Here is a 72,089-nt window from a genome sequence, read left to right as displayed (position 1 = left end):
AATGAAGCAGTTTTCGTTCCGTGCATGGGGCGGAACACCGTCTGAGAGGTGTCCAGGGAGTTGTTAGTTTCCAAGAATTCTGTCAGGCATTGGTTTACGTGTTTTTCCGCGATTTTAGTCATCCAAGGTAACAAGGAGATAGGGCGGTAGTTCCCCGGATTCATCGGATCCAGATTGGGTTTCTTCAGAAGAGCCTTCACTATAGCTTCTTTCCACTTAGGGGGGACAAACCCTACTGAGAGAGAGTTGTTGATCAGGTTCAGAATGCTGGGGAGGATGGTGGGGGTGATAGTTTTTAAGAAACGAGCTGGGGCTGGGTCAGTGGGGGATCCAGACTTGATTTGTCGTATTATGGTTTCTAGATTGGTAGGCTTCAGAGGAGGGAAGATATCCAGGGGGGTAGAGGGGGTTCGGTCTGTTACACTGTTGTGCTGGCAGGGGGTGAGAGGGTGGGGGGAAGGAGGAGTAGATCGTGGCTATTTTGTTGTAAAAATAGTCGGCCTGTTCATTGCAATGAGTTTGTGCGGTCAAAGGATCTGGTAGCTTGTCTGGGAGTTTTAGCAAGCTTTTTGCGATCTGGTAAATTTCCTTAGGTTTGGATGCTGCTTCGTTAATCTTGTTTTCGTAGAAACTGGTTTGGGCTTTTTTTATATTGATTTTATAGATTTTTAAAGACGCGCGGTATTCCGTTTTGTTGATGTGTGAGTAATCAAGGCGCCATTTCCGTTCCAGCCTTTTACATTCTCTCTTAAGAATGCACAGGTCCTGAGAGTACCAAGGGGAATTTTTAGGTCTCTTTTTGGGTTTGATGTCCTTAAGTGGAATAGTGGAGTCTAGAGAGGTGGTAATCCATTTATTAAAATTGTCGTTGCTGATGGTCGGATCGGGGTTATTTTCCGGGGCGGAAGCTTCCAGTGCGGAAATCCACAGGTTGGTCTTGAGTTGTGACCATTTGCGATTTCTGCTTGGGGCAGGGGGTAGTGTGGGGCGAGATTCAGCTGGTGCCCAGAAGAATGGGATCATGAAATGGTCCGTCCATGGGAGGGTGATGGGTGAATTAACTGTAAAATGAGTACAGTTACTAAAGATTGGGTCCAGGAGGTGCCCTTTTTCGTGGGTGGGTTGCAGTACTAGCTGGGGGAGATCTAGTGCTAGTAGATTATTTCGTAATTCGGTGGCTGCCGGATCCAAGGGGTCGTCCAGGTGCACATTTAGATCGCCTAATAGAGTGTAATTAGGAGATGAGCAGATACCATTGGCTATCTTTGGGGCAAGCTGGTTTATGAAGTTAGTCGTAGAGCCGGGTGGTCGGTAGATGAGGGTCCCTGAAAAGGTACAGGTAGGGGAGAAGTCCAGTGAGAAAGTGAGGTGTTCGCAGTTGGATAGGTTAGTTGGAGAGGAGCGGCAGGTGTAGCAGTTTTTATAAATGATAGCTATGCCACCGCCTTTTCCTGTAGAGAGATCTGCTCTAAGGATTTGGTATTCTGCAGGGAGTGATTGAATGACATCAGGGTCGGAGTCAGTTTGGAGCCATGTTTCCGTGAGGAAAATGGCATCGGGGTCTTTGTCCGAGATCAACAGGGATATTTCTGTGGCGTGTTTAGGAAGGGATCTGCAGTTGAGTAGGGTCATGAGGAACGAGGGAGGGGGTGTGGTGGGGTGTCTTTGAAACTTACAGCGTGAACAGTTAAAATGTTTTATAGTGGGGTCCCATGATGTAAGGCAAAGGTTATTAGAGTGTCCACGTAGGAGATGTAGTTTTTTTGAGGAGTACTGTATGGGGCAAGTTTTGCCAGCAATCGTGGCCCCTGGTCCCGGTCGGTCGCGGACGGGTGCAGACGGGCTTGCCTTTGGCACGCCTTCGGCGCCCCGCCGGCGCCGCCTCCTGGGTGGGGGAGTCATTTTGTAGGGCTAGGGCCTCGGGTGGGAGGGGCCTAGCAAGGTGATTGGGTTCCTCACCTAAGATGGTGGGCCCGGAAGTTGGAAATGCGGGAGGGAAGCCGAAGGCTCTGTCGGTTTCACGAGGGGGGCGCTATCACTCAGCATCGTTCTAATAGGTGAGTGCCAGAAACAAGATGTGATTTAAAAATATGCAATAATGCCACGTTCGGTTTTCAAAGTGCGCGTTTTAAAAAATACAGTTTCAGGCTTTTTCAGTCAAGCTGTCCCGGCTTCCACCTCAGGACCACGCAATACAATACACACCACACTCACTTGTAGTCAGTGGGCGAGTGGTGTAACAGTAGCTCTTTTGTAGGGCTAGGGCCTCGGGGTGGGAGAGGCCTAGCAAGGTGATCGGGATCCTCACCTAAGATGGTGGGTCCGGAAGTTGGAAATGCGGGAGGGAAGCCGAAGGCTCTGTCGGTTTCACGAGGGGGGCGCTATCACTCAGCGTCGTTCTAATAGGTGAGTGCCAGAAACAAGATGTGATTTAAAAATATGCAATAATGCTACGTTCGGTTTTCAAAGTGCGCGTTTTAAAAAAATACAATTTCAGGTTCGCCGGGCTCTCTAAGCCCTTTTTAAGCGCAACTAGCGTGCATCCCCACACAGCCCACACCCAATATGGCCGCCAAAACCAGGAACCATCCCTCAGCAACAATGCTCGGCCGAGAGCGGTCCGGTGGCAAAAGGAGGGGTGGGGAGAGGTCACAGAGCACAAGGAAGTCTCAGGACAAAAATACAAAGCTTATTAAATCAAGCCACAGTAAATGCAAAGTTTAAACTGCACGAATTATTAAAATGCACAAAGTGAAAAGGAGAGACCTCCCGGCTTCCGCCTCAGGAGGGGAAAAGAATCCTTCTGTCAAATCAACAAAATGAACAAAATGGTCAGAGACAACTGAAGCCACACTGTCTGGCAAGGCATGGGCGAGTATTCTAGAACACCCCAAGCATGAATCCTGTAATGCCAAATTAAAATTCATACAATGCATGGTACTACACAGTTCCTATCTGACCTCCCAAAAAATCCATCGCATGTTCCCTGATGCCCAACATCACTGGCCACATTGCAGGTCCGCTGAGGCGTACTTTACCCACATGCTATGGGCATGTTCTCACCTGCGTGATTACTGCAGAGGGTTCCAAACTGCATTTGGGGAGATCACACATTCACCACTCACGGACAACATACTGGAGTGTCTGCTGGGCCTCCGCAATCCCACTAGAGCTTTGACAGTTCAACTGCGTTTCCTTAACCTTGCCCTCTTTTTGGCCATACGAGCGATCACCATGAGATGGAAATCCCCTAGATGCCCTACTCTATCTGCGGACCTCCCAGGATTCAATGCGGGAGCCGACGTCACACGCCGAAATTCAGGGAAGTGGACGGTCTTAGTTTGCAAATATGGAAGACAGAGTACAAGATTGAGCTACAATTAGAACACGGGGATTGGAGAGAGTACAGGGTCCCTGGCACTCAAGCCTCACTCAGGCTTCCCCGAGCACAACTTCTTTCTCTTGGGGGAGGCATACACGAGACACCTCATTACATTCAGTATCTTTTCAGCTTTGTCACAGCAGATTTGGTCTGCAGACTGAGTAGGAACGACATTGTCCGGATGAGAACCCTGTAACCTGTGGGGTTCGAAACGCGCTACCTTTTCTGTGTTTGTGTTTTGTCAAACAAACCATTGTTGTGTACATTGTCCACTAGGTGCACTGGAAATAATTGCTTTATTTAGTAGACTGTGGTAGTCCAGATTTAGTTGTGTACTTCAGTGAGATTTTTTAGTAGTGATTTGGTTAGATGACCCTGGTTGTGAAAGTTGGCCCCCCCGGATCTGTGGGCACAAAATATATATATTTTTTTTGTGAAATTGGGCCCGACCTGTTGTGGCGGATGCATGGTGTGAAACTCTGGTCTAAGTGTTTGTGGCGTTTATTTTTAGGTATGATTGAAGAGTTGCATTGAGTGCGTGCTTGTGTCTCTGTGACTTGTTGACTAGTATGAAGTCTGTTCTTTTGTATATATTTTGTTGTATATATCTATGATGTATATATATAGAACGTTGTTTGCAAGGAATAAAAAAACTCTCTGCGAAATAAAAAGATTGATGGCACTTTAAATAGTGTAAACCTATATGTTTAGTCTTGTGGGTCTAGATATCAAATAAGTTCAGGAGTTGTGCTCAGTATTGGCACTTGTTTTGTTTCTACTCTATCTGCGCGGCAGGAGGAGGGCTGGGCGATGTTGTGGTGCCAAAAGTCCGCCAATTATACGCGTAGAGGCTCACGGACTACGAAAACAACCCATTTCTATGGAGTGGGTTCTCATGCTGGAAGGTTTTAAAGTATTAGATCTTAACCCTCCGCATCTCACGCCTACCCCATAATGTATCCAGTTGTAAGTGGCTCTCATTTTTTTTAAGGGGCTGGTTAGGGTGCCACTCACAGTTCAGCTGCACACCAGGAGTGCCTTGCAGTAAGTATTATGTACACACACACACATGGTTAGGTGGCACATAGGAACCGACAGGCCAGGAGGTAGTATGGGTGGGTAGTGTGGGATTTGTTAATGGTGTTGTTTAGATATATATTGCATATTGTATCGAATGGCCTTTGTATCTTATTTACGCACTCATTTTCTTTTTTTATAGTCACAAGAATATCCTATTTTATTCTAACATATGCAAACAGATTTTTACTCACCACAAAGGAGATTGTGTTACGATCAGAAAAAAAGAAAATGTTGGCCAAAGGGAGAGAGCGACTCTAGGACTTAAACGGTGGTGTGAAGGGTTGGAAGAATTCAACTTTCACGTTCAATATCTTCCAGGTTTGGTTAATAAGACTGCAGACTGCTTATCATGTTTGCCATTAGAAAATGTAGAAGAGAAGTATAAGGATGTGTCTGATTTTGTGAGTTGGGTGAGGGAATCCACCATTTCAAAAGAAGAATGGACAAAGAGTGCTGTGGAGGATGAATGGCTTCCTACTATAAAAAACTATGGGGCACATTCACAAGCCCCTTGCGCCTCTCTTACGCTGCTGTTGCGTCACTTTTGTGATGCAGCGGCAGTGCAAAAGATGTGCCATGCTGCAGGGTATTTACAACGTGACGCATCTGGGAGATGTGTCACATTGTAAAGCCCTGCGCCAGAAGTAGGCGTTCCTGCTCAGGGGGGGGTGTTCCGGCGCAGGAACGCCTTCTAAAAGTGGCTGAGTTAAATCAAAAAGATTTCACTCAGTGACTTTTGAGCCCATGCTGCGTCAAAACCCTGTGCCTTGAAGCAGGCATAAGGATTAACGAAGCATTGTAAAGATAGGACCCCCCAGAGCATTTCTGGAGCTGCGTCGCACTTCCTATGCAACTCCAGCAATGCCCCACCTTTACGGCACAGTTGCATCACACATCTGTGTCGTTTTTGCCCCATGGTGCGCCACATTGTAAATGAGGTGCATCCATGGTGGCGGAGCCGTGGCGCACAATAACTGGTGCATCCCTGCTGATATGCAAGGATTCACCAGTTATTGTAAATCTGCCCCTGAGTTGTGAAGGGCTGGCCTGATTACGGTGTGCTTTATTCTGAATTGAAATCCTTCTGGTCAGTCAGAGATGAACTTACTATATGCCAGCATAATCTTATGAGAGGGGAAAGGGTGGTTCCTCCAACAAGCATGAGACCCTTTGTGATTAATCTTGATCTTCAGGGACTTTGGGAAGGAGCCTAACTAAAGCCTGTGTTCAGGAAAGATACTGGTGGCCGGCCATGGGTCATCAAGTGGAACAAGTTGTGAAAGAGTGTTGTTTGTGTGCTTCCAACGATAAATAAAACAAAGTGAGCAAGGATGCTTTGACCACTGTTTTGTGCCTGACAAACCATGGACAAAATTAGGTCTAGATATTATGGGTCCTTTTGAGATACTGGCTTGGCAGTACGGGCTGGACTGTTCCCATGAGGCAGAGTCAGGACTAATTTGCATATAGCTGGGTCTGAACTGAATTGACGACCTGAGCTAAAGAATGATGATGTATTCAACCCAGATCTGTGACTGGGGTTGAGTGTCTGAAATGTTTCAGTGCTCAGTCTTTCATCTACTTATGTTTCCTTTTGAGATACTACCATCAACTGAATGGTTTGTGATGCTGTTAGTAGATTACGCATCCAAGTGGGTGTCAACCAGGTGTGTGAGAGCAGTTTGTACTAGGACTGTGATGAAAAAGTGACTTAAAGAATCATTTTTCAAATCATTCTTTAAGTCACTTTTTCATCACAGAGATTTACACTTTTGAATGACAGCATGAATTTATGGCACTAAACAATATGGTGAAGGTCTGAACCTGAAAAGTCGGCATATATTTTTTTATGTTGATCCATTTACGTTTACACAGTATGCTAAAAATCAAGTATCATTTGTCGCCACAGAGTACCCCTGAAGAAGAGATTTCCCGAAATGCATTGGGAACACAGCAAAGCAAGACCTCATGTGGAATTTATATTGTTTTGGATCATATATTTTGAATGCATGGTAAAGAATTGTAAAATATAGAAGACACATGGAACGTGTCAAACGAATTTGTTTACTACTGCTTTCTTCTTTTTCTTTGAATTATGATTGATTACATTGAAGCAATTGGTTTTAAAGCCATTTGTTGGGAAAATGATTTAATCATGGTATTAATGTAAGAATTTGGAAAATTTGCATTGCACCTTACGGGTAAGAGTAGTGCACCTTGACACATGTGACGGAATCTGTACACATTAAATAGTTAAGTAAACCTTTTTCATAGGACAGAGTGCATTGCATTTAAAAAGTAGGACATGAGTACTTAAGTTTTACATGTCCTGGCGGTGACAAACTCCTAAAGTATTTCTTCACTGCTGTAAAGCCTATCTGTCCAATTGTCTGGCACTATATTACCATTTTACATTTATTAAGTGCTAACCTTGAATTGGGAGCACAGAAATATATATTCTTTGTTTGTACTCAAATTAATTGTAGTTTTAATTAAATCTGCTTTAATGGTGCAGTCATATGTTAACCCCTTCGCTGCGGCGGCAATTCCGCGGCAGCGCTAGGGAGGAGGGGGGGGCCGCGTGGCGCTCCCATGCTCGTGACAGAACAGCTCCTTCACAAGCCTCGGGCGCGCTGTGCTTGTGACGGAGCGGTTCCGTCATGGCCCCGCCCGCTCAATGGAACGTCAAGTGCAGGCGCGAAATCAGCGCCTTGCAGGCACGCCGAGCGGGCCGTGATGGAACCGCTCCGTCACCAGCACAGCGCGACCGAGGCTGGTGACGGAGCGGTTCCGACACCAGCATGGGAGGAGTTAAGTTACAATTGTAAAAATACCCATTTTAGAAAGTCGGCATTTTCTTCTCCCAACCACCTGTGTTTGTTGACATTGTTCTGGGTCACATGACTGTGAATGGCTCTGCTTTTGGGGGTTTTGTATTCCTTCCAGACAGTGACACAAAGGAGGCTTAGGTGTGGACAGGATGGGCCATCCTGTCTGGATGACTCGGGAGGGGATGTTCACAGCCCCACTAACACTTCAGAGGGCTTTGCCTCCTGCACACAAACAGGAACCTGCTGTCAGGCTTGCTCTACCTTTTGTCACCCCAGACAGTTTGAAACCTTGATTGGGGAAGGGGAAGAACTTTCCAGAACCAAATGTGGGGGCAGGACAGGAAGTTCCCGATACAAAAGCTGGTGCCAGGTATAAATATTAGACCTCCGGAGGAACTCGTCAGAACACTCCTCAATCTGCAGAAGTTACAGAAGAAAGTCTGCCAGAGGATAGTTGTTGGGTTTCTTCCGGGCAGCATAAACAGAGTGGAATGCAAATGAAGTGAATTCAAACAGCACAACGACAATTCCACCAACAGCTTCAAGCATCAGTTAGCAACTGACTGTCCTGGAACTCTTGTGTAAGCATTCCCTCTCCCCACTACATTTTATCCCATGAAAAACAACAACTGCCCTGCTAGTTGAAGGACTGCCTTCCTCGCTGTGTAATAAGTAAAAGTGAAACTGTTTGCCTTCATCCCAGGCTAACCAGACTGACTCCAAGAGTCAGTTGGCGGACTTCCTTTGTAAGCTAGAGAGACACAACAAGCTTCAGATGACTCCCTGAAACTGCTCAAATAACCTGTTGTAACTGGACCTGTAACGTGACCTGCCTTAGCCCTGCTAGCCTCTGCCAGGGTGAGTCCCTGATCCCCAAGAGGTGCATCCCCAGGTGATAAAACCTTGGCTGGCATCAGAGTGTACTCCTCCTGAAGAAAAGACTCTCAGACAGCGACATCTAAGCACTTATCCTTTCCTACACCCCCAATGAAGACACCACCAAGGTAAGTCTGGTTCAAATCTAAACCACCCAAAGTAACCCCTATAGAGTATCTAGTCACTACCTCAGATGGATTAACAAAGCCAATCTCAAGCCTTTCAACCCCAATCGGTCTGTCACAACACACTTCAATTACCTCCTGAAATGTATGCTCATTAATTGCAGGCCATCTGTTTGTCAGGCATCTGACATTTATGACCTCACCTGCACTCATGAGCTCGACATCGTTATCCTGACAGAAACTTGGTTAAACAACTGTTCTGCCCAATTTTGGACCTACTAGTCCCCCTAGTCACAACATCATTAGACTGGACAAAACTCACAAAACTGGTGGCTGGAGTTGCATGCATTATTGTAATACCCTAGCAGTAACTCAAGCAGCTTCAGGTGCCCTTCCTGCAGACCAACATCTTTGCGTCAATATCGTCAGCAATGACAGACCTATTTGAAGACTTAATATAATTTGCCACCCTTCCGGAAACAACTTAGCTATCATCAACCTAATCATGGAACTAATATCGACCAACGCTGATCAACAAACTACTCAGATGCTCCTTGGAGACTTTGACCTTCACTGGAACGACCTGAATGACCAGATAGTCAACACCTTCAAAGCCTTCTCATCAGACCTCGAGCTGACCCAAATTTGTGATCTTTGCAAAATGGGGCATCACCACACTGGAATCTATTCTGCCTTACGATTGGACAGACCCCTACAGTATTACCATCCTCATGAATGCCAATGAGACCCCAAAAAAGCTCACGTATAAAATCAAAAACATTGGAAATAAAATCCACAGAACGTAAACCTCATTGGCTTATTGGCCCTCAGTCACAATTACATGATCCCCTAGGTGGACAAGGAGGACGTCAACGACCTTACAGAGCATTACAATAGCTCAATCTTGAACATCCTTGACTCAATCGCTCCCCTACAACTAAAAAAAGTATCCACCAAAGATTCTAAACCCTGGTTTAACGAAAACCTCAATACTGAAAGATGCAAATTGAGACTAGCAAAGAGAGCCTAGAGATCCTCACCTTCCATGGAAAACTTGGAACGGCTATGGTCAGTGAGAAACAATTACAACAAAAGAATCATAAACTTATTTCTTTAGAACCCAACTGGACCGAGCCATAAATCGTCCCCAAAAACTTTTTGAAATTGTCAAGCAGCAATCCAATAACCAACCCTACCCTACCAGTATTTTTTCCAAAAAAACTCTTATTGCGAAGAAAGTGCATCCTTCTTCGTGAAAAAAATGGTCACTATTGAAAAGGAGTTACAGACAATGAGGGAGCTGATGCCATTTAACTTACCCACCATTAGTCATCCATCACAGTCTGCTATCCCTATCGGACACCTTGAGCTCGGCTCCAAAAACAATGCCTCTTGGCACACATTGAACCCCCTCAAGGAAAGTGACATTCACTACTTGCTCACAATACTGAAACTATCTAATCACTCAATTGACTCTTTACCTCTGAATATATTTAGGGAGATCAAATTGTCTATCCTCCCTCTAGGGACCAAGATCAGAAATGCCTCCCTGCATCAAGGCACCATCCCTGATTGTCTAAAAGTAGGACAGGTAACCCCCATCCTACAAAAAACAACGACAGATTGCGCAGACTTAAACAATTTCCGTCCAATCTCCAACCTTCCCACTCTGGCAAAGTTTATTGAGCAATGTGTAAAGATCCAACTCTGCTATCACATAGATCACTACCAACTACTACACCAATACCAATATGGTTTCCACCTAGATCACTACACAGAAACAGCACTCACACACATAGTGGATGAATTTCTATCAATGTTGGATAAGAATGAAGCATTTCTTCTCAGTTCTCCTTGACTTATCCTCAGCATTTGACACTGTGAAACACGTCAACCTTCTAAATCTACCTGAACGAATAATGGGGTTATCAGGGACCATCCTTCAATGGTTTACTTAATTCCTCCATAACAGAACCCAAAGAATCAAGTTCAACCATTCTCTGTCGAAGCCCTTTACGGTTACCCCGGTAGTCCCACTGGGATTTGCCCTCTCTCCCATTTTCTTCAACTTATTCATGGAACGTTTAGCAGACTCCTTAGCATCCTCCAACATGTATTATCACATATATGCAGATGACACACAACTGTACCTAAGAATCACCTCCCCTGATGGCGGCAACACCCTCAATGTTATTCTACAGAATACTGGGATCTGGCTTGCACTCAACTATCTCAAACTTAACGCCATCAGAATGGAATTGCTCGTCTTTACCCCACCTAAACACAATCTTAAGATTGCCCTTTGGATGAAACATCTAATTGCCCTTAGTTGTACTCCTCATTTTGTAGACTCTGTGAGATCGCTAAGAATTATACTAGACAAACATCTGCATGTACAGAACCACATCAGTAATGCCACCAAAGGAGCGAATTACCAGATGAGCGTTCTAAGGAAATGAAAACCCTTCCTCACCCAGGATGATCTTAAATCTGAGGTCCAAGCCCTAGTCATCCCCAGGCTCGATTATAGAAGTGCCAAGCTCAGTGGCTTTCCCAGATACAAACTGGCCCCTTTACATGCCTCTCTTAAAGCTGGGGCAGACTCGTCACTGGTACAAAAAGAAAAGAATCACATCTCCCTTGACCTGAAATCCCTAAACTGGCTCCCCTATGAAACACAAATCCATCTATAAATCGCCTGCATGACCCATAAAGCCATACATTTCAACACTTGTGGATACCTAGCACAAAAGTTGAAACCCCAGATTTTCTGCAAAAAGAAAATTTGTAACAGAGCTTTTTCAGGTATAGCACCGAAAATTTTGAATTCTCTTCTTAAGGAAATCTGTCTGATTCCCTCTACCACCTCCTTCAAATTAGAAGTGAAAACATTCCTGATGAATAGATGGTTGGCCTAAAAGTCGTCTCCTTACCATATATCGATCGATCTTACCTGTTGTACTCCTATTCTGTTGACCACAACTACCTCATTTTGATCTCCTAGTGAGGTCGCGCTCCATGTTTTGATATTCTTTTATGATTGTATTTATATCGAAACTATACTTTATTACTGTCTTTATGTCGTAAGTGCACTTTATTACTGTCCTTTACTGCGTTATCCACTCTAACCCCTGTAAAGCGCTCTGATACCTCACGGGTCATGTTCGTGCTATATCAAACTTTATAATAAAAAAATATGAAAACTCTGAAGTTTGGGATCCTCGTGACCCTGAGCATGCCCAATCGTACTGAAACTCTGTTGTCTGCAAAACCTTTCAGCGCAAAGCTCTGCTAAAACCTACTGTTCGCGCCAACAACAACAGTCCATGGCTAGCGTAAGTGCAAGACCTGCACTCTACACTACAGCAATGACAGCCCATGGCGACACCCAATGTAAAGCAACAGCAGCGACCATCCACGATGCCTAATTGGCTCTTCACAGTAAAGTGATGTTAATCCATGACGCCTACTCTGCTTTTCGCACTCCAGCGACGACTATCTGTGATGCTCATCCTGGTCCTTGGGGACTCATCCAACATGAACAGAACCCTTTGTGCCAGATTTAAAAAGTAACTTTTCAGTAGGACTAACCTGGTACCTGTATATGGCCAGAGCTCTATCATGGTGGGCCTGAACTTCTGCCTTTCCCTCGTTGAAGCAAGACCAGATTGACACAAGTAGCACTTTGTGCTTTTAGGTGCTAGTCTAACAAAAACTAAAAAATTGCATATCTCAGACTCTACGGATTGGATTTTTGTTGTACTTGTATCAGTTTAATTATTAAAATGTACGCTGTTTTTCAAAATTAGTTTTGGATTTTTCTTGTGTTTTGCTTTTACTTTAACACTGTTTGTGTGCTGCATACATTGCATACATTGCCTCTAAGTTATGCCTGACTGCTTTATGTGTCAAGCTTCCAGAGGGTTAAGCACAGGTTAATTTTGTGACTTTTGTGGTTCATCTTGACAAGGATTGTGGTTGTTACCTAAGTAGGACTTCCATTCCTCTTAACCAATAACCCAATTTCTTACCCCTGAGCCCCCTTGCCTCCCAAAATCCTCTCCCAGCAGGGTTGATAAGGGCCTTTTTTCCAGGGGTACTTTTGGTTCCCAGTCTAGCCCTGTTCAAAACAAGACATGGGCATGTGTTATTAGAATTGTCACAAAATGATTTTGCGATTAGGCATTGTTTTTTAACAAGTGCCATGCCACCACACGTAGCCTGTTTTGGTAGAGCAAGGGGAGGCAGTGCTTTATTTGCAACCCATATTATTAATAGCTGCATGGGCCCAAAGTGTTTCATAGGAGTTTACTGCTGGTGCTGCTGAATGCTAGGCTTGCCGAATACCAAGGCCTTCCAATTCTTGGTTCCACCTCATGCTTATTTCTTCCACCGCCATAAACTCTCTGCCCCTTTATCTCTCTCTTGCAGATTCTTTTCCATTTTTTAGGTTTCAGGGCTGGGATTGGGTTTTGGGGTGCAGGGGTATTTTTAGGTTTCAGGGTTGGGTTTGGGTTTTGGGGTACAGGGGTATTTTTAACATATATATTTACAAATAATTAAATTAAAATTAATATTATTAATTAAATTATTTTATAATAAACTAATAAATAATTAAATAAAATATTTTACAAATTATTATTTACATTATATATTAATATTATATACTTACATATACTTACGTTGTAATGGTATGCTTTGTAATAGTATCTGCGTTGTAGTGTATTGCGTTGTAAAGGTATTCGTTGTAAAATGACCTGCGTTGTAAAAAATGCGTGGTAATGGTATGCGTGCTAAAAGTATGCGTGCTAACATCATATATCCCCCCACACACAGAACTTTACATTGCTAGTCTTCTCTTTATTTTAATATAGAAACCCCACCCATCCCCACACCATTCCTGTTAGTAACAAGACCAGACACAACAGGTGGGGGGGTGGGAGAGAACAGCACTGGGAAGAGGAGGACCTTAATCTGGGTAATGAAGATTCCACGTAAGGTAAGTAACAACACATTACCTGCAAACATTACCCATCATGCGAAGGTAAAGATTCTGCTGCGAGAACAAGTGCATCTTTAAGCACCAGGCACCAGTAGCCAGCTCATCACTAATAACTCTGCTTCAATCACTAGCACAACTGATGAACACCACGTATAACTAACTACTGCTCATTGTGCTTAGTTGTACATTGTACAGTCATTTAATTTTCCAGCTAGTCTTATGAACTCCATGGTGTTTGTAGCATCACAATTACAATAGACAGTGGTTCTGCGGCCAGCCCACTTCAGAACTATGCACTTCTTTGCATCGATTTTGATTGATTATCTGGTCTAACACCAACGCTCAATAAGATCTAGTATGCCAGCCTATTCTTCTGTGGGTTGACTTCACCAACAAACGAAGATACCACCCATTTTGCTTGAGTATGGTAACAGGCTCAGCGAACACATTTCCAAATATGATCTAGGCTTTTGCAATGAGCTTGGCGAGTTTCCTACGAGGTACATTGTATCCCTGACGGCACTATGGGTAAAAGTGTTATTGACTTCTTGCTATTCTCAACCCGTTATTCAACTCACATTGGAAATTTTGCCATACACGATTGTGCTCTAAGTGATCACTACCCTCGAGGCCTTTCGTTAAACATGGGATTAGTAAAGGAGCAGAGCGACCCTTCCCGTACCTTTGCAGTGGAGAAATTAGAGCTCACTCGAAACAACGGATTTGCACAATGCTGGTCTATGGTTAACCCAAATGTCTTTTTAGAGAATCTAGGGGCATATTACCAAGCAATAGCGATAATTATCGCTATTGCTTGGTTAGAGACAAAAATTTACCGCTGAGCTGCGGCGATTTTTACCGCAAATAAACCTTGGTATTACCAAGGTTTAACGAAAATGCGATAAAAATCGCCGCAAAGCATGATTATCGCTGAAAAGTCAGAGATATTCATGCATTACCGAGCTAATGCTCTTAGCCATGTTATCCACCTCCCATTGGATAACATGGCTAAGAACTGCTCAGGGCAGATGTTAGCTTTTGGAGATATTCGCGCTTAGCGCGAATATCTCCAAATGTTGGTAATAGGAGATAGCGATGTTAGCGACTGTTTTCAGTCGCTAACATCTTGGCAAGCCCACTTTGCATGTCATTAGTGATAAATATCACTGACATGCAAAGCGGGGCTCAAGAAGGTTGCTATCTCCTACTAGCTGTCGCTAACTGGTGTTAGCGACAGCTAGGTATTAGGGAGATAATTTTATCTCCGCTTTCTTGGCTTTTAAAGCCCAAAAAGCGGAGATAAACCCCCTTGATAATATGCCCCCTAATTCAGAAACATAAAAGTGCCTTTAACGTTTGTCTGGATAACACAAAGGAGGCTACCGTTATTGCAGAATGCTTTGAACAAATAACTAGCGCCATTAAGGTGGGGTTACTATCACAGCAGAAGGCAGGTTCAGAACACAGGAAGGGATGGTTCGATCACGTATGCAACAGAACCCATAAAAAGTTAAGAGGAGCACTGATGAAACAACCTAGAAATATGGATGAGATCCAGTACTGGAGGCGTGAATACAGGTTCACTCTAAAAAAACGTAAGAAAACGCTAAAAGAGGAAATGTGGGAGAAATAGCATGAGGCTAGCACAAGTAATAATACCACTGCATTCTGGCGCGTGGTTAACTCCCATTTCCTCAGTAATAAAGATACACCCAAAATCGAGATTTCCGTGCCTGAGAAAGAGTGGATAACACACTTCTCTGCCCTCTATTTGTCAAATGCAACCAGTGCAACTGATCATCCGATACTAAATGCCGAGGTTGCCACACAGGTGCTTGCCCCCGCACCCGACTGGGTTGCTCTAAATTTTTCTGTGGAAGAAGTTGCCCTTGCTATTAGATCCAGTAGGGGAAACAAAGCTCCTGGTCCAGGTGGCATCCCAATTGATTTATTCAAAGCTAATATTGATCTCTAGGCACCCCTCCTTACTAATGTCTTTAGATATTACCAATGTACGGGGCTACCTTTGACCGGGGCCGAGTCTCAAATTGTACCTATATTTAAAAAAGGTGACCAGAACTGTCCATCACACTACAGACCGATCTCCCTACTTGGCTCATTAGTAGAGGTGGTGTGTCAGATAATGCTAGTTAGGTTACAAAGCTGGGCAGATAGCAACAACAGGGTCTCTGACTTACAATATGGATTTTGACAGGGCATTGGCACTATTGAGCAAGCTATTAATTTGAACTTGCTATTGGGCAAATACAAGCGCATTAACAATAGTAATTTGTACATACTACTCGTTGATTTATCGTCAGCTTTTGACTGCATTATCCATGATAAACTGTGGTCAGTGATCAGTTCAATGGGCATCCACTGTACAATTATTGCTCTCTTAAGACATCTGTACTCGATCAGCCACGCAAGGGTACGGTTCGGCATTAAAGGAGATGTACCCGCGCATTTTGAATAGAAAAAGGGGTCTGTCAGGGGTGGTGCTTGCCCCCTTTCTATTCATCCTCTGTATAAACAATTTGGGTAACGCTCTGGCTAGTTCGTGTGAGGATCTGCCACAGGTAAAACAACGACCAATCCCGGTTTTACTTTACGTGGATGACGCCGTTCCTATGGCGCGCACCCCTCTAGCTCTGCAACGCCACCTTGATAAATTTACCCTGTTCATGGAAAATTTAGGGCTCTGAATTACCACAAGCAAGACAATTGTTATGAAAACGGGTGGGGGGGACGAAATATCGCAATATTTACTTAGGAAACAAAACTTTACCACAAACTTGAACGTTTTCCTATCTGGGTATTCTATTTTAATAGTGAAGGTACATGGAAAAGAGCTATTGAATCAAGAAGATTGCAATTTTTAAGATCCATTTCAGCAATTCGCAATTTTGCTAGAAAACTGGGGAATATTAAACTTAAAGAATTATTATCCATTTATTATGCAAAGTGTAGAACATTTTTTTAAAAACCTTTTAGCACTTCCCTCCAGTTGCTCAAATGATGTATGTCACTCTGAACTGGGGACTAATTACATAACTGACTTGGTAAGGACTCAACCAATCTTGCTATGGCACAAAATATGAACTTCAGAACATATGGTCCTGAATCGTGCCATAGTTAAGGACTCTTGTGACTCTGAAATGGCCCTAAAGAATCCCTGGCTAAAGTTTATCAAGAATTCCCTGACAGATATGGGCCATTTGGAATTCTACGGTACAAAAGGGCTTGGTGATAGACGGAGCCTCTGAATCAATCAGACACTCACAACCAGTCAAGAGATCTGGGTTTAATCCATAACCGTTCTTTAGCCCACTCTGCCACCCCAGTTCAGACATGGCTATATGCAAATCAGTCTGACCCTGTGCCTCATGGGAACAGTGCAGCCTGAACTGCCAAGCCATGTCTTCCCTGGACCGGAAACAAGCTTTCGAGGACCGGTTTCTGGCATTCCAGCCTTCTTCAGCCCGGCTTGCTTGAATCCAGTGGCAAAGTGAGCAAGGGACTCACGTCTGAGTATACCCTGCCACACTTATGGCGACCAAAAGCGGTACAAAAGGGGTTGGTGATGGACGGAGCCTCTGAATCAATCAGAGACTCACACCCAGTCAAGAGATCTGGGTTTAATCCATCACCGTTCTTTAGCCCACTCTGCCACCCCAGTTCAGACATGGCTATATGCAAAAAAGTCTGACCCTGTGCCTCATGGGAACAGTGCAGCCCGAACTGCCAAGCCATGTCTTCCCTGGACCGGAAACAAGCTTCCGAGGACCAGTTTCTGGCATTCCAGCCTTCTTCAGCCCGGCTTGCTTGAATTCAGTGGCAAAGTGAGCAAGGGACTCACGTCTGAGTATACCCTGCCACACTTATGGCGGCCAAAAGCGGTACAAAAGGGGTTGGTGATGGACGGAGCCTCTGAATTAATCAGACACTCACACCCAGTCAAGAGATCTGGGTTTAATCCATCAGCGTTCTTTAGCCCACTCTGCCACCCCAGTTCAGACATGGCTATATGCAAATCAGTCTGACCCTGTGCCTCATGGGAACAGTGCAGCCCGAACTGCCAAGCCATGTCTTCCCTGGACCGGAAACAAACTTCCGAGGACCGGTTTCTGGCATTCCAGCCTTCTTCAGCCCGGCTTGCTTGAATCCAGTGGCAAAGTGAGCAAGGGACTCACGTCTGAGTATACCCTGCCACACTTATGGCGGCCAAAAGCGGTACAAAAGGGGTTGGTGATGGACGGAGCCTCTGAATCAATCAGACACTCACACCCAGTCAAGAGATCTGGGTTTAATCCATCACCGTTCTTTAGCCCACTCTGCCACCCCAGTTCAGACATGGCTATATGCAAATCAGTCTGACCCTGTGCCTCATGGGAACAGTGCAGCCCGAACTGCCAAGCCATGTCTTCCCTGGACCGGAAACAAGCTTCCGAGGACTGGTTTCTGGCATTCCAGCCTTCTTCAGCCCGGCCTGCTTGAATCCACCCCCTTTTGTACCGCTTTTGGCCGCCATAAGTGTGACAGGGTGTGCTCAGACGTGAGTCCCTTGCTCACTTTGCCACTAGATTCAAGCAAGCCGGGCTGAAGACGGCTGGAATGCCAGAAACCGGTCCTCGGAGGCTTGTTTCCGGTCCAGGGAAGACATGGGTTGGCAGTTCGGGCTGGACTGTTCCCATGAGGCACAGGGTCCGACTGATTTGCATATAGCCATGTCTGAACTGGGGTGGCAGAGTGGGCTAAAGAACGGTGATGGACTAAACCCAGATCTTTTGACTGGGTGTGAGTGTTTGATTGATTCAGATGCTCCGTCCATCACCACTCCCTTTTGTACCGCTTTTGGCCGCCATAAGTGTGGCAGGGTGTGCTCAGACGTGAGTCCCTTGCTCACTTTGCCACTGGATTCAAGCAAGCCGGGCTGAAGACGGCTGGAATGCCAGAAACCGGTCCTCGGAGGCTTGTTTCCGGTCCAGGGAAGATATGGCTTGGCAGTTCGGGCTGGACTGTTTCCATGGGGCACAGGGTCAGACTGATTTGCATATAGCCATGTCTGAACTGGGGTGGCAGAGTGGGCTAAAGAATGGTGATGGATTAAACCCAGATCTTTTGACTGGGTGTGAGTGTTTGATTGATTCAGATGCTCCGTCCATCACCACCCCGTTTTGTACCGCTTTTGGCCGCCATAAGTGTGGCAGGGTTTGCTCAAACGTGAGTCCCTTGCTCACTTTGCCATTGGATTCAAGCAAGTCGGGCGGAAGACGGCTGGAATGCCGGAAACCGGTCCTCAGAGGCTTGTTTCCGATCCAGGGAAGACATGGCTTGGCAGTTCGGGCTGGACTGTTCCCATGAGACACTGGGTCAGACTGATTTGTGTGTGTTTCGATTTATATAGCGCACTTTAACCCAGGGGCCTCAAGGCGCTTGCTTAGGGAACCCGTCCTGGTATTCCCCTGTGAGATACCCCGGCCGGGTATCCACAAGGTGAAAGCCAGGCATCCCGCCGCGAGTGGAGATTAAGCAGGCTATTGCCCAGAGTTGCAGAGTGTGACCCCGTGAGTCGAGTAGGCACCAGAGCGAGAATTGTCGACTCCGTGGAATTTTTGAGCCTGAGACCCGCCGAGGCGGGGAATCGAACCCTGGTCCACGGCCGATCTCAGCTTCTGGGTCTGCCGCCTCTAACCACTGAGCCACGCTTCTCTTTTGCATATAGCCATGTCTGAACTGGGGTGGCAGAGTGGGCTAAAGAACGGTGATGGATTAAACCCAGATCTTTTGACTGGGTGTGAGTGTTTGATTGATTCAGATGCTCCGTCCATCACCACCCCCTTTTGTACCGCATTTGGAATTCTACGAGCATCAAGAAACCTTGTTAAACATCTCGAGGAAAGGACTAAAAACAGATTCTCTAAACCATCTGGCGGGTTTGCGATTAAGCGTGGAATTGGGAAAACCAACTGTGAAATACAATCAAATGGTCCTGACTAAGTTTTTCCATGCAACCATACCTTTTTAATGTTTTAAATACCCAACATCGATTTGTTTTAACTCGTTTTAAATTAAATATCTTCCACCGCCTGATAAGCTCTCCAAACCCCAGTGACTGGGCAAAAGATTTACAACGTTGTCCATGTGATAATGTATCAAACCAATCAACAAAGCACACTGCACCTTTTTGTACATTTTACAAAGACCTGAGAAGTTCCCTTACTGTACCTCTGTTAAAATCACAATGCAGGTCGGCCTTTTTATGTCTCGCCTATGCAGCCCGCATGCGTTTGCATAGGAAAAAGACCTTTAGCAATCGATTCCCGTTTTCAGCTAAAAACGTGCACAGGTTGCATTGCTTTCAATGGCAACGCGTGCTTGTTTGGCAATTCACTTGCGGGAGCGAGCAGGAACCATCTGTTAATAATTACAAACAGATGTTTCCTGCTCGCTACCACAAGGGAAACCGGCCCAGGCTCCCTCCTTTATCCCCTCCCCCTGCTACTTTTTTACTTTAAGCGTGAGGCGCGCTAGGGGACCAGCTTTAATGGTGTTTATGGTTGCGTATGTACGTGTTACAAGTTCAGGTGCCACTGTGTGCTGTGTGCTAATATATGACACCCAATACACTCCTTAAGGATATAGGTAACATTTTCTTAGCCCGTCCTTAATCAGCCCTTCCATCCCAGGCGGATTGCCTCTCAGCAAAACAAATGCAATTTGGCAATTTGGTGGTGGCCACTTTACTTACTGAAGATGAAATTAAATTATCCTATTTCTGAAATAACGGAGGTGGCAAGGGAAAAGGAGGGCTCTGAAGGGGTAATTGTCACCTGATGTTTCCATTATTCCCAATCCTTGGCCTGAACGCCTTTCAGGACGCCAAAGAGTGAAATCGATATTCCGCCGTCGTGTTAGCAAGATAAATTGAATCATTCATTGTGTTTTCCCTCCACCGCAGCTTCCGCACACTGAGGCTGGATATTAAGGGGCCATTCATTGCAGGCAGAGCATTAAGCCAACTCACTCAGAAATAGTTGGTGTATATTTCTGTACTTCCCATCCTCAAGCAAATAGCTGCAATGTACCAGTGGGGGTTGCCGGCTTTCCAGGCCGACTGTGTTCATGACTGTCTGATGAGACGATATGTGTGAATCTGCCTTGATTCGTTTCGTGATTGATATTATGAGACACGTGGAAGGAACCTACTTTAAATACAACACGGACTCACCCTCAAGTAGAACAAAAACGCCATAGTTTAATTTATTTTAATCTCATTATTATTATTTTGCAGTTTTATATAGTGCAAACTCGACCGGAAGGTATTAGAGTGCTTTACATGTTATGTTAGCAAGTGGTTTGTATAGCGCGCGGTTACTCAGGCAGAGTGTCCCGACGCTGTGTAGATCTGCGGAGAGACGTTGAGCGGAGAACAGGCGCACTAGATGCTGAAAAGCCAGGTCTTTAGGCCTTTCCTGAAAGACAGGAGGTTGTCAGCTTTCCTCAGCGAGAGGGGGAGCTTGTTCCAAAGCTGCGGGGCACAAGCTCTGTAAGAGCGTCCTCCAATGCGTGAATGCTTTACAGGTGGAATGACAGCAAGGGCTTGAGTGGCTGACCGGAGCGATCTTGTGGGATGGTAGAACTGAACATGTTTCCTGAGGTAAACTGCACCAGTACCATGTAAGGACTTGAAAGTCAAGGTCAGAGTCTTGAAGATGATACGTTTCCTTACCGGAAGCCAGTGGAGTGCCTCAAGGAGGGACGAGGTATGAGATCTGCGGCTTAAACCGAAGATGGCCCTTGCAGCGGAGTTTTGGACGGACTGTAAGCGAGATAAGAGGTATTCTGGAAGCCCTAAGTAGAGCACATTGGCATAGTCAAGCCTGGATCCAATCATTGCTTGAACCGTGATTCTCCCATGAGCCAGAGACAATAGAGGAAGAAATTTCCTAAGTATTCGTAGCTGGCCAAAGCATTGGCCGACCAAAGCAAGGATCTGGGGTTTGAAGGTAAGACCATTGTCAAATTTGACACCCAGGTTCTTAGCGACCGCAGTAGGAGAGGAAGGAGGATGCATATCTGCCGGCCACCAAGATTTCCATTGAGTGTCAGGAGAGCAGCCAAAAAATATAATTTCAGACTTGTCTGAATTACATTTAAGCTGGTTCAACTGAAACCAGGAAAAAACTGCCTCTAAGCAACTTTTAATAGAGTCACCCGCGAAATCAGTGTTCTTGTCACAGGTAAATAGCAGCTGCGTGTCGTCCGCATAGGACACGATACGCGCGCCAAAGGTCTCTGCTAGTTCGGCCAAAGGGGAGAGATAAATGTTAAATAAAGTGGGGCTAAGGACAGATCCCTGTGGCACTCCCACATCAAGAGATGGAACTGTTGCTGAGAAAGGGGGTGACCAGATCAATTGTTGACGTTCGGCGAGAAAGGACTTAAGCCAATTGAACACTGTCCCTCTAATCCCGATCTCCTGAAGTCTAGAAAGGAGCCGGTTGTGAGGGACGGTGTCAAAGGCCGCTGAGAGGTCTAATAGTACCAGCATAGCCTTCCCACCGCGGTCAGTCACTCCCTTTATGGTCTCCGTTACCTCAAGTAGAGCTGTTTCTGTACTGAGGTTAGAGCGGAAACCTGACTGCGTCTGATGGAGAATGTCATGGGCCTCTATGAATTGTGACAAGGTTGAATGGACATGCTTTTCGGCGAGTTTGGCCAGGGCAGGGAGCAGAGATATAGGCCTGTAATTAGAGTGCTCCAACGGATTCAAATTAGATTTTTTTATGAGAGGGATGACATGAGCCTTTTTCCAGGCCTTTGGGACCTCGCCCGAAGTAAAGGAGGCATTAAGGAGAGGATTTATCAAAGAATTAAGAACGGGGGCCATTTTTGAGAGGATTTTGGCGGGGCAAGGGTCTGAGGGGGAGCCCGATGTCAGTTTTAGTAACAGGTCAAGCGAGGCCTTCAACGATAGAGGAGGAAAATCAGACAAAATATGGGTACCCTGTAATGTGTTCCCAGTAAAGGAGGAGGGAGCAGAATCGATGGTGGGGACAACAGGCGGAAAAGATGCCTGGATGTTCAGAATTTTATTGTAAAAAAAGCTAGCCAATTGATTGACCCAGAGTTCAGAGGGAGAGAATTTGGGGTTTAGAGCAGGGGGGGAGGTGAAGTCCCTGACTATATTGAATATTTCCTTGCTGATGTTACAAGCTGAGTCAATTCTTTTTGCAAAAAAAGCCTTTTTTGCTAGTGTAATTTCTTTGTGATAGGCCTTAATGAGATTTTTATACCTTATTTTTAACAGGACATCATAATTTTTGCGCCATAACCGTTCGGCTTTCTTGCAGTTTTTCCTAGTTTCATACAGTTCGGTAGTAAACCAGGGGGCTGAGATGCGTTGGGATCTTGGGGGTCTGGTAGGCATGGGTGCCAGTTCATCAAAACGTTGAACGAGCCAGGACTGAAAGCTAGCGAGGTCCTGTTCCAGGTTACCAGTCCGTGGGCAAGGATTGAGTGCTAAGGACCTCTCCAGCATGTCAGTGGTGACACGGTGGAATGGACGAAATACCTTTAATTGAGTGGTATTTTCCGTGCAGGAGCCTTTAGAGGAGCCTACAATGTCAAAATTTAATAGGAGGTGGTCTGACCATATCACCGGAAGTGGTGGATAGGGTTGAATAGGCAAGGAAGAGAAAACTTGGTCTAACAAATGACCTTTATTATGAGTAGCTGCAAAAAAATACGGTAGAAGATTAAACATGCTAGTGGTGTCATTTAATTTAACAGAGTCACTGGACTCAGGTTCGTCCATGTGAATATTAAAATCTCCTAGGAGGAGAAGATGCTTATATTTTGTTGCAAGAGGGACTAAGGTTTGGTGAAGTTTGTCACAGAATGGGCCCAGGTGGCCTGGTGGGCGATAGACTAAAAGGCCCGCACAGGAATGCTGCGGGGAGAAAGATAGGCAGAAGCCTAATGAATCTGCCCCTGGGATGTTATCAATTTCAAGTACAGAGCAGGTGTAACGTTTGTCTACTACCATTGCGACTCCTCCTCCTCTACCCAGTTCTCGATCTTTCCTGACTATATAATAGTTAGGGGGAAGGGCAGTAGCGATATCCGGACTGGAGGAGTCGCCAAGCCATGTCTCCGTTAGAAAAAGACATGCCGGCTTCTGTTCTGAGAGTAGGTTAAAAAGGTCTAGAGCATGCTTACAGAGAGAACGAGTGTTTAAAAGCATGCATGTATACATGGGAGCCTTCTCAGGAGTCTTTTCAATAGTGTCATTTGAGCCCACAGTAATCGGTGAGAGAAGCGAAGTGGCAGGAGACCAAGCACAGGTCTCACAAACATGATTATCCTTAATAGGGTCACATAGATGTTTAATGCAGCCCAAGTCAGAGGTGTTCCCCAGTCTAAGTAGCGTGTCACGATCAAAGGAAATTACCCTCTCAACAGTGCAGTTTAGAGGAGCATGGTCAAGTGCCGTGCCGGGCGCCTCCGGGACGCGGACGGGCGCAGACGGGCTTACCTCAGGCGCACCTCCGTCGCGCATAAGGCGCGTCCGCTGCACTCGTCCGCTGCACGTCCTTGTAGGCATGCTGGATTTATAGGGCGAGGCAGGTCGCCCGACGCAAAACACTAGCGTGCCAACCAACTTCCCCCAATATGGCATTACAGACGGACACGTTCATGTTTTAAGGTACGGACAGTAAAATGATCTGCCCAGAATCATCGGATGTTTGAGCTTCCCGCCAGGCTCAAACCTGGTTCGCCAGCTTCAAAGGCAGCAACTCTGGCCGTTAAGCCACATTGTCTCCCTGTTAGCCATAAGCGCTGGGATTCACCCGGTACTTGCCACAGGCTGCCTTGAAACACACTGCAATTGTATGTTAGACTTATAATACAGATGTAGGCTGCAATTTTATTTTTAGGTCTCGCCTGTCGATGCGCATGCGCATCGAGCAAGCGAGACTATTGCGAGTTATCCACTCTTTATCTGCACTGCAAGGAATCGTGGCGATTCCTTGCAGTGCCCGTGACTTTTAAGGTCAATGCGCATGCGCATTAAGCTTATGCGCATGCGCATTGACCTTAAAAGTCACGGGCGCGTGCACGTCCGTCTCCTAACAACACACACACACCCTCTCCCCCGCTCCGCCCCCTCCCGCCGTGTCGCATTTCTCTTTCTCCTCCCCCTCCCCTCTCTTTCTTCCGTCTAACGCCGTGTCGCACCTCTCCGCCCCCTCCCCGCTCCGCCCCCTCCCTCCGTGTCGCATTTCTCCTCCCCCCTCCCCTCTCTTCCGTCCGTCCGTCTTGTTATTCAACGCTCCATGTCTCCAGGCACCAGTCGGGACCTCCTGCTTCCCTGGGCCTCTCACCGCGGCTACAAGCGCGCCCCGGGTCTCAACGCACCACCACAGAGGTGCTCAGGCCGCAGAGCCAGTCCACCGCAGGCTCGTCTTCAAATCCGGTTCGGAGCGGGATCCTCGGCATTCAATCGCAGTCAAGACAGGTCTGCCCCGTATCCCGCGGCCCGGCAGACAACACCCAGTATGGCAGGCATGTTCAGGCTTTCATCAGGCTTTCATCGGCCGGCTTTTTTCCTTACTTAGTGGCACCTCACCCCTGATTTGTGTTGAGAACCCAATAGGAATGCATACTTTTTTCGAGCAGACTCCCTTCCGTACTCCTGTCCCCCTGCTCTCCTCTCCGTTGCCCACCCCCTCCCTGCTGCACTTGCACATGTGCATCTCCTCATTGCCTCCATAAGTTACTTCCGGTGTTGAATCGATAGTACAAGCAAAGCTGCTGAAGCGTGACACACACCCATCGTTTTCGCCTATTGTTTTTGGATGGCACATATCCACTTGTTTCTGTTGAGGGGCACCGTACGGATGCTCTGTCAGTGTGATCTCTCCTTATGTTTTTATAATTATAATGTGATGTTGTCCATTCTTTGTCCCTGCACCATGTAGTTTGCTGACATTGACCCTCAAGGTTTTGTAACATTGTTTCAGTCTCGTTATTGCGCCGTGTGCTTGTTAGAGCAACAAAAACAAAGCTGGTAATACGCATAAAGTAAAAGATTTGCCAGTCAGCATCTATACTGCTAGTTGAAGCCTCCCTAGCCAAGCTGTTGAAAATCTTTTTATATGTGGCGCGGAGAAGGAAGCGGGTTCATGTTTAATTCCAGAACGAAAAAATTTCTGTTACAAGTCACGGCCTGCGGTAGTGAGTGTGAGTCTGTATACTGCAGCACCTTTGTTTGACAGTGGCTCCTCCATAAGCTATCCTCGTCGGCCATTCCCTAAGTTGTCAAGAAAAATGTAGTGTCTTCCTTTGTAGGTTTATTTTCTAAATGAGCAACACATCATTCAGTAGACTTGTAATAAATAGATTTAATTCATACATTGGAAATGCCTTCTGATTTACTGTCCTTGTCATATGCACTCTCCTGGCACTATGGAAAATGCCTTGCTTGTAGAACACCGACACCTCTCTTCTCTCTTGAAAGTTCGAAGACATGAAAGGGTATCATAAACATGCCTGATTAACTTCCAAATAGTAAACCAAAGCCTGCTATAACCCAAACCTCACTAATCTCCATGTCACAGTGCAACCATCATCATTCCAGCTGTGTCTTAAAAAATGGCATTTTGCTGTTGTGAATAGCACATTAGTGTCCACTTGTTTTTTACAGAAAGTAGTCACACAAGCACAGTACACAAAGCTCCCCGGCCTGTAGTTCAAGCCCCACCCCACGCAGCACCTGCAGGGGGCTGCCTGATAGAATCAGACTGCCCACACCCCTCCATAGGCGGTATTCCGGTGCTATTGTGCCCACTCTGGTAATCATGACGCCCCCTGCTGCGTGCATTTACAATGTGATGCGTTCCTTCCGCTGGAGGGCAGATTCGACCACACACTGTTCACAATCACAAGCAGGCTCTGTTCTGCAAGGTGCCGGGGGACCTTCCTGCAGCCCACGCGTTTCTAAAATGTCAGTTCCGTAGGTGTTTCCGACAGCCCTCCCCGCGGCTCACAGCACGTAACTTTCCTTAAGGGATGTTGTTTATCTCGTGTTTTGTTTTCTTTTTATAGGGATATGTTTTTATGCATTTATGACAAGGTCTTGTGGCGGTGTCACCTCGCATCCCAAAATACCTACCCCCTCACCCTCAACCCCTCACCCTCAACCCCTCACCCTCACTCACCCTCACCCTCACTCACCCTCACCCTCACTCACCCTCAATCCCTCACTCACCCTCAATCCCTCACCCACCCTCACCCACACTCACCCTCACCCACACTCACCCTCACCCACACTCACCCTCACCCACACTCTCCCTCACCCACACTCACCCTCAACCCCTCACTCACCCTCAACCCCTCACTCACCCTCACTCACCCTCAACCCCTCACCTACCCTCACCCTCACTCACCCTCAACCCCTCATCCTCACCCTCACTCACCCTCACCCTCAACACCTCACCCTCACTCACCCTCAACCCCTCACCCTCACTCACCCTCACTCACCCTCAACCCCTCACCCTCACTCACCCTCACCCTCACCTTCACTCACCCTCAACCCCTCACCCTCACTCACCCTCAACGCCTCACCCTCACTCACCCTCAACGCCTCACCCTCAGTCACCCTCAACCCCTCACCCTCACCCACCTTCACTCACCCTCACCCTCACTCACCCTCACTCACCCTCACTCACACTCACCCTCACCCACCCTCAACCCCTCATCCTCACTCACCCTCAACCCCTCACCCTCACTCACCCTCACTCACCCCCACTCACCCTCAACCCCTCACCCACCCTCAACCCCTCACCCTCAATCCCTCACCCACACTCACCCACACTCACCCACCCACACTCACCCACACTCACCCTCACTCACCTTCACCCTCACTCACCTTCACCCTCACTCACCTTCAACCCCTCACCCTCACTCACCCCCACTCACCCTCAACCCCTCAACCCCTCACCCTCCCTCACCCTCATTCACCCTCAACCCCTCACCCTCACTCACCCTCAACCCCTCACCCTCACTCACCCTCAACCCCTCACCCTCAATCCCTCACCCACACTCACCCACACTCACACCCACACTCACCCACCCTCACCCACCCTCACCCACCCTCACTCACCCTCGCCCTCATGCTAAAGATTTACAAAAAAAACCATTAACAATTCTAAAAGCACTAACTCTAATGCTGCGAGACCTATTGCATTTCTAATGCTTGTTTTATTGTACTGCAGTTGCAGTTAGATTCTGCATCCTACCCTTGTATATTTGTCAACGAGTAGCATCTACTCCACAGGACTGCCATGGATGGAAGAGTCCATCTCTTTCAGGTGTTCTATATAGGCAGAGAATAACAGAGAGAAAAAATGCGAGTGCAGTGTGGCCTACGTGGAAAGTGGTTTGGTCCTGCGGACATATGGTAAACGAGCATTGTGGGAGTAGGAGAAAGTGAGTGAAGAGATGTGGTCATGTGTGCAGACACATTCCAATTGTTAAATACAGTTCATGCTCATTGAATGAGACATTTAAAGTGAATCCCAGAGGTGAAGAGTGCTACTTTTGAAGATGCAGTTTGGATCAAAATATAGTATATGCTTTGGAGTCCACCCGGATTGGTAGATAAGGAACCTGTAGGAATGGGCATTACCCAACAAACGATGGTATATTGTCTGAGGATTCCCAGGAGAAATGGGGGAACAATCCAAGAGAATGGGAATTAAATATCCAGAATTTACATATAAGGTTATTGCCTGTGCATCAGTCATATTTTCATTCAAACCCACTCAAGCTACCAAATCTATATAAATAACTGATATTACAGAATTCTATAACTATTCATACCTAGAATAACTATTTGTGTATAGTCCAAAGTTGTTTTTGGTTACTAAGCACTGCAACTAATATGGTATTTGATTTTGCAATGTGACCACTAGCCCATAGTCTTATTTTCCTGCGCCACAATGTTTTTTCAGTGCCCAACAAGGTTTGTGATTTGCAAACCTCAGAAATGGCAGACGTCGCCAAAATGATCAATCAATGACATTCTGAGCACTGAATCAAATTTCATTTAATGCACCAAATTTACAAGACATCTATACATTTTGGTTTGACATTCTCTCAAAAATTGATTTATGTTAAACCAACCAAAGAACTTCTGTGGCATAAGCTCCATTTTCATGACAAGCTTGGTGTAGTTTTGGGAATTCCTATAATTCTCCCACCGTAGTCAACATGCAGAAATGTTTTCATTGTCCAACCTACCTGGACAAATACAATTTCTGGGAGGTAGATGCAGATTTAATAAACACGAAAAATATGTTTGAAGACTGAAGATGGCTGACGGTCGCGCAAGCTCTCTAACTCTGGTGGCCCTTCGCACGCACGCTGCCAGGGCTCCATAACACTGAAGACAAGGAGTTGCAAAAAGGTAAAAACTAGGCAAAATGGCTTCTTCCACCATGCACCCAGGACATCAGTACCACTCAAACCCTGCTACAATTCAAGGAAAAAGTCAGAAGACACACCTCTTTAAAGAACACTACCTAAACAATACAGTAACAGTCCTAATTATTTATCTGAACTCAACTACTCCTCCATTCACTGAGTGTATTGTTGCATTTGCACCTGTACAGCTCTCTGTTATCTTTTGACTAGGATCAGCCTATTCAAACATCAGATGAATTCATACACGAAGTTCTATAAAGCCACATCTTCAGAATATCTTTCCTCACCCCTATACCCAGAAAATATAATCTGTCACATGAAAATCCCCATGCCAATTCACTATTATTGGAGGGTAACTGTCCACAGCTTTAGGCTTAAGCCATGCTTTTTGCCCATTAGAATTGGTTGTGCTGTATGCCAAGCAGGGCTTTAAGTGGAATGAAAAAACTGGGGGTCTCTCAAAGGGACGTGGCCAATGTAACTAAGGGCGGGGCTTAAAAACACCCAAGCTAAAAATCTGTGCTTAGCATAGTGTGCCGCCCGACTTGTATTTTGCTGTTTCTGTCATTGCATCCAGATATATCAAACAACAAGTAACATCATACCTACAAGTCAGGATTATTGGCTACGTCAATGGTCGCTAGTTGCATAAGATAAATAAGCAGCAACTATGGCTTGTATATAATATTGAAAAACCTTCCACTTAAAGCCCTGGTGACAACACCACGATGTTGCTGCTCCTGAGTTTCAAAAAGAGCAGGGCAATCCAGAGAGAAAATGACTCTTTTAGGATTTTCCTTCCCCTACAACGCTCACCTGGCATGACATCATGCGATAACTTCACCTCATGTGAGCACGCGCACATGAGGTGCCTGCTGTCACCAAAGTCCGGAAAAAAACAGACCGCCTGTGCCAGGGCACAAAACAGAGCCCGATGGAGACCTGTTTCGAGGCCTCCTTTAAACAAGCATTTGCATAACCAATAGGTCTTGCCTTTGGGACCTTATAAGTGTTTAGCCATGCAACAGTTGATGTTGTTGCACCAAGAATATTGTACTGGATAACTAAACACTTATAAGGTCCCAAAGGAGAGACCTATTGGGTATGCCAATGCTTGTTATATTTACAACTGATTCTAAGCCTCTACACATGTGTGGTACTTGCAAGGTTTCTTAGGGCGACCCAAGTAAGAAGAAAATCAATGTTAGCAATGTGTTAACTCATGAATTATTGACTGCAATGTGAATTGCACTTCTGCTATTTTTTTAGATCAATTAATTTTATATGTATGTATAGGCTTTTATCTTTTTTTATCATATGTACTCTTTTATGATACAACTTGTGTGAATCGAATAAAGATATTTGAAGAGGTAGTATGCCGTCTTAAGGCAGCGTGATACTCGAAATCTCATGTCATGTCTGATTTCCTGAGTAATATTGTGCTAGATTCACAGCTTCACTTTGTGACACAGCAGCGCTTAATTTGTAATATAATAAGTGCCGGAGCTCAAAGTTTTGCTTAGAAACCCGCGGCAAGTGCTATCGATGGTAGAGGAGCCAAACTCCAAGGCAGCTGTCTTGATTCCGCCCCTGTCCTCTTTAATCCACCGCCAGGCACTCCTTGCATCTTTATTTCAGTCTTTCAGGTTCCTTTTGGCCCTTGCTTTTTCCATTCATCCCGTCGTTCTCTTCCTCTTTCTTTCCGCCTTGTTTTTCTCTCTCGCTCTTGCTCTGGGTGATAGTTTGCTGAGGAAAAATAAGTGTCTCTCCCTAAAAATAAGTGCCAGCGAGCTCCACCAGCAACCTGACTCAAATTAAGCACTGCACCTACACCCTTCCTGCCTGTTTTATTTCACTCCCGCTGTATGCCGACTCTCGCCCTATTCTCACAACACACCCCTTCTCTCGCACTCTCTGCTTCGTGCTCGTGTCTCCGAGACTATCACCATTTACCTTTCAACTCTTGCTGAATATTTATTGACACAGTCTTCCCATTTGAAGACATCCTTCATGACTTCAAGGCATTCGGCCAGTGTTTCATGACAAGCACTTTCCATGGCAGCAGCCGCTGACTCCTCACACTCATCGAAGAGAACACTACATGTAAGTTTCCCGCCTTTTCGCCTTTATTAAAGCGCCTAAAAGTCCTCTTTGAAAGGGAACTGATATATCATGGATTGCACAGCTAGGGCCTGTGTCTGCATTGCTGTCTTTCCTATGCCATAAATATCTTTCTGGAGGCACATCCCCCAGTAAGCATCCCACCACCACTTGACTCATGCTTGGTTTGTCCTGTCCATCACTGATTGGCTGGTCTGAGTATAGTCCAAGTTTGTCTGCGCAGCAGACAGGTGCACGAAGAGGTGCTGGCCATCTTGTTGAAGCGTATTAGCATCCGACGCTGTCACAATTGTGGCCTGCTTCTGCGCGCTGCGGATTCCGTTGGTGTCAATCAAAAGTGCTTAGAGCTGCTCTGCTGGCCCATCGATGCTGCTCCGTCGCCAAGGAGCGTGCAATAGCTGTAGCGGCTAAAGGGATTTATTCATCGAGTTTACCTTCCTTAGATGTGGTGATAAAGCTCGAGATGCGGATGAAGCGGCGCAGCGGCGTATGAAGTGGGGACTCTTCGAGGATCTGACGCTGGAGTTCTCTCCCGCTCGGAAAAGCAGCTAATGCCGACGGGGCTGGCTGTCAAGCATTTCAGCAGCGCCTCCTTTCATTTATTATTCAGTGTGGGAAGAGCCAGAGCCTTTCTCTAGTGTCTTCTGGGCTCACGGAGCAAGTAAGCCATTAGCGACCCGGCAAAGAAAAGAACATAACATTTATCAAATATCGGCAAGCATTTTTACTTCCTTCTAGTGAATGCTTAATCGGGTCAACAACTTCCATTTGAGCCAGGCTTTCGAATTTTCACTGCAGTTGCCTCGACTCGGTATCACAGCCGTCGAGCAAAGACGGCATTACATTGTATCGACGAAACAAGGAATGAGTCCATTAATACCCCACTTTCTAATCACTATTGTGTATTTCCTGCCATTCCTGTCTACAACACCAGGCAGACACTATATTGCACAATATAAAATGCGATGAGTCAGCACTTCATTTGTATTCCACTATTTTGACTTTTCTCCTTCTTTAAAACATTAGGTACTGCAACTAGCGCACAGGCTGCACGTTTCTCGGCTTTCGGTCGCTCTTGAGATCATAAACAAATCAGATATCGATACTATTATAATAACACCTGTCACATGACGTATCTTATTATATTTCCGAAAACTGAGACCTTCTATACCACGCATGCCTTCTTAAACCAGACACACTGGTTTGGTAAGTTTATTTCCCCGTAATGCTGAAGTTACGGCTCGGGTTGCCGTGAGCACTTGTGTCTTTTGATGGAGCCTTCCTGGTTGTAATAGCTAAATAGCTCAGTCAGCTCTTTTGTTCTCTTTTGTTCACCTGATGTATCTATAACGGAGCTGTTGATGCCATAAACATAGTCAGCTGTGCACCACGTGTCGTTCGAATCGGTATAAATCCGCTTGCCTGATTCCAAAATGGCGGACATAAGGACATCCTGAGCGCGTAGCCCAGCAGTGCATTGCCTTAAAGCAAGAGTGGTCACATCAAGGGTAGAGGCCCAGACGCTACCACAGCATGCAGACTCGGCATCTCCCGGAAGCCTAATGGGTGGTAGCTCCTTAGCACCGTCGTCAAGCGCGGATGAACCTACACAACAACCAGGGATTGGAGTAGCTTGTAAACAGAGCGCAGGCCAGCGTCTATTTGCCTGATGTCAAAATGGCGGCATAGTCTCCTAGCTGTCTTTTCTTTTGTCCCGGAGCGGCTTCTTTCAGATATTTCTATTGGGAGTACCGACCGAATTAAGGGATCGGAGCGGTTTTAGCACAGTATGCCACAGAGTGGCACAGTATCTTCAGATCTTTGCAAAGCTAATGCATGCAGGTTCGTAACGGTTGTGTAATGGATGTCATTGCCCTACTTTAAATACGTAGCACACAATCACTACAGATCTGGTTCAGGAACTCTCCTCTTAACATCACCCTTGTGCTACTGATATACCATTACCATCGGACAATAGTTCAAGTGCAGCAACAGCTCGTGCAGCTGCAACCTTTCTTCCTATCTACTTAAAGGACACTTTGAGTGATCTGGCGGCCTCTCCCTCATTTACAGTTGCGCAGCAAGTAGTGCCAGCTGCACCATTTAGGCCTTCTACAGCTGCGCAGCAAGTAGTGCCAGCTGCACCGTTTAGGCAACTCTATCTGTGGGGTCAGTTCTGATTGAGTTAGCAGTGAGATGCTCGACTTCGCGCCATTCCCTCACAGCTGCGTAGCACTTAGTGCCAGCTGACATTCTGGATACAGGGCTTCAGGCCCTATTACGATTTTGTGGTGCTAGGAAATGTTTGTCATGTAGTATGAAATGTTTTTCAAGTAGTATGATTTACGCACCCTGTTCTGAGTACCCCTAAAGGTGGTTTCATGATGATGTGGTTGTATTGCATATTTTGGTCATGCTAGTGAGATTTTGTTCCACCCCGTGCTCTATGCCCCTAATGTTAGTGATTCTCAGGAGATTAGGGTCCAATATTAGTCTGCTGAGATTATGGGCGTACGATGCGGTTGGTGCAGAATGTGATTTTTGCTACAGGCTGATGCTAAGAACAGGGATCACCAGTGGATACTGAGTGTTCGTTTATGATCTGTTTTACTTTCACTAAATTTGCTTTGTGATGGTTCTGACAGTTCTCTAGTTGGCCCTGTCATATGTAAACAATTCCCTTTGTAAATATCATCTAGTGCCAGGTGGCACCATGTATACCTAGATGAAGGGCCCAACAAATACCAGCTGAACCACTGAGACTTCCAAGCCCCCCATCTTCTTCTGCTTGAGATCTGTGACTAATCACCTCACCTCCCGGACGGCACATTAGTTCAGCTACTTTCACCTGACATCTGGAATATGTGCCCCTCTACGTTCTTTTACGTCTCCTCACCACGGCTTTCCTAGTAACACCCTTCTTTTATCCCCCCCACCGTCCTCCTCCTCATTGTCCCAATATGGCCACCACTCTAGTTAAGGCTGGAATTAACTGCTACAAAATCATTTATCCTCCCAACCAGACGAAAGCTTCAGTAAACGATTGAAGCATAACACAATTGAACGTTTCCCTGATTCCCTTTTTATTGATCAATTCTACAATGGTCGGTTTGGGAGGCTCAAAAAGGATCTAATTTTCTTCACTCACAACACCCCCTCTTGGTCCACTAGATTATATAATTCCCTTAATATCACCTCCTCCTCCTCTATTCCTCATGGGAAACAACTAAAAATGTCCCCATCTGCGTGTTTCAATGGCTCCCTTACTATCTCACTCTATAACAACGGTACTGTCATGATCCAAGGCAAAGACACCTGTCTCTCTCTCTCTCTCTCTCTTTCTCTTTGATCACCTCTTCCCCTCCCTACTCCCCTCTTCTGCGACCTGGTCATCCCCTGACTCTCCATCTAGCTCCACCCATTTTTCCCTTTCTCCTCCCCTGACCCCCCCACACTCTAATAGGCTGCACCCCGAGAAGCACAGGTCTGCCATCAACCCTCCCCCTCTCCTGTGCCCTCCTCTCACATTCCCCCCCACTGTACACTACCCCTTTGTCACTTCAGCCTTACCTCTAGCTAATTCGCTCCTCGTCCATTCTGCACCGCCCCGGTACTCCAATCGCATCTCCTCCCACGGATTCCTACCTGCCATCCCCCTTTTTAGTCCACCGCTCTTCCAACCTTCTCCCCAGTTAACTTTCCTTATGCTACCCTTTTTCTTCCCTCTCCCCCTATTCTCTACCCCCTCCTCCCATCGCTATTTACCCCGATTTCTCCACAAACCCATTGCATCTCTCCCCTTCCCCCACTCCTCCAGCATTGCTATGCTACCCCCTCTCCCCCCTTGGTAACTCTTTCCATTTCCCTCCCTCGGGCCCAGCAGAACCATTTCCTTTATTCAACCTCCCTTTCTGCCAACCCCCCCTCACTTGGCCACATGCCCGTTCCCTCACAGCCACCTCTCCGAGCTGACAAGACCTCTCCAACCACCTCCCCTCCTTTCCACCCTAACCTCCAACTTCCCTATGATTCCACACAGTACTCCCCTCTCCTTCTACCCCACCGCCTTGAGCCGTACCCATCTCCCCCTAAATTTGTCCTTAACCCCTTCCATGCTCATGACTGGCTCAGCTCGTCATGCAGTACAGTGCTCCTGTGCTCATGACGAGCTGAGCTCGTCACGACCATACCCATTTCTATTAGGGCACAGCACAGGAGAGGAATCTGTCAAGCAGCGATGTGGTTAATTCCTTTCCTTCTTGCAATGCCAACAAAGAAAACCCGACCTGCACCTCTGATACACCAGCTCCCGCTCTCAATCTCCACTTATCCCCACCTATGAACCCCAGACCCCACCTCTCCGCCTGTCCTCCTCCTGTCCTGTCTTCACCACCAATTCCACCCCCTCCTGTTTCCATCGAGCCACACAACCTTCCTTGCTCTGCCCTACTCTCTCTGGAAATTAAGCTAGGCTCTCTTATCACCTCCATCTCCCAGCTTGTAGCTACCATTTCACTTTTAAGCTCCAAGATCTCCACTTTTCCTTACACCTCTACTCCTTTGGAAAACGCTCACCTTCCCACAAGATGCACCTCACCCCCCCACCCCAGTATAGCCAAGCATAACCAGCCATCTGCAACCATTGTTAATCCACACAAGCCCTTGACCGCCACCCGTCCTCAACCTGCATCTCCGAGTAACCCAACTATCTACACTATTCCGACCACCTCCTCTGTCAGAGCCAAGCATCCACCTAAACTCGCCCGTGCACCTCCATCTAAGTACAATATCCCTATCACTCTTCATAGCCCAAGGGCCCCCGTCACCAAAACAGTCTTGACAGAGCTGCGCTGTCTGCTCCACAACGTTAACAAAAACAATGGTCCTTGACCTAATTCAATACAATGATTATATCAAAAAAAGGTCCTTAATTTTCTAACTTGGAGCCCAAATAAATTTTGCTCTTCGGAAAAGATCCAGACTAATTCATACAGTCACAAAGCCCAACAACTGTGTCATATTTATAGAAAAAAATATATTTTTATTTTTACTAAACCATGCTTGTAACCTCTTAGAATTCAAAGGTTTCAAATTGCAATTTTATCAGCTTTTTTTCAATATTTACAATGTTTTAAAGGTACGTATAAAAGGTGCTCATGGAGAACGTGCATAGAGTTAGTGCTCGAAAAAATGGCGCGAGTGATTTAAGAGAAAGGGAAAGAAGAGTAGGTGACAATTTGTACAAGTGAATATACTGATTCAATACTAATAAAACAAATCAAAATGTCCTGTCCACTTTCAAAAGTTCACAATCCAGTGTATCAAAATGTCATTCTTTTTTGCACGTTTTTACACTAGATGTATAGTGATCCAGGGAGTCTTAATAGGGGTGTCGACGTTTCGACCCGACTTAATGCCTTGGGGAAACTGATAACCTCTGCTTGCGGGTCTTCTTCAGGACTAGAGAGCACCCTCCGTACCTGACGTGAACCAGTTCCCTAATGGTAATTCAAGTGGTCGTCATCAAAAATCGACCTAGGATCTATGTGTCCATCTCTCAGATTGGAATCCGTAAGAGTTAATCTAATCTCAATGGTGGTGAGCTCACTCAGTCTATGTATCCGAGTTGCCAGAATGCTTTTGTAGTGCCGTCAAAGTAAATCCATTCACCAGCAAAGTAAGTTCCAAAGTTGGGGACTCCCTCACATTTTGAGATATCCGATGTTTCTTCCCACCTCAATGGGGGATATTATATATTAGTGCCGGTGTGGTCACTCTTGTTAGATTTCCTGTGCGCCAAGGTTTAACGCAGGAATGGGGGTAGTCCGTTATCCTACTCTATGCACGTTCTCCATGAGCACCTTTTATACGTACCTTTAAAACATTGTAAATATTGAAAAAAACCTGATAAAATTGCAATTTGAAACCTTTGAATTCTAAGAGGTTACAAGCATGGTTTAGTAAAAATAAAAATATATTTTTTTCTATAAATATGACACAGTTGTTGGGCTTTGTGACTGTATGAATTAGTCTGGATCTTTTCCGAAGAGCAAAATTTATTTGGGCTCCAAGTTAGAAAATTAAGGACCTTTTTTTGATATAATCATTGTATTGAATTAGGTCAAGGACCATTGTTTTTGTTAACGTTCTGTACCCAGGTCCCAGACCGGTTTGGGATACCCCATTTTTGATAATGGTCTGCTCCACAACTGCAGATCTGCAAGAAAACACAAACTTGAAATCTCTGATACCATCACGTTTCACAATATTGACATGCTCTTCCTCACAGAGACCTGGTTCAACGATACCTTTCACTCTATGTTTGATCTCCCATTACCCACAGGCTATTCGATTTTTAGATATGACAGAACTGAAAAAGTTGGGGGAGGTGTTGCAGTCATCTTTAGAAACTCCCTTCAACTTAAGCCTTTTCCTATCAGCTCCTTCCGCACTTTTGAATGGCTATCTCTTGAGCTTCAACTACACCACCGCTCACCCCTCAGATTCCATGCCTTATACCACCCGCCTGGCAGCGGCCCTGTGTTTATTGAGGAACTCACTGACTTTACCAGCGACCAATACTCGCAAAGTGACAATCAGACCTTCGTGGGTGACTTCAATATCCACTGGGGCTTACCGCAAGACTCGTCCGCGAACTCGCTGGCCACCTTCCTCTCTGCAAACGATCTTATCCAACACTGCACAGAATCAACACACTCCAAGGGCTAAATCCTGGACCTTGTTATTTCTAAAGCAGGCATGCTTTCTATCGCTACCCCTATTCATGTAGACTGGTCTGACCATCTCCTCATCCCATTCTCTGTTCACCTTGCACACTCTGTAACTCTTGGCCAACCTAAGAGGGCTACCTCCTGGTTCTGTGACACTAAAAATATTGACACAGTTTCCCTCTGTGATCCAGCTTTGCTGTCACTTCCAAGACTAGACCTGAACCTAGATGTTGGCGAACTCACCTCCTAATGCCTCACAGTCCTTGCAGTGGAAATCAATAACGATGCTCCTCTCCAAAGCAAAAAGAAAAGGCCCATTCCCTCAGCACCTTGGTTCAACAAATCCCTCTATGAAGAAAGGAAGCACCTAAGACTCCTGGAGAAACAATGGAGGAAAACGCCCTCCACCGATAATTTGACCACGCTTCGTTCAGCAAGATCAAAGTACCTCAAGCACATCTTCCTTGGGAAAGAGTCGCACTTCAGAACCCTCCTTGATTCAGCCAAAATTAGACCCAAAAAACTATTTGATCTCAACAAGAATACTAACTGCTCTCCCCCACCCTCCAAGCTGAAGGATTCTACAAAGAAAGCAGCGGATTTCGCTGTATTCTTTGACGAAAAAGTGAAATCACTGGTGGAACAGGTCGCTCATCCTATCTCTCCAGAGGAGCGCAAATCACTAGTCATTTGGCAGAACTTTGACCCCATCTCTGAAGATGCCCTCCTCAATTGCATCTGCGAAACAAAGCCCTCAACCATTCTCTTGACCCCATCCCTAGTGCCATTGCCATTGACTTCTATACCCATTCTCTTCCCTATTGGACCACTTTAGTCAACCTCTCCTTCTGTCAAGGCTCCCTTCCTGTCCCCTTTAAAACTGGGCAGGTCACCCCTCTGCTTAAAAAAACCCACTGCTGATGCGAATGACCTCAACAACTTCCGCCCCATCACTATCCTACCCTCTCTTGCGAAGATCACAGAAAGATGTGTAGTGAAACAACTCTCTCGTCATATCAAGGAAAATGATCTTCTTGACAATTTTCAGTCCGGCTTCATCCAAAACTGCAGCAATGAAATAGCCCTGCTGCAAGTGATTGATGACGCGCTGCGGATACTCGATTCGGGAGGGTCTTGTCTTCAATTCTTCCTGACCTTTCTGCAGCCTTTGACACTGTCAATCACAACACTCTCATCAACACTCTTCAACAGAGAATGGGCATGGAGGTCACTGTGCTTCAATGGTTTGCTTCCTTCCTCTCTGATTGATCCCAAATGATCAAAATAGCGTACAGTCTTTCACCTCCTTCGGCGGTATGTCAAGGTGTTCCTCAAGGCTCTATACTTGCACCCACATTGTTCAATCTCTATTTAGAACCACTGGGAGATCTCCTAAGTAAATCCGGGGTCCACTATCATCTCTACGCAGACTCAAATCTACCTCAAAGTTGCCTCCACTCACGATCTTTCCGTCCTAAGCTCTACTCTATACTCGCTCTACTCACCCGGAGGGTCTCAAGGCGCTGGGGGGCGGGGGCGTCCGCTACTGCTCGAACAGCCAGGTCTTCAGTTGCTTCCTGAAGGAGAGGTGGTCTTGGGTGAGGTGGAGGTGGATGGAGAGGGAATTCCAGGTCTTGGCTGCCAGGTAGGAGAAGGATCTTCCTCCCATGGTGGTTCTTTGGATGCGTGGGACGGCGGCAAGGGCATGGTTGGTCGATCGTAGTTGGCAGGTGGGAGTGTAGAAGGTCATGTGGTTGTTGAGGTACCTGGGGCCCAGGTCGTGGAGGGCTTTGTTTGCGTGGGTGAGGAGGCGGAAGGTGATTCTTTTGCTGACGGGGAGCCAATGCAGGTCTCTCAGGTGTCTGGAGATGTGGCTGTGGCGGGGGATGTCCAGGATGAGTCCTGCGGAGGCGTTCTGGATGCGTTAGAGTCTTTTCTGCAGTTTGGCTGTAGTTCCGGTGTAGAAGGTGTTTCCGTAGTCGAGTCGGCTGGTGACAAGAGCCTGGGTGACCGTCTTCCTGGTTTCGGTCGGGATACATCAGAAGATCTTTCAGAGCATGCGTAGGATGTTGAAGCATGAAGATGAGACGGCGTTGACCTGTCTGGTCATCGACAGGGAGGAGTCTAGGATCAAGCCCAGGTTGCGTGCATGGTCCGTTGGTTTGGGTGCGCAGCCTAGGGCCGGGGGCCACCAGGAGTCATCCCAGGCAGATGGTGTTGATCCAAGGATTGAGGACTTCCGTCTTGTCTGAGTTCAGTTTCAGGCGGCTGTTCTTCATCCACTCGGCTACTTCTTTCATCCCTTTGTGTAGGTTAGTTCTGGCGGTGGCGGGGTCGTTGGTGAGGGAGAGGATCAGCTGGGTGTCGTTGGCGTAGGAGATAATGTTGAGGCTGTGTTGGCGTGCGATGGCTGCGAGGGGGCTCATGTACACGTCCTCTCTCCTCCCCCGGTGCAATCATGGATGGATCAGTTGAATCTACTTAACAATAAACCCATCATTGTTGACAGCGCAAAATCCCTGGGTGTCATACTCGACAAAAAACTCATTCTAATCTCCCACATCAACTCCATTGCAAAGTCTGCTCGATACCAACTCGCCTTCTTTGGGGAATTTGTCGCTTCTTCCCGGAGCAAGACCTTAAAACTCTGGTCCAATCGCTGGTCCTCTCCAGACTGGACTACTGCAAATCTCTTCTCACTGGCCTCCCCAAATCCCACCTGTCCCCCTTGAAATCTATTCTCCATTCAGCAGCTCGCTTCATTTATGGGGCCAAAAGAAGTGACCACATCACACCAAAGCTATCCACCCTCCGCTGGCTTCCCATCGAGGCAAGATCTATCTACAAGACTGCCTGTATCACCCGCAAAGCCTTGCACTCCTTCTCTCCTTGCTACCTGGCGAATAAACTGAAACTCTCTGGAGGCTCTAGACCATCATGTAATGCGGAAAATTTACTGCTTGAAGAAGGAAAGATCGATGGCCCAATCCTTTTCAGGCAACGCAGTGAGAATCTGGAACTCACTTCCGCCTCAGCTCTGGACCACCACCTCCTCCTAGGCCTTCAAAACTGACCTCAAAGTTCTCCTCCTTCAAAGACACTTCCAAATGTAATTCACACCCTCTCTATTATCTGAAGGAAGACCCTCCATTATAGAGAATCCTTTTCTCCATGACTATGGAAGTGCCTTCCCAGTGTGTTCTGCCAGCTATTGCAGTATTATCCTTCTACCTGTGTTTGGTACTCGTTTGTAACATGCACACGTCACTTTTCTCTTGTAACACACTATTTGCTACCTCTTACATTTTGTTTGCTTTAGATACTTGCACAAGTGCCACCATTGCCTACATAACGTTTGTTATTGTGCTTGAGTGTCTGCCATTTATTGCAGTATTATACCTCTACTTGTACTTTGTACACTGTTGTAACCTGCACACATTTCACTTTTTCCTCCTGTAATGCACCATTTGCTACCTCTTGTATTTTGTTTGCTCACAATTGTGAAGCGCTCTGACACCTTCGGGTAAAGTCCCCGCTATATAAAAACGCATAAAATAAATATGTAGAGTTTGCGGAGTTTTTCGGAACTCTGCAAGTTTTTTCCTCATTCGAGCTCGCCGACGTTAAATTGGCCAGCGTGAGTGAGGAGAATCTAGCACTAGAGTGCTTCCCAGCGAGATTTCTCATGGATTCGTGGATGGTCACTACCGCTCACGTTGAGAAACCTGTTGTTTGTGTTGAGGAAGCTGCTGCTCGAGTAAAACTTCTACTCGATCAGCAGAAAGAAGCAACGCCATCTTGCATTGCACGGGATGCTGTTTGCACTGATTTTACAGGAAGAGGCAAGCAGATGGCGCTAAAAATCAGTGCGAACGGTGCAAGGTAATGCACTCTGCTGCTTGCACAACTTCGCTTAGCTTGACAGAGTTTTTTGCCACTTTACAGAGGTCTGCTAATTCCGGCTCAGGCCTATTGCTAACCTGTGATAGATTTTAGTCTTAGAATATACAAACCAGATTACCAACCTACAAGTTATAGCATTATTATATGGGATAAAGGACCCCCTTTTGTACATTATAAGGATATTGCAAGTCACAGAGAATTTCTTACATATGAAAGAGAGTGCATTTTCGCAAACATGATGAATAAAAATAGATTCTCTAGTGCAAGATTAAACACATCAAAAAGCTATTAATTATTTGTTGCAAAAAATATTAGAATTGGTTTATTATGTCAAGTCAAGTCATGAAGCTTTATTCGGTGCATAAAAAATGACCATGAAAGCACAAAGCACATACATAATAAAACAAATACAGTAATTTAAAGTTAACAGACTACCGGTATGACAGACTGGATGGTTTAAAAACACATACTTTTCCTAGCCTTGATAGATTTGGTTAAAAAAGTGGCAGTAAAAAAACAGACATCGATAAATTGGAGATTAAAAATAAGACTCATTGCCTGGGTAACTACGTACACCATATTTTAGAAACATAGGTTTTAAAAAGGTTATACGAAAATTCATATACAGTTTACAGATCAAGAGAAAGTGCAGGGTGCTTTGTTTAGTTATACCATCACACATACAAGGCCCCTGAGGGTGTTTCTTAAGTGTTGGTAGTGCAACTAGGTGGTGAGCTACACCAAACCTCAGTCTAGTTAGCACAAACTTGTGTGAAGGCCTAGCCACCCACATTAAATAAATGGGAAAGCCTTCAACAATGGAGTAACTATTGTAAATCATGACAGTAGATAAAGACCCATTCGCAACAGCTCTTCTTCTCGCAGCGAAAGCCCGAAATTTAGACTTCATTTCAGCCTTGGGTATTGAAGACGCTGCGCCAGGGTCAACCATAACATTAATGTTGAAGATCTCAGAGTAACAATTGATAACATATTTTAACCAGGGTATGTTACAGTATTTATCCAACGAGAGGCAATCCTCAATGATGGATCTAGTAAGGGATTTTTCCACCTGAACCCAAATTGACCGCCAAATCATGAGTGGCCTCAGTGATAACAGATCAATCAAATAGTTGGTGTCCAATTCCCGGTGGATTAACTCAGTTGAGGCAGATGTTGGCAAACACAGGAGCTTTTAAAAAAAAGAATTTTCCTCCTGCTACAACTTGTGATCGCATCTATGTCTCCAGATACCTTCCCCGTAGAGTGCGATAGAGACACACCTGGCTTAGTAGATCTTCAGCATGTCACAAGTACATCGATCCCCAACCTTGCTGGCGAATCTAAAAACTCAGTGGGCATTTTTTGTCATTTTAATACTGATATTTTTAAATTCATTAGACCACGTTCTATCTTTGGAAAAGGTGATACCAAGATAACAGAAGGTATCCACCTGATACGCCTTATCTTTATCAATGAAAAAACAGTTAGCAGTTTTACTTTTAGCCCCACAAGTCATAGTGAACGTTTTCTCTTTATTAATTATTAATTTTCTGTCACTGATAAAACTAGAAAATGTATTAATCAGGCGCTGTAATCCTAGCGGGGTTCTAGAGAACAGGACAGCGTCATCGGCATATAATAACACCGGCACTGAAACTCCATTGATCCGAGGCGCATCCGCCTTAACTTTTTTTTAAATTTCATTGATTCCGTTAATAAATAAAATAAAAAGGAGGGGGGCCAGGTCACAACCCCGTCTGATCCCTCTTTTAACACCAAATTTGGGGGTGCATTCACCATTAGTACCAAATTGGACACAGGTTTTGAGTTTCCCATACAACCTAGCCAGGAAATAAATTATGCCCTCTGGTGCTCCTAACTGCAGCAGGGTTGTCCTTAGGATACAGTGGTCAACCATATCAAAGGCACTACTTAGGTCTGCTAAGCAGAGATAGATAGAGCCGGATTTTGCTTCGGTGTACTTCCCAATCAGTAAATCAAGATTTAAACACTGATCGAGTGTACCCATGCCCTTTCTAAATCCATACTGACTGTCAGCAAGAATTCCCTCTTACTCCACCCATTCCTCTAACCTCACTAACATTATTCTACTCATGATCTTAACTGAGGAGTCAAGGAGATAGATGGGGCGATAATTTTTCACCTCCGACCTAATGCCCTTTTTATGTATCGGGATAATAATAGATTCCCCCCCAAGTTTCAGGGGTCTCGGTACATACTGCTGCATTAAAAACAATAGCCAAAAGAGGGCTCCACATTTCCGGCGCAGCTTTATAAACGTCGATAGGCACCCCATCGCGGCCCTGGGCTTTCCCCCCCTTACTTGCCCGTATACCTAGTTCTACCTCACTGATTGTAATATCTAGGGGCCAAACTTCCCACCTATTCAGATCAATGTCCAAACTACAGTTAGAGTCAAAAATATTTGAAAAGTGGGCGACCCAACCGTCATTTGAAACGTTAGAAGTTAACACAGGTGTATTTTCATCCTTAAGAAAAGGAGAATTCACAGTGGCCTAAAACAGAGTACTATTTGAGCATTCAGCAGCCTGGTTGAGTGAATCCCATGCCAACTGCTGCAGCTCACTATCCCTCTGCTTTAAGGCATACTTATATTCATGTCTTAGTTTTACTACAGAGTCGGTATCCCTGTTTTTTTTGTTGCAAGGGTGTGTTTTAATACTGTTAAAAGCCTGGTACATGAGTGATCAAACCATGCCGGTTCATTACTACGCTGCCCCCTTTTTAGGTTTGGTAAACTTGGTATCGATAGCTTTATTAATATCACTAAAAGCCAGTAAAACCCGTTTATGGTCAGCACTACTATCAAGAATGAGAGTAATGTCTCCCATGCAATCCCTGACAATAGAGCCCATATATTCAGAAGCTTTATCCCCTACTCATCTCAAACGTACTCCATTAGGTCTATGGGGTTCCACATTTGAAACCGAGTTGCCCACATTAACAGAACCTTTACCCCACAGGGATGTTTCAAGTATAATATGATTATGATCTCTTAAAGTAGTTAATACAATCCTAGGGGGGCATAATAGGAATAGGGTATAATACCAGAGGAGACAATTACATGGTCAATAACTGAGCTGGCGTTTCGGCTCTTAAAAGTGGGGGTAATTTGACCATTTTCCTCTTTTGAATACCCCAAAACCTCCAGATCATACCGACCCAAGAAATTATTTAGGGCCTCTCCATAACGGTTATGCCCAAAGTGTAAACCATCCGAACCAGTCTCATCCGTGAACCCACACACTTTTCCTATGGTCTGTTCACATAATGGAATATTAAAATCACCGACCCATATAAAATCGAAAAAGACATTAACATTTGTAGTTAAATTTTCCACACTGTTAGTCAGGTCATCCACTACTGCGCCCCTAGTGATGTCAAAGATGTTATTGTAAAAGTTAACCAGAAGGATATTTCGGTCTCGCCCCTCAGTTAACCAGAGGATCTGGGCATGTGCTCCCACAGTCAAATACCTTTTTACAGTAATCTGGCGGAGGATTGATATTAAAACCAAAAGACTGCCTTTCGCTCTGCCTTGCACAGAGCCCTGCGCCGGCAGGTTGTATGAAACGAACCCCTCAAAATTGACATCTTCCCTACACCATGTTTCCTGGAAACAATGGATATCATACCTATTGATAACATTCGACCATCCCAATACATTCCCCTTTGATTTTAGTCCTGCCACATTCCAGATAGTAATAATTACCCCACTTCCCTCTGAACTAGCCCCAACTGATTGTAGGGTTGCTTTTGGTCTGTCATTTTCCCCTGGGATCCTAGAAGGCAACATCACGCTATCCGTTAGGTAGTTTGGGCTCTCTAATCTCATTACCATAGGGTCCACAGAGCTTATGTTTGTTACCAATGGTGGGGAATTAATAACCTCTAGCATGACGGATGTACTGTCCATGCTGAGTCAATCATTAGAATCCAAGCTACTTGAGGGTTAGAAAATAATTTGCAGTGGGATAGTAAATCCAGGCCTAAAAAAAGGTGGGAGTGCCTTGGGCTGATTAATACGTGTGGATGGAATATTACTGAGGTGACTATAGAAGAAGCCGAGTGGGCGGGCGCATACTGTATTTTCATCAAATGGTAGGGAAGCCGCTCTGAGCAAAACTGTGCCAACATGTTGTGGGTACTTAAAATTAATAATAATACAGTCACCCTTGCTGCTCTTTCTAGAATTACCAATCCTGCTAACTCTCCTGGTAGATAAAATATCATTGGAGTAGGCAATTGGGAACCCACAATTTTTGTTCAGCCAAGATACTGATTTATTTTTCAGGGAGTCGTGGGTTTCCTGCCGAAACTCCGTAAAATGAGAGTCAGCCGGGGGTAAATTAGTTAGTACAACCACGTAGGGGGCGCAATCGGGGGGGGAGATTAACAGAGCGTCTTCTCCCAACTTCCTTCCATCCCTCATTGTTCTCTACTGCTGTAGTTAATTGATTGGGAGGTTGATTAATATGAATTACTGCGGGTGGTTGATCAGTTGGGACTCTTTGAATAACGCTAACCCCCCCACCCTCCCCAGGGATGTTACTGCAGCCTTATTTACAATGTTGTCCACTTTTTTAACCTTATTTGCTTCGGCCTGGGTAATGTGGGTATTCACAAGATCACCCATTCTAATTACTTCTTTAGAGACCTGATCTAATTTGGCCACCAAAGGTTTAATTACCAATTCCAGTTTTGCTTCAATGATGCTGACTAACAAATCAAATTGATCGGGATTCAGAGTAGTCAACCCATCCTTATTCAAAAGCTCATTAACTCCTACTGAGCTTTTTTGTGGGGTGCCCAATCTTTTGGTTTTCCTGTAACCCCCCCCCGCTTATTCGGTAACTTTCTGCAAGCCCTTACTACTCTACGTACCGGGGAAGGTTGTTGTGAAGAGTCAGAGGGGTCATCCAGCACAACCTGATTTTGTACTGGGGAGACCGAGCTTTCATCAATAGTAATGGCTTGTATACCTTTGTTACAGGTATTATCTAGCACCTGAGCTTCTAAGGGGGTAGAGAGATTATTAGGCAAAGCCGGGGGGCTAACCCTGTTTAATAAAAGGCGTCGGTCATTGTTAATTTTATTTATCACTTTGACCAAATAGTTCTCCATAGTAGTGTTCGCTAAAGGGGTTTTAGCTGATCTGAGTTTTGACATTGTTGTATTTCAGGGGTAAACCCACAAAATAATATATTCAAAGCACCCAAGCTATCATGTAACGCTCACGCTAATAGAAACTGTGTTGACTTAAAATCAAGATATAACAATCCCAAGACCATAAAAAAAAGAATGGAATGAATAGTCTCACGTATGTGGGGAAGCAATAGTCCGCAAGAGCCAAAAGTCTGTGGCCCAGCCCAGCCTCGTTCAGCCTCGGACGGCCACAGACGGCCCGCCCTTTGCCCGGGCTTCGCCCGGCGTCCCGCGACGCGGGGACCGCGCTGACTAAATACACCTCCTGGCGCGGTTCGCAGGTCAGAGGTGCGCGCCAACGCTTAGCCTGCCGGGATGTGTAGTCCCGGGGCGGCGGCGCGGGCAGTTTTGCCACAAGTGACTCTTGGCGGTGGCGGCTGCGGCAGGGAAGCCTTCACTCTCGCTGCCCTGGCTCCTGGCTCCTGGACGCTGGATGGACTCGGCTATGTCCAGGTAAGAGGTTTATTATGTCATTTCTTTTTGTTTAAAAAAAGGCTTAGTAGCTCGGAATGTGTACAAACATGCAGAAGGATTCTAACTTTTCTATAATTACCTAAGTAATCCAAAAAATAAAAATGATGCCATAAATATTTCCCTTTCTAGAAAAACAGAGCAGAAAAAAGGAACTGCAATGTTTAGTTTGTTGTTCTTTGAACAGCTGCTTTAATTATGCTCTGTGACCTCACCTGCCTTTTGCCTCTGTTGCAGGCTCTGGCAGCAGGCATTGCAACATAAGAACTCAACTGTGATAGATTATTACAGTTGAGTGACTATATAATTTCTTTAAAATAAGTGACTGGGTGCATCACAAATCACCAATTATAAAGAATTTAGAGACACATTTTTCGCATAGGGATTACGGAATCCCACGTATTATACAACCCTCTCCACACTAATAGCTTCTCCATTGAAATGAAAAGTTTTCCTCAGCTTCTAAAGCTTTTGATACCATTGGAGCAATCAGTTAATTCCCTAAAGACCATAAAAGTTGAGTCTTCTACTGGAGGTTCCCTATTTAATTAGTCATTTTTTCATGAGTCATATGGTGAAATGATTAACAGGATGTTAGAAACTGGGTTTCTGGTTGGCAGAGGTATGCACACTGTCCAAACAAAAACCACAACGCTAGTCAGGGTAAGCCATAAACACATCCTAAATCAACCTCTGCTCACCCTCTGGTAGCTTGGCACAGAGCTGTCCGGCGTAACTTAAGAGGCAATGTGGAAAGTATTTGTGCAACACTTCAAACAGTAAAAAAGTGAAAACACCACGAAAAGACTCCACAGCAAATAGAAAAATAAAGCTTAATTGTATAAATAAAACAAGGCCAAAACAATAATAATCCAATAAGTATATGTCGACATATGAATTAGTATAGAATAAACAGTAAAATAGTACTTTGAAGCAATACCACATATTTGGGATATCTGGTCACGCTGGACTGGGACAAATCCAAAAGTTCAAGCCGACCGCGATGGAACATGGGTCGGGTACAGTTTCAGTTAAGTCCCGCTGAAGTTTTGCCTCCTCAAGACTTGTGCCAAGAGCCGTGTTCGTGGAAAAGCAAATCGCCAGGAGCAAGGAGAAGAGCATCACTGGTGGTGGTCCAAAGGGTGCGAAGAATCACCAGATGTCTCAGACAGATGGGCTGAGGCCTCAAGGTTGTGAGGAACGATGCTTGCTGTGCGAAAAGACGAACTTGCGGTGGCTTGTGCTGATCCTCTGTGTGAGCGGCACGGTTCCACATCAAATGGACCCATTCACAAAGAGCCCAAAATCTTGATTTTAGGAGCCCAAAAACATTTTCAAAGGCTCAGGACCTAGGAGGAGCCTGTTGGTGGTCAGGAGCTTGTTGAAGGCAGCTGCAGGAGTTGTGGGGAGCCCGTTATGTCCCTAAGGCTCAGATCAGAAGACCAGTCCTTCAGCAGCATACCAGACCTTCTTATTGGCAGAGTATCCAAGGTTCAGAAGTGTATTGAAGTCATGGTGTCAGATGTCCAGTACTTATACCCAGTTGTGCCTTTGAAGTGGGGGAGACTTCAAAGAATGGTCTCTGGAGTGCACACAGCTCCTCCCTTCTTGCCCTTGCTCCACACTCACTACAGGGGGTGTGGTGGATACAGCCTATTCAGGTGTAAGTGTGAGGCTATGCCCAATTCCTCCCTCCTATCACCCAGGAAGGCTCATCATGTCACACCTAAGCTCCCTTTGTGTGTGGCTGTCTAGAGGGAATACACAAGGCCAGCTGTCGCCCAACTCAGACTGCACAGAGATAGGCAGAAGGCACCAAATGGATAAAATAAGAAAATGCAAACCTTCCAAAAGTGCAATTTTCAGAATTGCAATTGAAAGTCCGACTTCACAATAAGTTGTGAATTTAAATTGTGCTTCCAGAAACACTAAACTTAAAAATACAATCTTTTCATACTTGGGAATTACTCTAAAAATGTTATAAGGTAATCCCAATGTTATCTTATGGGAGAGATTGGTCTTGCAATAGTAAAAAACGAATTTGAGAGTTTTTTACTACCAGGACGTGTAAAACTTAAAGTACATGTCCTGCCTGTTAAATACATTACACCTTGCCCTCTGGGTTGTCCAGGGCCTACCTTAGAGGTTACTTATAGGTAGGATAAGGGAAGGTTTAGGCCTGGCTTTCCAGGTTGAAATTGTGGTGTGAATTGTACACACAGGCACTGCAATGGCAGGCCTGAGACATGGTTAGAGGGCTACTTAAGTGGGTAGCACAAGCAGTGCTGCAGGCCCATTAGAAGCATTTTATTTACAGGCCCTGGGCACATGTAGTGCACTTTACTGGGGACGTATAAGTAAATTAAATAGGCCAATTGGGTATGAGCCAACGTTACCATGTTTAGCGGAGAGAGCACATGGACTTTAGAAGTGGTTAGCAGCGTAAAAGTGCTCAGAGTTCTATAGCCAGCATAAACAAAGTTAGCAAACAGTAGGAGGAGAAAGACAAAACATTGCTATGGTCACACTGCAGAGAAAGCAATTTTCCAACACAGAACACTCCTCAAACTCTAGCCAGTTAGTTATATCATTTGTTACATTTTATTGATCTTCTGTGTACCCTAATTTTATGAACAATGGAGTGAGTTTGATCTCCAGCTCTGCCCATGGTGAAAATCTTCTCAAAGAATTGCTTATATGCCCAATAAGATAGCGTTCGTATATGGAGGATTGGAGACTGCACAACTTGGATGGTCTGAGGATAACTATATGTTGTTTGAGTCTTGTTAGACCTGGCTTGTCCAGTGGGTTTATCCCCAGACTTTTTGCTTTTTGGCCTTCTGTTTCCGACCTGTTTTTGTTGGTTTTATGACTCTGGGCACTTTACCACTGCAGATCAGTGCTAAAGTGCATATGCTCTCCCTGTAAATTGTTATGATGGATTGGTGAGTCCATGATTGGCATATTTGATTTACTGGTAAGTCCCTAGTACAGTGTACTGTGTGTGCCCAGGGCCTGTAAATCAAATGCTGCTAGTAGGCCTGCAATGAAACCAAAGGAGGCTTGGGTCTGTGTACTAACTGGCCTAGAACACTCTAATTTAGAAAAAAAAAAACAGATGGCCAGTTAGGTTATTTAGAATATCATCATACACTACTTAGCCACAAAAATCCTAAGCGGGTACACTTTTCCATTAGTAATTTTTACTTATTTATACTTACATATACTTTGCCCTCCAAATCACAACATGCCCAAAGAAATAATAACTTTTGAACATTCGGTACTATCAGCATTAAATGTCATTGAGAAAAAGTGAGCCTTTGTCCCAGCAAACAACAACACAAGGAGGCCATCGATAGCCATCGTTGGCTCCTACCATCGATACCAGCAAGACGCGGTAATCCGACCGGTAGACAAAGGGGGAGCGGTGGTCCTTTGGTCAAAGGATCTATGTAAAGCCGAAGGCATGAAACACGTGCAGAACTTGGAATGGTATCGACCAATCTCCCACGACCCTACCATCCAAATATTACAAGAAATAACATTGATTGTGAATGATGCCAAGGACAAAGGCATTTTGGGTAAAAAGGAAGCGGAATACCTGGTGAAAAAACTCCCTCGAACACCCCAATTGTACTTCTTACCAAAAGTGCATAAGGATGCCTTAACCCCGCCCGGTCCACCGATTGTCTCCGGTTGCGATTCAATCTTTGAACCAGTGTCCAAATTCGTAGATGTCTTTTTAAAACCGTTTTTATCAGAAGTTCCTTCACACCTACGGGACACAATGGAATTCATAAATAAAGTGGAAGGATTCCAATTCGACCCTACAACCCAGATACTTGCAACAATGGACGGGACGTCCTTATATACGCAAATTCCCCAACAAGATGGTTTGGAAGCTATGGAGATATACCTAGAAAAAAGACCCCGTCCACATTAAGTACCAACGGATTTGATTTTGCGTCTGGCATCATTGGCTCTAAAAAGAAACTTCTTTAAGTTTGAGGATGACGTGTTAATACAGGTCAAAGGGACCGCGATGGGTTGTCCTTTTGTTCCTGAAATGACGGTACTGTATATAGCCCAATATGAATATAAATACATATACAATAACAACCCATACATTGTACATTTAAAACAATAGCTAAGGTACATCGATGATGTGTGGTGCATCTGGGAAGGATCATCCATGGCCTTGGAGGAATTTCATCAATGGCTAAATAATGGCAGTCCTGATATTAAATTCAGCCTGACATATGATTGTAAATCTCTGTCGTTCCTAGATGTGGAAATAAAACACACCCCTGAGGGTTTGATGTCCTCTTTGTACCTCAAGAAAACGGACAAAAACAACGCTCTGCATTACCGGAGTTATCATCCGAGAAATTTGAAAAACAATCTCCCCTAAGGACAATTCCTTAGGGTGAGGGGCAACTGTTCGAGGGTTGAAGATTTCGAGACACATGTCAAAGCACTATGCCAAAAGTTGCAAGAAAGAGGATATCCATGCAAGCTGGTCAAGCATTCTATGAAAAGAGCACACTGGACCCCGAGAAAACATCTATTGGAAAAGAAACACAAACCGCCCACAGAAAGTTGTGTGTGAGGGCCAAATGTGTGTTTCGACATTTGGCCCTCACACACAACCTGTGCAGAAAATCATTCGAAATCATTGGCAATTGGTGGAAGATGTAATTCCCCATGTGGGCAAACCCCTGTTTGCATTAAAGAAGAACCGCAGTATAGGACAACAAATCATCTCGACACGCCCTCCAGTCACAAAAGACACCCAGAGCACCCTCTTTGGGCTAGGCCCAGTCAAAGGACACCACAAATGTGGAACCTGTTTGGCATGCGACACTGCTGTAGAAGGTACACTGTTCAGTGATGGCAAAAGATTTTGGAGGCGCGACCTGTTTACAAATTGCAAATCCAAATACGTTGCATATGTCATTGTATGCCCGTGCCAGCTAATCTATATTGGCAAAACAACACAGGAAGCACGACAACGGATTATCCTACATCGGTCTAGGTTGAAGAACAAAGTTCTGTCCGCCCCACTAGTGGCTCATTTTTTGGAAAAAAATCACGGCCCCAATGAGTTCAAATGGACAATTTTGTCATCAATTAACATTGCCGTAGGTGCCGGAGGAGACCCTGACCTGCAACTATCTCAGAGGGAGGCATTTCTGATCATGAAATGTAATACAACAATCAATGGATTGAACACACTTTCTGAATGTAGCAATCTAAGATAACTGTGGTTTCCCAGTTCTAATTATAGATTTTGAATAAGTACGCTCTCAGACTATGGCGCAAAATTTCCAACTGCACAAAGGATATTGAGAGGCAGAGTAGTTGGGCAGATATAGGAAATGTACAACAAAGACCAAGCGCTCCAGCGAGTCGCTACGATGAAATGGCTCCTTTAAAGATTTCAAAAAAACGCACACGCCTCGAGACGTGCGTTGACGTCCAGCGCAGATGCTGCCAGCGGTTCGTTGTATCGAGTGGAAACATACAGAGCACAAGTAAGCTAAAGACAAAGCCCAGTTTACAAATTGAGGCAGTTGTGAAGACAAGCTTCTGAAATATCTTCTTTATGTCACGCTTACAGACACAGTGGATATGATCTATAACGAACATCTCTTTGACAACTGTGATTAAATCCGTATAGACTCCCTTTAGAAGTTCTATGGTATGTGAAAAACTCCCCTGCCTCTCAGCAGAGTTGAATGTTAGACATACACCTGTAGTAAGGGTGACTAAATCGTTGTTTAATCGTTGTCCACAGCACCGGGCACCACTAAAAACCTCAATAGACCGAGTACAGACCCGAAAAACTACCGCGAGGTAGGATCACGAATTACGCATATGTTTTTTTGTCAGCCGAGTCCCTGTATACAATACTGTAGTGACTTTGGGTATTTTTTATATTTTGTACACCTGCAGAATCTCAGTGCCCCCGTGAGAAGCTACACAGTCGCTCCATCAAGACTTTGCATCAGGTACATTTAGCTTAAGTTGAAGGGAGTGTGAATCAGAAAATAAATGTATCAGTTGTTCTCACACCGATCATGTATTCATTTGTATGTCCCACAGTACAGGCCACATTCCGGTCCATGTCCTGAGGAGAACCCCTAAAATATGTCCGGGTTCGAAACGTGTTGACTCTGTGTTAGAACAGGATTCAGGAAGGGTGTTTCAGGATTCTAAATTAAGACATTGTCTAACTGAGAATTGACCTTTGGATTTATATGTTTCCAGCACAGTCAAACAAGCAGGACACCAAAAAGAATCGAACGGCCACTTGTTTGTTGTTTTTGTATCAGGACTGGTGCCCCATGCATTGAATGAATAGAGGCATCTTTTTTCTTTTCATGTATATGGTGTGTTTGTAAATATGTCGCATTTATATTGTTCGTAAAATGTGTGTTTGCAGTATCGTACTCCATGTGAATTTTGCCATTTGAGTATTTTTGATGTTTGGATATATGTAAATATTTTCTTAAAAATTATGGAATAAGTTAAAATTACTAAATGATAAGTGTGCCCGCTTAGGATTTTTGTGGCTAAGTAGGGTATGATGATATTCTAAATAACCTAACTGGCCATCTGTTTTGTTGTTCTAAATTAGAGTGGTCTAGGCCAGTAGGTACACAGACCCAAGCCTCCTTTGGTTTATTTGTTAGTAGTGCAAGCAATTGCTCGCAAGACTTCTTTTTGGCTTAAGCAAACTGAAAAGCGTGCAACATTAATTGAGGTCAGGGAGGGTGACCCCACCCTGATACTTAATATGTCCGACAAAGATACATTATCTTTTAGCGAGGATCACATTCAAAAACTCATATCTGACTCCACGCTTTTCTCTTCTATTAATTTGAGCAACTCGGCTAAACAACAAAATATTAGTGACAAATTGATTAGACTACAAAAGAAAAATGTGAAAACTGAACTACACGGCCACTTCTTACTAGCAAACCTCAGAGCAGGTGTAATTCCCTGGGGCTTGCAGGTTAAAAATGTTTCAGTGATCTTCACCGACGACCCAGTGTATAGGAAGGGGTTCAGTTGTATCAGCACGAAATGCAGTAGAGATCTGATGGTGCAGACCATTGAAACTGCCCAACGCATCTGTAAGAAAGAACAGGAAGAGATTGAGGAGCAATTAAAAGCAATCAAGGATAACCATATCGAGTCTGAAGCAAAAGTACTCTTGGAGAAAATTGAGAAAGAACTAGCAACGTTCAAAGATCACACAATCATCTTCAAGACTACCAAATTTGAGAAAGACAAGAAAACCTTCAACTTGGAGACTGTTTACCCCTATCTGAAAGACGAGTTTTACACGCTACCAGACTCCACCAGGTTCTTGAACACATATCAAGGAAGATCAAAGAAGAAATTTCTCACGTTCTCTGACACCTCTTCCTCCGAGTCCACAAGTGATTCAGATCCAGGCGAGGGGCCCTCAAACAGAAACCAACAAAAAATGCCTTTTTTAGGGCAGGGCCAGCAACAACCACGCTCGAGATTCAAACCCCAATGGTAAAGGACAATGCGCAAACAACATTACAAGTCATGAATAAATCACCTATCATCAGCTTATCAAATGAGGTGCTTACTAAGGCAGAAATGGAGGTACTTGAATTGGGACTGTCTTTTGTCCCTGGCACTATGGTGGACTTTACCAAAGTAAAAATGGAAGTCATTGAATTCTTCAGGAAGATTCGCTTGAAGTGGTTCTTTAGAGACTCTCCAGAGTTTGCCTCCACAGAAGTCTCAGGATTGAGAACAAATCTTTGTACTGCCCTCCAAATCACAACATGCCCAAAGAAATAATAACTTTTGAACATGCGGTACTATCAGCATTAAATGTCATTGAGAAAAAGCGAGCCTTTGTCCCAGCAAACATTACACAGCAACACAAGGAGGCCATCGATAGCCTCAGGAACCAGCGAGACGCGGTAATCCGACCGGCAGACAAAGGGGGAGCGGTGGTCCTTTGGTCAAAGTATCTATATAAAGCTCAAGGCATGAAACACGTGCAGAACTTGGAATGGTATCGACCAATCTCCCACGACCCTACTATCCAAATATTACAAGAAATAACATTGATTGTGAATGATGCCAAGGAGAAAGGCATTTTGGGTAAAAAGGAAGCGGAATAGCTTCTTACCAAAAGTGCGTCAGAATGCCTCAACCCCGCACGGTCGACAGATTGTCTCGATTGTGATTCAATCTTTGAACCAGTGCCCAAATTCGCTGATGTCTTTTTAAAACCGTTTTTATCAGAAGTTCCATCACACACACGGGACACAATGGAATTCATAAATAAAGTGGAAGGATTCCAATTCGACCCTACAACCCAGATACTTGCAACAATGGACGTGACGTCCTTATATACGCAAATTCCCCAACAAGATGTTTTGGAAGCTATGAAGATATACCTAGAAAAAAGACCCCGTCCACATCAAGTACCAACGGATTTGATTTTGCGTCTGGCATCATTGGCTCTAAAAAGAAACTTCTTTAAGTTTGAGGATGACCTGTTCCTACAGGTCAAAGGGACCGCGATGGGTTGTCCTTTTGCTCCTGAAATGGCGGTACTGTATATGGCCCAATATGAAGATAAGTACATATATAAAATACCAACCCATGCAATGTATATATAAAACAATGGCTAAAGTACATCAATGACGTGTGGTGCATCTGGGAAGGATCATCCATGGCCTTGGAGGAATTTCATCAATAGCTAAATAATCGCAGTCCTGATATTAAATTGAGCCTGATATATGATTGTAAATCTCTGTCATTCCTAGATGTAAAAATAAAACACACCCCTGAGGGTTTGATGTCCTCTTTGTACCTCAAGGAAACGGACAAAAACAACGCTCTGCATTACCGGAGTTATCATCCGAGAAATTTGAAAAACAATCTTCCCTACGGACAATTCCTTAGGGTGAGGCGCAACTGTTCGAGGGTTGAAGATTTCGAGACACATGGCAAAGCCCTATGCCAAAAATTGCAAGAAAGAGGATATCCATGCAAGCTGGTCAAGCATTCTATGAAAAGAGCACGCTGGACCCCGAGAGAACATCTATTTGAAAAGAAACACAAACCGCCCACAGAACGGATGGTGTGTGTTTCCACATTTGGCCCTCACACACAACCTGTGCAGAAAATATTTCGAAATCATTGGCATTTGGTGGAAGATGCCATTCCCCATGTGGGCAAACCCCTGTTTGCATTAAAGAAGAACCGCAGTATAGGGCAACAAATCATCTCGACACGCTCTCCAGTCAAAAAAGACACCCAGAGCACCCTTTTTGGGCTAGGCCCAGTCAAAGGACACCACAAATGTGGAACCTGTTCGGCATGCGACACTGCTGTAGAAGGTACACTGTTCAGTGATGGCAAAAGATTTTGGAGGCATGACCTGTTTACAAATTGCAAATCCAAATACATTGTATATGCCATTGTATGCCCGTGCCAGCTAATCTATATTTCCAAAAGAACACAGGAAGTGCGACAACGGATTATCCAACATCGGTCTAGGTTGAAGAACAAAGTTCTGTCCGCCCCACTAGTGGCTCATTTTTTGGAAAAGAATCACGGCCCCAATGCATTTAAATGGACAATTTTGTCATCAATAAATATTGCTGTAGGTGCCGGAGGAGACCCTGACCTGCAACTATCTTAGAGGGAGGCATTTCTGATCATGAAATTTAATACAACAATCAATGGATTGAACGAAGTTTCTGAATTTAGCAATCTAAGATAACTGTGGTTTCCCAGTTCTAATTATCAATTTTGAATAAGTACGCTCTCAGACTATGGCGCAAAATTTCCAACTGCACAAAGGACATAGAGAGGCAGAGTAGTTGGGCAGATATAGGAAATGTACTACAAAGACCAATTGCCCCAGCGAGTCGCCACGATGAAATGGCTCCTTTAAAGATTTCAAAAAAACGCACACGCCTCGAGACGCGCGTTGACGTCCAACGCAGAAGCTGCCACCGGTTCTTGTATCAAGTGGAAACATACGGAGCACAAGTAAGCTAAAGACAAAACCCAGTTTACAATTTGAGGCAGTTGTGAAGACAAGCTTCTGAAATATCTTCTTTATGTCACACTTACAGACCCGGTGGATATGATCTATAACAAACATCTCTTTGACAACTGTGATTACATCCAGATAGACTCCCTTTAGAAGTTCTAAGGTATGTGAAAAAACTCCCCTGCCTCTCAGCAGAGTTGAATGTTAGACATACACCTGTAGTAAGGGTGACTAAATTGTTGTTTAATCGTTGTCCACAGCACCGGGCACCACTAAAAACCTCAATAGACCGAGTACAGACCCGAAAAACTACCAAGAGGTAGGATCATGAATTACGCATATGTTTTTTTGTCAGCTGAGTCCCTGTATGCAATACTGTAGCGACTTTGGGTATTTTTTATATTTTGTACACCTGCAGAATGTCAGTGCCCCGTGAGAAGCTACACAGTCGCTCCATCAAGACTTTGCATCAGGTACATTTAGCTTAAGTTAAAGGGAGTGTGAGTCAGAAAATAAATGTATCAGTTGTTCTCACACCGATCATGTATTCATTTGTATGTACCACAGTACAGGCCACTTTCCAGTCCAGGTCCTGAGGTGAACCCCTAAAATATGTCCGGGTTCGAAACGCGTTGACTCGTTGTTGGAACAGGATTCAGGAAGGGCGTTTCAGGATTCTAAATTAAGACATTGTCTACCTGAGAATTGACCGTTGGATTTATATGTTTCCAGCACAGTCAAACAAGCAGGCCACCAAAAAGAATCGAACGGCACATTGTTTGTTGTTTTTGTATCAGGACTGGTGCCCCATGCATTGAATGAATAGAGGCATCTTTTTTCTCTTCATGTATATGGTGTGTTTGTAAATATGTCTCATTTATATTGTTCATAAAATGTGTGTTTGCAGTATCGTACTCCATGTGAATTTTGCCATTTGAGTATTTTTTATGTTTGGACATATGTAAATGTTTTCTTAAAAATTATGGAATAAGTAAAAATTACTAACTGAAAAGTGTGCCCGCTTAGGATTTTTGTGGCTAAGTAGGGTATGATGATATTCTAAACAACCTAACTGGCCATCTGTTTTGTTGTTCTAAATTAGAGTGGTCTAAGCTAGTTAGTACACAGACCCAAGCCTCCTTTGGTTTCATTGTTAGTTGTGAGAGCAATTGCTAGCAAGGCTTCTTTTTGGCTTAAGCAAACTAAATAGCGTGCAACATTAATTGAGGTCAGGGCGGGTGACCCCACCCTGATACTTAATATGTCCGACAAAGATACATTATCATTTAGCCAGGATCACATTCAAAAACTCATATCTGACTCCACGCTTTTCCCTTCTATTAATTTGAGCAACTCAGCTAAACAACAAAATATTAGTGACAAATTGATTAGACTACAAAAGAAAAACATTAGAACCGAACTACACGGCCACTTCTTACTAGCAAACCTCAGAGGAGGTGTAATTCCCTGGGGCTTGCAGGTTAAAAATGTTCCAGTGATATTCACCGATGACCCAGTGTATAGGAAGGGGTTCAGTTGTATCAGCACGAAATGCAGTAGAGATCTGATGGTGCACACCATTGAAACTGCCCAACGCATCTTTAAGAAAGAACAGGAAGAGATTGAGGAGCAATTAAAAGCAATCAAGGATAACCATACCGAGTCAGAAGCAAAAGTACTCTTGGAGAAAATTGAGAAAGAACTAGCAACGTTCAAATATCACACAATCAACTTCAAGACTACCAATTTTGAGAAAGACAAGAAAACCTTCAACTTGGAGAATGTTTACCCCTATCTGAAAGACGAGTTTTACAAGTGACCAGACTCCACCAGGTTCTTGAACACATATCAAGGAAGATCAAAGAAGAAATTTCTCATGTTCTCTGATACCTCTTCCTCAGAGTCCACAAGTGATTTAGATCCAGGCGAGGGGCCCTCAAACAAAAAACAACAAAAAAGGCCTTTTTTAGGGCAGGGCCTGCAACAACTACGCACGAGATTCAAACCCCAATGGGAAATGACCACGCGCAAACAACACTACAAGTCATGAATAAATCACCTATCATCAACTTAACAAATAAGGTGCTTACTAAGGCAGAAATGGAGGTACTTGAATTGGGACTGTTTTTTGTTCCTGGGACTATGATGGACTTTACCAAAGTAAAAATGGAAGTCATTGAATTCTTCAGGAAGATTCGCTTGAATTGGTTCTTTAGAGACTCTCCATATTTTGCCACTACAGAAGTCTCAGGATTGAGAAACGAATCTTCGTTCTGCCCTCCAAATCACAACATGCCCAAAGAAATAATAACTTCTGAACATGCGGTACTATCAGCATTAAATGTCATTGAGAAAAAGCGAGCCTTTGTCCCAGCAAACATTACACAACAACACAAGGAGGCCGTCGATAGCCTCAGGAACCAGCGAGACGCGGTAATCCGACCGGCAGACAAAGGGGGAGCGGTGTTCCTTTGGTCAAAGGATCTATATAAAGCCGAAGGCATGAAACACATGCAGAACTTGGAATGGTATCGACCAATCTCCCACGACCCTACTATCCAAAAAGTACAAGAAATAACATCTATTGTGAATGATGCCAAGGAGAAATGCATTTTGGGTTAAAAGGAAGTGGAATACCTGGTGAAAAAACACCTTGAATACCCCATTTGTACTTCTTACCAAAAGTGCATAAGGATGCCTCAACCCCGCCCGGTCGACCGATTGTCTCCGGTTGCGATTCAATCTTTGAACCAGTGTCCAAATTCGTAGATGTCTTTTTAAAACCGTTTTTATCAGAAGTTCCTTCAAACTTATATACGCAAATTCCCCAACAAGATGGTTTGGAAGCTATGGAGATATACCTAGAAAAAAGACCCCGTCCACATCAAGTACCAACGGATTTGATTTTGCGTCTGGCATCATTGGCTCTAAAAAGAAACTTCTTTAAGTTTGAGGATGACCTGTTCCTACAGGTCAAAGGGACTGCGATGGGTTGTCCTTTTGCTCCTGAAAAGGCGGTACTGTATATGGCCCAATATGAAGATAAGTACATATATAAAATACCAACCCATACAATGTACATATAAAACAATGGCTAGCGTACATCAATGACGTGTGGTGCATCTGGGAAGGATCATCCATGGCCTTGGAGGAATTTCATCAATAGCTAAATAATCGCAGTCCTGATATTAAATTGAGCCTGATATATGATTGTAAATCTCTGTCGTTCCTAGATGTAATAAATAAAACACACCCCTGAGGGTTTGATGTCCTCTTTGTACCTCAAGAAAACGGACAAAAACAACGCTCTGCATTACCGGAGTTATCATCCGAGAAATTTGAAAAACAATCTTCCCTACGGACAATTCCTTAGGGTGAGGCGCAACTGTTCGAGGGTTAAAGATTTCGAGACACATGGCAAAGCCCCATGCCAAAAGTTGCAAGAAAGAGGATATCCACGCAAGCTGGTCAAGCATTCTATGAAAAGAGCACGCTGGACCCCGAGAGAACATCTATTTGAAAAGAAACACAAACCGCCCACAGAACGGATGGTGTGTGTTTCCACATTTGGCCCTCACACACAACCTGTGCAGAAAATATTTCGAAATCATTGGCATTTGGTGGAAGATGCCATTCCCCATGTGGGCAAACCCCTGTTTGCATTAAAGAAGAACCGCAGTATAGGGCAACAAATCATCTCGACACGCCCTCCAGTCAGTAAAGACACCCAGAGCACCCTTTTTGGGCTAGGCCCAGTCAAAGGACACCACAAATGTGGAACCTGTTCGGCATGCGACACTGCTGTAGAAGGTACACTGTTCAGTGATGGCAAAAGATTTTGGAGGCATGACCTGTTTACAAATTGCAAATCCAAATACGTTGTATATGCCATTGTATGCCCGTGCCAGCTAATCTATATTTCCAAAAGAACACAGGAAGTGCGACAACGGATTATCCAACATCGGTCTAGGTTGAAGAACAAAGTTCTGTCCGCCCCACTAGTGGCTCATTTTTTGGAAAAGAATCACGACCCCAATGCATTTAAATGGACAATTTTGTCATCAATTAAAATTGCCGTAGGTGCCAGAGAAGACCCTGACCTGCAACTATCTTAGAGGGAGGCATTTCTGATCATGAAATTTAATACAACAATCAATGGATTGAATGAAGTTTCTGAATTTCGCAATCTAAGATAACTGTGGTTTCCCAGTTCTAATTATCGATTTTGAATAAGTACGCTCTCAGACTATGGCGCAAAATTTCCAACTGCACAAAGGACATTGAGAGGCAGAGTAGTTGGGCAGATATAGGAAATGTACTACAAAGACCAATTGCCGCAGCGAGTCGCTACGATGAAATGGCTCCTTTAAAGATTTCAAAAAAACGCACACGCCTCGAGACGCGCGTTGACGTCCAACGCAGAAGCTGCCAGCGGTTCTTGTATCAAGTGGAAACATACGGAGCACAAGTAAGCTAAAGACAAAACCCAGTTTACAATTTGAGGCAGTTGTGAAGACAAGCTTCTGAAATATCTTCTTTATGTCACACTTACAGACCCGGTGGATATGATCTATAACAAACATCTCTTTGACAACTGTGATTACATCCAGATAGACTCCCTTTAGAAGTTCTAAGGTATGTGAAAAAACTCCCCTGCCTCTCAGCAGAGTTGAATGTTAGACATACACCTGTGGTAAGGGTGACTAAATCGTTGTTTAATCGTTGTCCACAGCACCGGGCACCACTAAAAACCTCAATAGACCGAGTACAGACCCGAAAAACTACCACGAGGTAGGATCATGAATTACGCATATGTTTTTTTGTCAGCTGAGTCCCTGTATACCATACTGTAGCGACTTTGGGTATTTTTTATATTTTGTACACCTGCAGAATGTCAGTGCCCCGTGAGAAGCTACACAGTCGCTCCATCAAGACTTTGCATCAGGTACATTTAGCTTAAGTTGAAGGGAGTGTGAGTCAGAAAATAAATGTATCAGTTGTTCTCACACCGATCATGTATTCATTTGTATGTCCCACAGTACAGGCCACTTTCCAGTCCAGGTCCTGAGGTGAACCCCTAAAATATGTTCGGGTTCGAAACGTGTTGACTCTGTGTTGGAACAGGATTCACGAAGGGCGTTTCAGGATTCTAAATTAAGACAATGTCTACCTGAGAATTGACCTTTGGATTTATATGTTTCCAGCACAGTCAAACAAGCTGGCCACCAAAAAGAATCGAACGGCACCTTGTTTGTTGTTTTTGTATCAGGACTGGTGCCCCATGCATTGAATGAATAGAGGCATCTTTTTTCTTTTCATGTATATGGTGTGTTTGTAAATATGTCTCATTTATATTGTTCGTAAAATGTGTGTTTGCAGTATCGTACTCCATGTGAATTTTGCCATTTGAGTATTTTTTAAGTTTGGACATATGTAAATGTTTTCTTAAAAATTATGGAATAAGTAAAAATTACTAACTGAAAAGTGTGCCCGCTTAGGATTTTTGTGGCTAAGTAGGGTATGATGATATTCTAAATAACCTAACTGGCCATCTGTTTTGTTGTTCTAAATTAGAGTGGTCTAGGCTAGTTAGTACACAGACCCAAGCCTCCTTTGGTTTCATTGTTAGTTGTGAGAGCAATTGCTAGCAAGGCTTCTTTTTGGCTTAAGCAAACTAAATAGCGTGCAACATTAATTGAGGTCAGGGCGGGTGACCCCACCCTGATACTTAATATGTCCGACAAAGATACATTATCATTTAGCCAGGGTCACATTCAAAAACTCATATCTGACTCCACGCTTTTCCCTTCTATTAATTTGAGCAACTCGGCTAAACAACAAAATATTAGTGACAAATTGATTAGACTACAAAAGAAAAACGTTAGAACCGAAATACACGGCCACTTCTTACTAGCAAACCTCAGAGGAGGTGTAATTCCCTGGGGCTTGCAGGTTAAAAATGTTCCAGTGATCTTCACCGATGACCCAGTGTATAGGAAGGGGTTCAGTTGTATCAGCACGAAATGCAGTAGAGATCTGATGGTGCACACCATTGAAACTGCCCAACGCATCTTTAAGAAAGAACAGGAAGAGATTGAGGAGCAATTAAAAGCAATCAAGGATAACCATACCGAGTCAGAAGCAAAAGTACTCTTGGAGAAAATTGAGAAAGAACTAGCAACGTTCAAATATCACACAATCAACTTCAAGACTACCAAATTTGAGAAAGACAAGAAAACCTTCAACTTGGAGAATGTTTACCCCTATCTGAAAGACGAGTTTTACACGTGACCAGACTCCACCAGGTTCTTGAACACATATCAAGGAAGATCAAAGAAGAAATTTCTCACGTTCTCTGATACCTCTTCCTCAGAGTCCACAAGTGATTTAGATCCAGGCGAGGGGCCCTCAAACAAAAACCAACAAAAAAGGCTTTTTTAGGGCAGGGCCAGCAACAACTACGCACGAGATTCAAACCCCAATGGGAAATGACAACGCGCAAACAACACTAAAAGTCATGAATAAATCACCTATCATCAACTTAACAAATAAGGTGCTTACTAAGGCAGAAATGGAGGTACTTGAATTGGGACTGTCTTTTGTCCCTGGCACTATGATGGACTTTACCAAAGTAAAAATGGAAGTCATTGAACTCTTCAGGAAGATTCGCTTGAAGTGGTTCTTTAGAGACTCTCCATATTTTGCCACTACAGAAGTCTCAGGATTGAGAAACAAATCTTCGTTCTGCCCTCCAAATCACAACATGCCCAAAGAAATAATAACTTCTGAACATGCGATACTATCAGCATTAAATGTCATTGAGAAAAAGCGAGCCTTTGTCCCAGCAAACATTACACAACAACACAAGGAGGCCGTCGATAGCCTCAGGAACCAGCGAGAGGCGGTAATCCGACCGGCAGACAAAGGGGGAGCGGTGTTCCTTTGGTCAAAGGATCTATATAAAGCCGAAGGCATGAAACACGTGCAGAACTTGGAATGGTATTGACCAATCTCCCACGACCCTACTATCCAAAAATTACAAGAAATAACATCTATTGTGAATGATGCCAAGGAGAAATGCATTTTGGGTTAAAAGGAAGTGGAATACCTGGTGAAAAAACACCTTGAAAACCCCATTTGTACTTCTTACCAAAAGCGCATAAGGATGCCTCAACCCCGCCCGGTCTACCGATTGTCTCCGGTTGCGATTCAATCTTTGAACCAGTGTCCAAATTCGTAGATGTCTTTTTAAAACCGTTTTTATCAGAAGTTCCTTCAAACTTATATACGCAAATTCCCCAACAAGATGGTTTGGAAGCTATGGAGATATACCTAGAAAAAAGACCCCGTCCACATCAAGTACCAACGGATTTGATTTTGCGTCCGGCATTATTGGCTCTAAAAAGAAACTTCTTTAAGTTTGAGGATGACCTGTTCCTACAGGTCAAAGGGACTGCAATGGGTTGTCCTTTTTAAGCATGGGCGGAAAATCTGTTACGCTCGCGGATTTTGTGGATTTTCGGTAAATTTGCAATCCGCGAACGCTCGCGAATTTACCGAAAATCCGCAAATTCGCACGCAGCAGATTTTTTTTTCTTGGTGATACAATTTTGCGGCGCGCGGCGTTCACTTACCGTCATTCAGCGTTTGCCGAGTTGTTTTTCTCGATATTTTGCGAGTGCTGCGCCATTTTGGATCTTGCTGCGGGATCCCGCGGGAGTTTGGCGAGTGCGATTACGTCATCGCGGCTTGCCACCTTGTACTGCGAGAGTTTGTCAACGCGAGTACGCCGTGATCACGTATCGCGGGAGTTCGCAATTGCGAACTTGAAGCTTCGCGGCGGGCAGCAACAATCTCGCACTCGCGAAAATACAAAATTTGCAATTCTGCACAAGAAATCCACCAGCAAGCAGCATAAACCTTCTGGAAATGATGATTTTTATCAGAATAACTTCTCAGGTTGACATTTGCCTGCACTTTTTTTTGCAAGGAGTCCATTTTGGGGGGTGGGGGGGAGGAGGAAGGAAGTGCCCCACAGTCTCCAACTTCCTGTTCCTGTCCAGCAGGCTCCTCCCAGTGCTTTCTTCATGTGCTGGTCACTTTCATTCGGATTCTTCACCTGGAAGGATTACTTTTTGTGGATGCTGCTGGATATTTGGATTTGAAGACTTTTTGACTTTCTTTGGATCACTTTTGGATTAGAAATTTCACAAGTAAGTTTGTTTGGGGCATTACAGTTGCTGCAACTACCATTTTGGAATTTTCGATTTTTGGGCTGTTTTGGGGCCTTTTGCCCAGAGGTACTCAGTGGTGGGTGGACTGAGTCTTTCTTTGGGGTGTCTTGAATTTAAACATCATGGAGGGCCTGGATGGTTTGGCATTGTGCTGATTTTTCTGTGATTTTCGTTTTTTTGGGCTGTTGTTGTGGCCTTTTCACCAGGGTAGTGATTGGTGCATGAGCCTAGTCTTTCTGTGGGGTGTCTTGAATTTAAACATCATGGAGGGCATGGATGGCATGGGATTGTGCTGATTTTTCTGTGTTTTTTGATTTTTTGGGGTGTTCATGGGGACAGGTCATGTGGGTGGGGGCCATTTTGAGTGCTGCTACAGGCAGGCTCTGGTCATGTGCTGGGAGGCAGGGGGCCATTTTGAATGCAGGCAGTGTTCCTAGGTCTGCAACCATTTTGCCTAGCTTTCAACCTTTATCCCCAGGGGTAGTGAGTGATGCATGGGCCTAGTCTTTCTGTGGGGTGTCTTGAATTTAAACATCATGGAGGGCCTGGATGGTTTGGGATTGTGCTGATTTTTCTGTGATTTTCGTTTTTTTGGGCTGTTGTTGTGGCCTTTTCACCAGGGTAGTGAGTGGTGCATGAGCCTAGTCTTTCTGTGGGGTGTCTTGAATTTAAACATCATGAAGGGCATGGATGGCATGGGATTGTGCTGATTTTTCTGTGTTTTTTGATTTTTTGGGGTGTTCATGGGGACAGGCCATGTGGGTGGGGGCCATTTTGAGTGCTGCTACAGGCAGGCCCTGGTCATGTGCTGGGAGGCAGGGGGCCATTTTGAATGCAGGCAGTGTTCATAGGTCTGCAACCATTTTGCCTAGCTTTCAACCTTTATCCCCAAGGGTAGTGAGTGGTGCATGGGCCTAGTCTTTCTGTGGGGTGTCTTGAATTTAAACATCATGGAGGGCCTGGATGGTTTGGGATTGTGCTGATTTTTCTGTGATTTTCGTTTTTTTGGGCTGTTGTTGTGGCCTTTTCACCAGGGGTAGTGAGTGGTGCATGAGCCTAGTCTTTCTGTGGGGTGTCTTGAATTTAAACATCATGGAGGGCATGGATGGCATGGGATTGTGCTGATTTTTCTGTGTTTTTCGATTTTTTGGGGTGTTCATGGGGACAGGCCATGTGGGTGGGGGCCATTTTGAGTGCTGCTACAGGCAGGCCCTGGCCATGTGCTGGGAGGCAGGGGGCCATTTTGAATGCAGGCAGTGTTCATAGGTCTGCAACCATTTTGCCTAGCTTTCAACCTTTATGCCCAGGGGTAGTGAGTGATGCATGGGCCTAGTCTTTCTGTGGGGTGTCTTGAATTTAAACATCATGGAGGGCCTGGATGGTTTGGGATTGTGCTGATTTTTCTGTGATTTTCGTTTTTTTGGGCTGTTGTTGTGGCCTTTTCACCAGGGGTAGTGAGTGGTGCATGAGCCTAGTCTTTCTGTGTGGTGTCTTGAATTTAAACATCATGGAGGGCATGGATGGCATGGGATTGTGCTGATTTTTCTGTGTTTTTCGATTTTTTGGGCTGTTGTTGTGGCCTTTTCACCAGGGTAGTGATTGGTGCATGAGCCTAGTCTCTCTGTGGGGTGTTTTGAATTTAAACATCATGGAGGGCATGGATGGCATGGGATTGTGCTGATTTTTCTGTGTTTTTTGATTTTTTGGGGTGTTCATGGGGACAGGCCATGTGGGTGGGGGCCATTTTGAGTGCTGCTACAGGCAGGGCCTGGCCATGTGCTGGGAGGCAGGGGGCCATTTTGAATGCAGGCAGTGTTCATAGGTCTGAAACCATTTTGCCTAGCTTTCAACCTTTATGCCCAGGGGTAGTGAGTGATGCATGGGCCTAGTCTTTCTGTGGGGTGTCTTGAATTTAAACACCATGGAGGGCATGGATGGCATGGGATTGTGCTGATTTTTCTGTGTTTTTTGATTTTTTGGGGTGTTCATTGGGACAGGCCATGTGGGTGGGGGCCCTTTTGAGTGCTGCTACAGGCAGGCCCTGGCCATGTGCTTGGAGTCAGGGGGGCATTTTGAATGCAGGCAGTGTTCTTGGGTCTGCAACCATTTTGCCTAGCTTTCAACCTTTATGCCCAGGGGTATTTATTTATTTTTTTATTTATGCAATTTTATATAGCGCGAACTTTACCCGAAGGTGTCAGAGCGCTTTACATAGGACCCAGTTTCAAACATAAGGACTGACGGTACAAAACGAATTTGCAAATTTTTGACTTACATAAGAACCAGTTGAAAACATACGGACTTAGGATTACATGCGTTTTAAAAAGGTACAAACAGAAAAAAATTGCAAATGTACAAGAGATAAAGTCACACAAGGAGGAGATACAAATGGATATATTCTAGGCAAATACTAGTGAAATCTCTATCTACTTAGGGAGGGGATACACATGGATATACTCTAAGAGTCACATAGGAATGGTAGAGAGCAGAGCGGACTCCTGCATAAACTAGTGATTAGAGTTATCTCTATATACATAGGGAAGGGGTAAGACTGGATATACTCTAAGAGTCACATAGGAATGGAAGAGAGCACAACGGTCTACTGCATATACTAGTGATTAGAGTTATCTCTATATACATAGGGAGGGGATACACCTGGATATACTCTAAGAGTCACATAGCAATGGAAGAGAGCACAACGGTCTACTGCATATACTAGTGATTAGAGTTATCTCTATATACATAGGGAGGGGATACACATGGATATACTCTAAAAGTCACATCTACTGCATATACTAGTGATTAGAGTTATCTCTATATACATAGGGAGGGGATACACATGGATATACTCTAAAAGTCACATCTACTGTGTATACTAGTGATTAGAGTTATCTCTATATACATAGGGAGGGGATAAGACTGGTTTTAAAGTCACATCACCAAGGGAGGGACAGAGAAGGGCAGGAAAGTGAGACAAACCAGAGAGGGAAGCAGATAGTCACAAGTAGGCATCAGGAGAGACAATAGAGAGGTCACTAGGACAGAGAGGGGGAGGTGAGAGATCGCTAAAAAGGCGGAGGAGAAAGGTAGAAGAAGAAGTGAGTCATAGAGAGAAAATGGCGGGGAACACAGAGGTCCAGGTCTGAAAGTCCAGGAAGAGTGCTGCAAGTCCGGGGGGAGAAAGGCAGTCCAAAGCAACGGTTGGGTGATTACCCTCGTGTGTTAATTATGTCCTTGCTGCAGAGAGAGAAAATCCCTTTAGGTTTGTCCCTGGAAGCGCGTGGTCCGCTGCTCACCTCTGTCCCGATGGTGCTGTACACCCCCAGATATTCAGGATCGGCTCCGTCGGCCGTTTTCAACACTGGACGCCATTTTGAAGTCAGGCGATTGTTGCCGATCGGGGGCTATTTCGTGCTTCAGTGCGGTGTTGGGGGCAGCAATCGACTCTCCAGCTCCCAGATCGCCGCCGATGGATGTATGGCGCCACGACCATGCTCGGAGTGACCGCGGGTCTGTGGAGAGGCGAGGCAGAGACCAGGACAGCCAAAATGGCGGGCCGTCATCGATCGCCGCTACCTGCCTCCTCGTGTGCCCTCCAGAACTCGCCTCAGGGAATGGCACTGTCGGAGTGCCGCCACTCCTCCGCTGCGGCCGCATACAAGTGCCCCCGTGCTGCTCCTGGCGTATAGCGCGAGGCACCGGTCCGGACTCCCAGAGCCCCGGCGGGCGCCATCTTGCCACCGGGAGCGTGCAGTCCAACTCTCCCCGGTCTGTTGCTGGGAGCGCACCCAGGCATGATTTCGCGGCATCTCCCCGCACTACATGCGCTCCGACACCCGGCCGATATCAGAACAGGTCGGGGCGACGCTGGGAAGCGGGCAGCATGAGAGCCCGATCGCGGAGCCTCAGCAGGACACGTCTGCCTGCATGGGCCTAGTCTTTCTGTGGGGTGTCTTGAATTTAAACATCATGGAGGGCATGGATGGCTTGGAATTGTGCTGATTTTTCTTTGATTTTCGTTTTTTGGGGTGTATAACTGAACTGATGTTCCTCTGTCTTCCATTGCTTTTAGGTGCACAAGACTCAAGAGAACCACCAGTGCCAGGAAGAAGTCCTGCAGCGGTGTGTGTGTGCAGCATAACGTCACGCGACGTCACGTCTGGCCACAGACAACTCTGCAACTCGTGCTACTGCGGCCTGCTGTTCTGACCTGCTCTGAAGAAGATGGCCCCAAAAAAAGTTCCCCGTAGCTCCTCTAGCAAGAAAGTTGCCAGTAAGGAGCAGAAGAAGCAAGTTACCAAGGAGACTGGTGTGCCGCCCGCCACATTTTTTGAGAGTAAAAAAAAAAGTACGCCTGCAGCAGCAGCGGGATCTGCTGGGGACCAAGGTGGGAGCAGCACCCCCGCTCCATTGGGCTCAGTGCCACCACCACCACCACGCCAACGTAAGTCCAAGCCCTTGAGTGCTTCAGAGGCAGCCAGTCTACTTGTTCAATCACCATCGTCCAGTGATGTTGGCTCATCGCAAGAAAGTAGCAGCAATGTCCCTCAATCAACACAGGTTGTTGTAAGTCATCTGACGAGTGTTGAACAACCACAGCCGCAACAACAACCACATGTGCAAGTACAAGCCCAAGTACAAGTGGAAGGAGAGGCAGCGCAAGGAGATGTGCAAGCAGAGGTGCATGGAGGGTCACAAGTGCCCACAATAGTTGTTCCTCCCGAAGTAGGGGCACATCAGGAAATCGACAATCAAGGCGAGGTATCATTTGAGGAAGCCACTCCTCCTGATGATCATTCATTGTCTTCCACACCCTTAGCAAGGAAGAGATCAAGGGTGGTGTCTACATCTTCTTCAAGCCCCCTTCCTTCTGATGATATGGATCTAAATTGGGAACCACCACAGCCGTCTGAGAGTGAGGCACACCATGATCTGACAAAGGTAGATAAGCGTAAAAGGAAGCGCGTCCAAAGTCTCATACTTATGGAGTGTGATTAGGCTCAACAAGAAGTGGCGGATACTGCTGCTGATGAAGACTCTCACGACGATGACCCAGTCATCATAGAGGTCTCTGCAGCCCCAGCGGGCATGCAGCAAACAGACATTTTGACCCTAGCCCGAGAAGCTGCTGATCGTGATGATGATGTTGTCGACGAGGAGGCAGTGGAAACACCACAATCATTGGAGTTAACTAGTACACCAACACGTACCGCTTCCATATTTCTTCCTCGCCAGAAGGGAACTCCATCCACCTCGACCTCAATTAGTGGTGGTGAAAGTGCACAACGTACTAAAGTTCGGCAATCCACATCCTCCACTTCATCTGCCATTAGCAGCATGACCACCAGTATCGCCGCCTCCTCCGGCCCCCACAGACAATTCAAGTCCCCAGCTTGGGACTTCTTTAGTGTTTGCCCAAAAAGGGAAAACTTCGCCATTTGTAGCATTTGTAAGCTTGCAGTTAGTCGTGGTAAGCTTGGTACCAACTATGGTACCGGAGGCCAGAGAGGTCCTCTTAAGAGACAGCACGCTGTCCAATGGTTTGCGCACCTAAAGGCGATCAGGGAAGCCTGAATTGCACGTCAAGAAAACGTTGTTTCATCTGATGATGACGAGGAGGAAGAAGACGTGTCAAACACTTCACTTACACCCAGTACCCCTGTCAGCAGCACACCCCATGTGAGCCACACTAAGAGTGTGGGAAAGAGTGAGACACCAATGCAAAAAAGTTCATCAGCGAGCGTAACTGGGTCGAAGAAGTCATCATCATCATCCCGTAAATGCTTGGTCCAGGGTAACATTAGAACCATGTTGTTTACAGAAGCGCCATATGAACGCAACCACCCACTGACGCGTCTGTATAACGCTAAGCTGGCTAAAATGCTAGCTCTGGACCTTCTCCCTTTTTCTTTTGTAGAAGGGATTGGTTTTCTAGAATTAGTGGCAGCGCTCTGCCCTAAATGGAAGGTTCCTAGCTGGTTCTATTTTGCCAGAATTGCGGTTCCAGCACTACATGAAGATGTGCTGGAGGTGATTGGGGCAGTTTGCAGAAGAGTGCTGTTCAAACTATACATCTGACAACAGACATGTGGACCAGTGGCGCAGGAGCTGATTACATGTGCGTCACTGCACACTGGGTCTCTTTTTCAGGGGTTAAAGCAAAGCTAAACGCAGGTGTTGTCCCGGACCAAGTTTTTAAAGCTGCTCGGAAACATGCAACACTAGCCATGTTTGGCTTGGAGAAACGTCACACAGCACAAAACATTTTGGATGCGTTTAACACAAAGGTCTTTCACTGGCTGTCCCCAAAAAAACGCCAGATTGGTTATGTTTCCACGGATAATGGCGCCAATGTAGTTAAGGCCATGGAGCTGGGTGACTATTTCAGAGTGCCGTGTTTGGCGCACTGTATAAACCTGGTTGTTAAAAAATTCTTGAGTGATGAAGACAGTCCAGCGAGGTAGTGGTCACCAGCCGAAAAATGTGCAACCATTTCAGCCATTCTTTTAAGGTCCGGAAGCATCTGAG

This window comes from Lissotriton vulgaris, chromosome 2_1 (genome assembly GCF_964263255.1).
Source record: "Lissotriton vulgaris chromosome 2_1, aLisVul1.2, whole genome shotgun sequence".
Classification (NCBI taxonomy): Eukaryota; Metazoa; Chordata; class Amphibia; order Caudata; family Salamandridae; genus Lissotriton; species Lissotriton vulgaris.
The sequence above is the reverse complement of the archived record's forward strand: the minus strand, read 5'-3'. Positions refer to the sequence as shown.